The sequence below is a fragment of the Hyaena hyaena genome, unplaced genomic scaffold (genome assembly GCF_003009895.1).
Source record: "Hyaena hyaena isolate Hyena2069 unplaced genomic scaffold, ASM300989v1 scaffold_456, whole genome shotgun sequence".
In the NCBI taxonomy this organism is placed as follows: Eukaryota; Metazoa; Chordata; class Mammalia; order Carnivora; family Hyaenidae; genus Hyaena; species Hyaena hyaena.
The window spans coordinates 434,580-502,613 of NW_024081087.1; the positions used below are offsets into that span (position 1 = coordinate 434,580).

At 56.7% G+C, this 68,034-nt stretch overlaps 4 protein-coding genes across 5 annotated transcripts; 3 read left to right on the plus strand and 1 right to left on the minus strand.

Annotated features, from left to right (window-relative positions):
- Positions 1-2,136: 2,136 nt before the first annotated feature.
- MS4A15 (membrane spanning 4-domains A15) lies at positions 2,137-8,630 on the plus strand. Of its 2 annotated transcripts, XM_039253542.1 has the most exons (6): positions 2,137-2,361; positions 3,264-3,386; positions 4,173-4,229; positions 6,172-6,264; positions 6,613-6,726; positions 7,648-8,630. In XM_039253542.1, the coding sequence occupies exons 1-6, from the start codon at positions 2,137-2,139 to the stop codon at positions 7,762-7,764; spliced, it is 729 nt and encodes a 242-aa protein (XP_039109473.1). In that variant the 3' UTR covers positions 7,765-8,630. The 2 variants fall into 2 exon arrangements, with proteins under 2 accessions (XP_039109473.1, XP_039109474.1); XM_039253543.1 differs by lacking the exon at positions 3,264-3,386.
- Positions 8,631-11,863: 3,233 nt separating this feature from the next.
- On the plus strand, positions 11,864-29,736 carry MS4A10 (membrane spanning 4-domains A10). The gene is made up of 12 exons (XM_039253539.1): positions 11,864-12,013; positions 13,096-13,151; positions 14,960-15,147; positions 16,172-16,282; positions 17,999-18,082; positions 18,282-18,517; positions 18,931-19,050; positions 20,144-20,200; positions 21,724-21,855; positions 23,022-23,132; positions 24,761-24,879; positions 29,609-29,736. Exons 1-12 carry the CDS (start codon positions 11,864-11,866, stop codon positions 29,610-29,612), a joined length of 1,368 nt encoding a protein of 455 aa, XP_039109470.1. The 3' UTR covers positions 29,613-29,736.
- A 24,573-nt stretch (positions 29,737-54,309) lies between these two features.
- CCDC86 (coiled-coil domain containing 86) lies at positions 54,310-60,693 on the plus strand. The gene is made up of 4 exons (XM_039253611.1): positions 54,310-55,113; positions 57,858-57,987; positions 59,653-59,727; positions 59,916-60,693. The coding sequence occupies exons 1-4, from the start codon at positions 54,353-54,355 to the stop codon at positions 60,048-60,050; spliced, it is 1,101 nt and encodes a 366-aa protein (XP_039109542.1). The 5' UTR covers positions 54,310-54,352; the 3' UTR covers positions 60,051-60,693.
- Positions 60,694-61,759: 1,066 nt separating this feature from the next.
- Positions 61,760-65,842, minus strand: PTGDR2 (prostaglandin D2 receptor 2). Its single transcript, XM_039253535.1, has 2 exons — positions 65,738-65,842; positions 61,760-63,321 (listed from the first exon to the last, which is right to left on the minus strand). Exon 2 carries the CDS (start codon positions 63,311-63,313, stop codon positions 62,099-62,101), a length of 1,215 nt encoding a protein of 404 aa, XP_039109466.1. The 5' UTR covers positions 63,314-63,321; positions 65,738-65,842; the 3' UTR covers positions 61,760-62,098.
- Positions 65,843-68,034: the final 2,192 nt, after the last annotated feature.

Genomic DNA, 68,034 nt, shown 5'->3' on the forward strand with positions numbered 1-68,034 from the left:
AAAAGCACAGCAAATAATCAACATCAACAATAGCTGAAGCAGTAGCTGAAATGTACTGAGCATTTCCCATGCCCGGCGTCACCCCGGAACAAGGCTGGCAACCTGGAGCCCACGGACGAGACCCAGCCCCATTTGTCTTTGTAAATGTGGTCTGGGCGTGTGTGGCCTGTGTCCATGACTGTGGAAGGCTCGAAGTCGCCACAGAGGCTCGAGGGCCCCACAGAGCCCAGAATATTCACGGTCTGACTCTTTACAGACACTTGCCAGCTCCGTGCTTAGCAGTTTTCATATCTAGTAATAATCATTTCGGTGTGAGTTTCTAGAGAGTCCCAGGAGAGTGGGCGCTTCGTGGGGAAGTTGGAGCATAATCCGTGTGTGGCTCCGTCTGTGGCAACGCACGTTGTCACCCCTCCCAGGCTGCGGGGGACCGTGTTAGGAAGCCCTTTCGAAATGACAGATGACTTCCGTCACCCCCTGAACGCCAGCAGACTCGTGGCCCCGCATCCGAGTCCGTGGCGATGCCTCCGGCCATGGAAAACTTTGTGTCACAGCCTGTGGGTCTTCGTCACTCTGTTTCCTTCACAGAAGGCTCAGCTCTCCCCACCGATGTGTCCCAAATAAATGGCTCAGAGGTTTCCTAGAAGACACCCACGTTTTGAGCGTGGTCACCCCACCACAGGGAGGCTTGAGCCCTTGTCGGCGGAGAGCCTGACAGAGCCACAGAGGATTTGCTGCTTGGTCTGCAAGCTGGCTCTCCCCTGAGAAACAGGCATGAAAGCTCTCAGAGCACAGGAAAAAGGCACTGTGAAATAGTTTTAAAAATTAACCGTTCGGGGCATCTGGGTGGCTCAGTTGGTTAAGAGTCCGACTCCTGATTTCAGTCCAGGTCATGATCTCACAGTTCGTGGGATCGAGCACTGCATCGGGCTCTGTGCTGACAGCGTGGAGCCTGCTTGGGATTCTCTCTCCTCCCCTCTCTCTGCCCCTCCCCTGCACTCCCTTGCTCTCACTCTCTCTCTCAAAAATAAACAAACATTAAAAAAATTTTTAAGATAAAAAAATTAACTGTTTATCATGACTTGTTTATACCTACTATTTTTTAATGTTTATTTATTTTTGGAAGGGGGAGGGGGGTGGAACAGGGAGAGAGGGAGACAGAGGATCCCAAGAAAGCTCTGAGCTGTCAGCACAGAGCCCGACGCAGGGCCCAAACCAGCAAACCGTGAGACCATGACTTGAGCCGAAGTCAGAGCCTAACCAGCTGAGCCACCCAAGCACCCCCATACATAATATTTAAAAATAAAACATTTTATGCAAATAGCATTATAACGAATCACTCTAAAAGACAGCTTTAATCAAGTTCATGTGCATTATTTCATCTAATTCATGCCAAACCCTATGAGATTGGTCACAGCGGTGTTATTCCCAATTTATGGATAAGGAAACGGAGGCGGGGGGGGGGGCATCTTGTCCCACGTCTCAGGTAACAGGAGGAGCCAGGATTCAAACGCTGACCTCTATCTCCACAGCCTGCACTGAACCAACTAATGCCAATGAGAAGGCTGACATTTTAATTTCAGTGTGTGAGCTGGCAGATTTGTTGGCCACTCTTCTGTGTCCGAGTAAGCTCACCTTCTGACAGCTGGGCACTTCTCCCCAAAGTGTCCGCTCAGGCCAGCAATTCTCAGCTACATTGTTTATACAAGCTCATGGGCCTGGGCTAAGGGACAGGAAATGGCAAGTGAGTTCCAAACCCTGGGTGGATCAGCCCTGCCTCACCCTAGCTGTGCATTCTTGGGCAAGTCACTTGCCCTCTCTGGAGAAAGGAGGTGGTTTAAGCACATGGTCCTCCTAAAGGTCCTTTCCCTGTAATGCAGCACAGAGCGGGGTTTCTGGGGTCAGAGACGGGAATTCACGTCTTGGCCCTGCATCACCTAGAGGCCCTTGATCTAGGACATCCCTTCACTTCTTGGGGTGAGGCTTCGCCAGTGACAATCAGTGACTTGGGTGCCGTCCTCAGGGACTGCAGCGAGCGGGCACGTTGCTCCCACACCAAAAGGCTCTGTGCACATGTGTAACCACCATCACTGTAATCGTTCTCTCCCGAGCCCCCGTCTCGCAGGCCGTCGGAGCACCATGTCCGCAGCTCCCGCCAGCAATGGGGTGTTCGTCGTCATCCCGCCCAGCGGCGCCGGGGGCCTCCGCCCGCCTCCGGCCGTGCTGCCCCCCTCCATGTGCCAGCCTCCCGGGGTGATGCAGTTTGAGGAGCCGCCGCTGGGCGCGCAGACGCCAAGGGCCACCCAGCCGCCTGACCTGCGGCCGGTGGAGACATTCCTGACCGGAGAGCCCAAAGCTTTAGGGGTAAGGAGAGCCCCCTCCCCCACTCAGGGCCACCTGAGGCATGCCTGTGCGCACAGGTGCTGGGCAGGGAGGGAGCTCACGGACACCTCGGGAAGGGACAGGCAGTCTGTAAACAACTAGTGAGGACTTGAGGATTCAGCTGTGCACGAGACAGACGGACCTGCCCCCCACCCCGGAGCTCACAGAGAGCACCCCAGCAAACAAATGGCTAAGATAACTCCAAATAGGGTAACGAGGTCATCCCGACGGATGCGGGCGAGGCAACACTAGGGACCGGGGACAAACAGGTCTCTGTGGGGACACGGCATGGAAGCTAAAACCTGGATGCTGAAGCCAAGGGAGCATGAGGAGCAAGGGGAAGGGCTCATCGGGTGGGAGAACAGCAAGTGCAAAGGCCCTGAGGTGGGAATGAGTCCAGACGTCAGCAGGACACACAGCTGGAATAGATCGGTGGTGGACACTCAAATGAGAGAGATGCTCCAGGAGAGATTCTCTGCAGGCTGCAGGGGGATGAGGAGGGAGCAGGTGAAGCATTCGGTGCAGGGAACGTCGTGCCACTGAAATGAGAACTAAGAAGACCAAGTAGCAACACTGAGAGATGCGGGAGATCCATGGGTCAGAGCCCAAAGCAGATGCAGATCCATGGAAACAGGCAGGGGGTGGGGGTGGGGGGGTCCCGCAGACGTGGAAGCTGGCTTTCCTTCTTAAAACAGTCTTCGATGGTTGCTGTAAGGATGTGTACTCGAAAGAGCAGAAGGGGAGTTTATTTCCAAGCATTGCGGGAAGGGGGGGGGGCGGGAGTGGGGGTGGAGCGCAGGGCCCTGCCACGCTCTCCCCGCGGCCGGCAGGGGGCGGTGTGGAGCCCGCCCGCCCGCGGGGCTGAGCAGCGCCCGCTCCCGCAGACGGTCCAGATCCTCATCGGCCTCATCCACCTGGGCTTCGGCAGCGTGCTGCTCATGGTCCGCCGCGGCCACGTGGGGATGCTCTTCATCGAAGGCGGCGTCCCCTTCTGGGGAGGAGCCTGCGTGAGTGCCGGGGCCATCTGGGGCTCACCTTTCACCTCTGCGCAGGCTTGGGAATGCGGTCAGTGGGGTCTGAATCCCAGCGCCCGTGGGTCACCGTGGAGTCCCGTAGGCAAGTCACTCCATCTCCAGGCTTAGCTTCTCCATCTAAAATTCATAGTCCTGGGGGCGCCTGGGTGGCTTAGTCGGTTAAGCGTCCGACTTTCGCTTAGGTCATGATCTCGCAGTTCGTGGGTTCGAGCCCCGCGTCGGGCTCTGTGCTGACTGCCAGCTCAGAGCCTGGAGCCTATTTCAGAGTCTGTATCTCCCTCTCTCTCTGACCCTCCCCTGCTCACGCTGTCTCTCTCTCTCTCCTAGAAATAAATAAAAATATTAAAAAAATAAAATAAAATAAAATAAAATTCATAGTCCTGGCCCTGCCTGCCCCATAGTTTGAGGAAATCAAAGGCTAATGCGTGTAGGCGCTAATTACCGATGCTTGATTCTGCAGCAAAATGGTGACCGTCACTTTGCACCAACTCCCCCTTTAGAGAGAGCCAGATTTGCGTGAGATGTGAATGACGCCCCTTGAAAACATTCACCGTGTCAACTATGACCCTGGTTACTTGGAGGGGCCCCTAGTAAACAGGGGACACCCTTACAGAGAGATCCCAAGGAGGCAGGGAAGGTGACAGCCAAGAAGCCGCTGCCCTCCCCCTGGTGCCCATGGCCTTGACAGAGCCCAGGCATGGTGTGGCCTGCCCCATGTCCTGGCCGAAGCCTCACCGGGGTCCCCTCTTCCCCACACAGTTCGTCATCTCGGGATCCCTCTCCGTGGCGGCCGAGAAGAGCCACACCAGCTGCCTCGTAAGTCTGAATGGAGGACTCGGGCCACCACGGCTGATTCTGCTCCACTCTGCCCCTCCCATCCATTCATTCATTCAACAAGAATTCCCTGGGGGCCTGCTGAGTGCCAGGAGCCCGAGGACACCCAGACAGCCCGGACACAGGACAGGAGGAACCAAGATACACTTTCGACACACAGTACAAGACAGAAAGTGAGGGTCCGCTCACTGAGTGAGTGCTCATGGTCATTCGGAGAAAGGGAAGATCAAAAAGTCTCTTGGAAGAGGAGGAGGCTAAGCTAGGCCTTGGCGGGCGGGGAGGATTTAGAAATTAGGCAGCGACAGAAAAAGCATGAGAAGACAAGAAGGCCTGGGCAGGGTTGCTATGGAAACCATGCGTGGCTCCATGTGACCAGGGCAGAGGTCTGGGAAGACAAGCGGAAAGAAATCAGACAGAGAGATGCACTCAGTCCACCTGGTGGCAGAGGGGACCCGTCTGCGGGCGATGGGGGGCAAGGTGGGCTTTGCAGGGAGCGCATTCAGCCAGCAAGCTTCAGGCTCAGAGAGCACAGCAGTGAAGGCCACGGCCCTGCCCTCCTGGGGTTTACACTCCGTGTCTAGTAACAAAGTAGTTACAGAGCCTGGGAACAAAAGGGACAAGGGGAAATAATGTGAGTCATTCCGCTCAGCGGGGACAGTCTGGGGTCCCAGGGCGGGTGCCACGAGCTCCCTGTTCAGAGGGAGACAGTCACTGAAGAACCCGGGACCAGTATCCCCCGCAGGAAGACAACGTGGGGAAGAGCGTGGCCATGGGGACAGAAGGAGCCAGGGCGGATTGTGAGATGGGGGAGGCAGAGAGGGAGAGGGGAGGGAGATGAATCAGGGCCTAGAGGAGACCGTGGACTTTACTTGTAGGGCCTTTATTTAAGGGGGGCCACTGAGAGCAGAAGCAGGGGCTCCCTCTCCTATCTGGACTCCTGGCAGCTGTCTGGTGCTGGGCACCGGGTGGAGAATGGATCATAACCGGGCAGGACTGGACTCGGGGACCCTCGGGTTGTAAAGTCCAGGAGCGCAGGGACCTGACTCCTTGTCCCTGTGCTCACAGCGCCTCGACAGTGTCTGGCCGCAGCACATACTCAATAGCACTTAGTTGGATTCATTAACCAATTAATTGATTTCCTATGAGGCCACCGGGGTCTCGGTGACCTCCTTGATGTCCTAAAAAGCAGGAAAGAAAAAGAGGAGTGGGGATCTTTGAACCTGAGTGCATCCTGGAGTCCCAGTCCCCCAGTCTAAGGCCAGGGCTATTAGCCAGAAGGTTCCAGCTACTGGGTCAAAAGAGCATCAGGTTTCGGCTGCCGAGGGAGGCTGAGCCCCGGACCACCCAGAGAGGCCCTTGCCCTGAAGCCCTGGGCCTCCCCCTGAGGCTTTGGCCTGCCCTCACCTCAGCACCTGCCTCTAGTCTCTGCCCTGCCCCCCCCCCCCCCCAGGGGCCTGCAGTGTGGAGCCTCATGGAAATGACCCGACACCCCTCCCAGCTGGGCCTCAGTGTCCACAGAGAGGCCCTGGGGGTGGGGGGCAGACACTGTAAGGGTGAGCAAGGAGCCTGTGCAGACCCCGCCCACAGGGGCTGAGTGGGGGGAGGAGGAGGGGAGGGAGGGGAAAGAAGGGGAGGGGGAGGAGAGGGAGGGGGAGGGGAGGAAGGGGAGGGGGAGGAGAGGGAGGGGAGGAGGGGGAGAGGGAGCGGGAGGAGGGGAGGGGGAGAGGGAGGGGGGGAGGAGGAGGTCGGAGGTGAGGGAGGTTGCAGGGCCGCCCCTGGGCCATGGGAGGAGGACCCTGAAGGGAGAGGGGTCAGGAAACGTGGCAGGGTGGGGCGGGGTGGGCTGTTGCCTCCTTCCTCTGTCCTTTCCCCTCCTGGCCTCTTCCCTCTGCTCCTCTCCCTCCCTTCTCTCTCGGTCCTGCAGGTGAGGAGCAGCCTGGGAACAAACATTCTCAGTGCCACGGCGGCCTTTGCGGGGACAGCCATTCTGCTCATGGATTTCGGTGTCACTAACTGGGTGTGTTGTGAGACACCCCCACCCCCCGGAGTGGAGAGGATGGTAGAGCCACATCCAGGAGGTGGGGGGAGGCGAGAGTGTGCAGCTCCAGTAGCCCCAGGGTCCTGGGCCTGGGCAGAGCTTGTCACTTCCCACAGACCCCATGGGGGGGGGGGTGTATAGACCCCGTGACCCTATTCTCAAGAATGGGCCTGGGGACACGGAGAGGCAGCCCCAAAGAGGGAAGGGGAGGCCACACTGCAGGCCTGGCTGTGTCACCTCGGGCAAGTTACGGTCCCTCTGGGGCCCTTCCTCCTCCCCTCCCCCCCATAGCGCTGGGCTTGCCTTGACTGTGGGCGTGGTCCCCAGGATGTGGGCAGGGGCTATCTGGCCGTGCTCACCATCTTCACCATCCTGGAGTTCTTCGTTGCGGTCATTGCTACCCACTTTGGGTGCCAAGCCACCCGCGCTCAAGCCAACACGGTGAGTACCCCACCCCCAGACACCCAGCCCATCTCGGGCCTCTGAGGAGGGCTGTTGGCTGGGAAGACTCTTCTTCCAGCCTCTTCTTCCTTCCCTCGGGAAAGCAATTGGGAGGGACTGCACTCCGATGAGCCCCTTTCCCCCCTCACTGCGCGCCCCCCTCCACACACACTCTTGTACGCCTGGGGACCCAGTGAAATTCTGGGGGGAAATGGAACTATTCTCCTCGTGGCCACAAGGAGGCACCAGCACTAACGAACCAACTGCTCTGTGAGCCTGCACGCAGAGCCGGGGGAGGTCCGACCGACTGACCGAGGGCAGTTCTGCGCACCGAGGAGTTCACAGGCCTCGAGGCAAATGGGAAATCACAGAGGGCAGCACAACTCAGGGGAAAATTAGCGGAGGTTCTCAAAATCTGGAGGACAGAAAAGGGGCAGGGAGGGCCTTGGTGGAGTAAAGGCAGCCTGGGGGCGGGGAGTGGGGTGGGGGGGTGGAATGCAGGCCACAGGGTCTCGAGGTGGCTTTGTGCAAACTGGGAGGTGAGGCCACTGAAACGCTTTGCATAGAGGAGTGCGTGCTCACAGGTTGGGAAACCAATCCTAGGGTGGGCCTTGAACTTTCAACACCCAACAGAGGGAATCAGGGTAGGGGCAGCCCAGGGAGAAAGAACACCAGAACTTAGCTCCTAAAGAAAGGCGACTCTTGTCTGTTTTGTTCCCTGCTGCACTCCCAACGCCTGGGTCCTAGTCGGCCCCCGTAGATATTTTTGAAATATTAGTCGAACAGAGGAATCAGCCTAGTCGCCTAACGGACTTCTTTGCTAGGGCGCTGTTCTCAGAATGACCACAGGGGGGCACTGTTGCAACGCCGCCCGGAGGCACCGGAGCCCTCCAGGACTGTCCCGGGGTTCTTTCTTTGCAGCCTGTGATTTTCCTGCCCAACGCCTTCAGCGCTGACTTCAACATCCCCAGCCCCGCCGCCTCTCCGCCCCCGGCCTATGACAATGTGGCATATGTGCCCAAGGAGTCATCCGAGTAGAGGTCACTCCGCCGGTTGGAGTCCAGCCTGTCCCTTGGGGCCCAGCCTTCCCCCACCCCCACCGCGTTAATCTGGGGCAGCCCATCCCCCACCCCACAATCACATATGGGGGCACCCAGGTGAAGTGTTCCCCGGGGACATCTGTCCCACACATCTCCCTCAGTGGCTCCTTTCCTAGAAGAGCTAGTTGATGTCAAGGGTGAGTGTCCCCTCCGCTCCCTGGGCCCTGTCGGCCTTCTGGGACTGTCCCCATGAGCTGCTCTGCATTTCTCTCTGTCCACTCCGGGGAAACCCTGGCCTCACTGGCAGACACGGTCAAGGCTGTCCTCAGGCCTTGGGAAGACCATTAAGCTCAGGAACCCAGAATCCTCCAGAAGAGTATTGAGTCCAAGTGCTGAGGCCACCCAGCTGGCCGTGGCCCGACCTTGGGTCTCCAGGCCCCAGGACCAGCTCTCTGCTTTGTAATCATGGCAATGTCATGGATCTCAGTTTTCCCACCTGGAAACCAAAGCATTGACTAGATGGCATTGAGGGCCCTTCCCAGCGCTCCCCGAAGTCCTGGTCTAAGTCAGGCAGTGTCTCCCCAGGTCCCTGGAAAGGATCATTTTCCTTATCTATTCAACGGAGTTGGGTTGGGGAGGATGGAGGAGAGGGCTAAAGCCAGCCCAGTGCACCCCAGTCAGCACCCACAGGTGCACAGCCATGGCGGCCCTTCCCCGCTGGGGACCAGAGATGCCCGACGGTCACTGTGAGCTGGGCTGGGTCTGGGGCAAAGGACACACCCTTACCAGAGGTCAGAGGTCCTGGCAGATGGCTCGTCTCATCCATACCACAGAGGGAAATAAACAGTGTGGCTTGCATTTTGAGCTTGTCTCATTGCAATGACTTTTTCTTTTTAACCACAGGGGGTTCAAAGGCTTGTTCCATATTTATCAGAAGATCTGGGTCCCCTTGTCACAGAAAGGAGGCATCTGTGGGAGCTGGGGTCTGTGTGGTGTGATCCCGGCACTTGGTCTGTCCCCACCTGAGCCTAAACAAGCAGGCACCCATAACCCCATTCTACAGCTGAGGACACAGGAGCTTGAAGAGATCGGACCAAGTGCCCACGGCCACAGAGCTAGCAAGGGGCAATGCTGGGAATTGAACCCAGCTCCAGCTAATGTGTGTCTCACCACACGGCTCTCCAGGTCCAAACCAAGTGCTTTCCACCAACCCCCTCCCCTCCTTCCTCCTGCTGCTTCACCCCAGAGACTGGCATTGGCTTTGTTTTTCAGCACCCACACGCCTTCATCTAACAAACTCTTGTTCCTGCTTCAAGACCCTATTTGACAGTCGCCCCTTCCGTGAGGTCTTCCCAAAGGCAGGTGGTTGGCTGGTGCCGTTCAGCTATCTGCCCCCTTGAAGGAAGGCCCCAGCTCCCAGGTCCTGCGGGGGGGGCAGGGGAGGGGGTTGGTAACAACCAACAGACAAGATTGGAGGACTTGGGACCCGGAGTTTTGCCGGGTTAAGTTTTCCGAGCGTGAAAATGCAGCGTGTCCATTCTCTCCCAGCTTGAAAGCCACCCACCCCAAAAGCCGTCCACTGTGGGCTTCCTTTGCTCTTTTTGATGGACTCTGCTTCCCCCCTCCCACTCGCGCTGCTGAAATCCATCTCGCCAAGGCTGCCGCAACGCTTGGTGGCCTCCTTGTCACCAAGATCAATGGGCTTTTCAAAAGCCTTGTTTTAATAATAACTGCTCCATCCAGCCCTTAAAAGTCACCTACCCTCGACTCCTCCAGGCAACACACGCTCTTTTGAGCACCTGCTGCGTGTCCGGACTCTGGGGACGCCAGGTGTTAGCCAGCGTCTCTGCTCTCAGAGCTTATGGTGGCTTCCAGATCTACCTCCCACCCAGCCAGCTCCAGCATCGGCCTTCATGTCCCGCTGGAAAGGAATTTGAGCCTCTGTCCCAACTCAACCATTCCCCTCCCCCCCCCCACCGTGTTCCCCATGTCAGGAAGTGCCCAAGGCAGAATCCGAGGGCACTGCTGGTCCCCGACACTCAGCCCCACATATAATCACCCCCGTGATTCTCCTGGCTCTTTTCAACTCAGTCCACTCTCTCCAGTCTCCTGTCAGTACCTTTGGACCACTGTCATCTCTCACCTGCGTTGTGACCTCAGCCAGCTGACCTTACAGCCAGTGTCCCCAGCTCTCAGCTGGCTCCACCCATCTCTAGGCTAGATAACAGCCAGAGGGGATTTTCTAAGGCACAAAAGCCATAGGGTTACTGCTCTGCCACTTGGGGCTCTCCTTTGCCCTGAGGCAAAAGTCCAAATGCTCCAGGGAGGTTTACGAAGCCCTGGAGATGGCCTGCTCACCTCTCTCGTCTCTCCCCATCCTCCTTTTGCTCTTGACCCGCAGCCATGCGGGACCTGGGAGACCCTTCTGCCTGGAGAGCAGTCCCTGCTGGCCCCCCACTCTCCCATCTGTCCCACTGAACGCCCAACCTCCTTCAGACCTCCGTGTAGACGCCACTTCCTCCAGGAAGCCTTCCCTATCCTCGCCCTTCTCTCCCCTTTCGAGGTGAGGCAGCCTCTGCTGTCCACACAGCCACACATCCAGGGTCACATCTCGTCCCAGCCAGGCAGCTGCCTGCCTCCCGGACCCCGCTCCCCACTGGGCTCTCTCGGTTCCCTGCTGCTGCTGCTGCTGTAACTAATTCCTACACACTTAGTGGTTTCAGAAACACGTTTATCCTCTGGAGGCCAAGTTCCCTGTGGAAGTTCTAGAGGAGAATCCGGTTCCCTGCTGCATCCCGCGGCCTGTGACCCCACCCTCCATCCTCAAAGCCAGTGGCCCAGCCCCTTCCAGTCGCTCTCACCGACTCAGCTCCTCCTGCCTCCCTCATGGAGGGACCTGTGATTATATGGGGTCCACCCGCTAGGCCAGGGTGATCTCCTCTTCTCAGGATCCTTCACACGATGGTTCTGCAAAGTCCTTTGACTGTAGAAGGTAATCAAGTCACTGGTTCCAGGATTCGGATGTGCACATTGCTGGGGGCCCCTTATCCGGCCTCCGAGCTCCTCGTGGGCAGGGCAGACTCCCCTCCCCAGCCCATGGCTTCCAGCCCACAGCAGCGTGGCCAGCCCATCCTAAGCGTTCCTTAAAGCTCCTGTGAGTGAGTGAGTCGGTTAAGGCACCAGGGTGCAGGGTGGGGCACGTGCACACGTGTACGTGTGTGTCACGGTTGTATGTGACTGCGTGGTGAAGCAGAAGCCTCTAACCCAGTGAAAAACCACAGCTTCCAGAAGAATATCCATCCCACGATTAAGGAACTAAAGGTGCGGGCGGCAAATCGCTGCAAAGCAGGACGTCGCTGGGCATGAATCAGCCTGGAGACGGAAGGGTGGGGGGGTGGGGGGGGTCCCACCAGGAGAAATGAACCTTCCAGAGCTGCTGGTGGCCCGGCCTCACTGCCCACAGAAGGGCTGTCCAGTCCAGCAGGTCTGAGAGGTGAGTGACCTTGCAGTGGGTGTGACAGCTGGGCGTGAGGGTCCCCTGGGAGTGCACGGTGACTCTAAAACTCATACACAGCACCTGACACAGGCCAGGTACTGCCGTAAACACTTTAATATTCTTTTTAAAAAATTTTTTAATGTTTATTATTTTTGAGAAAGAGAGAGAGACAGAGAGCAAGCAGGGGAGGGGCAGAGAGAGAGGGAGACACAGAATCGGAAGCAGGCTCCAGGCTTTGTGCTGACAGACACAGGGCTCAAACCCAGAACCATGAGACCATGACCTGAGCCAAAGTCAGACACTTAACTGGCTGAGCCACCCAGGCACCCTAGCATTTTCATATTCTAACTCATTGAATCTTCTAGCAACTCCTTCCAGAGGCGTTGTTATTCCTGCTTTGCAGAGGGAAAAACTGAAGCCCACAGAGGTCAAATAATTCACCCTAGTTCTCATGGCTGCCAAGTGGCAGAATCAAGGTTTGAACTCACGCAGCCTGGACTCAGAGTCGGCTCTGAGTGGTGTGCCATGTGCTCACCAAGCTGACATGGGCGTGGGTGGCCGTCTGGAATAGGTGCATCAGGCTTTCCTAGTCGCCGTCGGCATGGCAACGTGGAAGGAGCCAGACGGGGAAGGAGCCCAGGGTGGGAGCTACCAAAACCAGCTCAGGCCCCGGACACCCCAAGAGCCTGGTGCCACGCTCAGGGGGCAGAGCCGGGACAGGCTGCGGGGCTCCACCGGACTGACTGATACGGTTTGTGGCCTGGGTCCCGGGTCACACACGTCAGAGGTACCAAGATGTTCCTGAGATGGTGGGAATAACCTGAACGCTGACCAGAAGTTTGACGCCCAGTAGGCAGCAAAGGCCGGGCGAGAGGCGCTCTTTGTGCCACACGGAAGTCATTGCAAAACCGTACTTACTGCCCAGGGCTGTGCAGGGTCACCGCGCTGAGCCTCAGGGCCCCCCAGTGGGCCCCAAAACCTCACACGCCTTCATGGTTTAGTTGTGGCCTGGGATCAGAGTCTTTTAAAAAAAATTTTTAATGTTTTCTTTTTTGTTTTTTGAGAAAGAGAGAGAGAGACAGAGTGTGAGCTGGGGAGGGGCAGAGAGAGGGAGACACAGAATCCGAAGCAGGCTCCAGGCTCTGAGCTGTCAGCACAGAGCCTGACGCGAGGCTCAAACCCATGAATGATGAGATCATGATCTGAGCTGAAGTTCAAAGTTGGACGCTTAGCCGGCTGAGCCACCCACATGCCCTGGGATCAGTCTTTTTAAAGAGTCCTTATCTTTTAGAGATAGATACAACCCTGTTTACAAATACAGCTGTGGGATGCTGGGATATTGCTTCCCCACGGAGGTGGGGGAAGATGGCCAAGGTCAGCCATGTTTATTTGGGGGGGGGGGGAGGGCAGAGAGAGGGAGAGAAAGAATCCCAAGCAGATTCCACACTGTCAGTACACGGCCCAGTCGGGGGCTCGAACCCAGGAACCATGAGATCATGACCTGAGCTGAAATCAAGAGTCAGACACTTAACCGACTGAGCCCCCCAGGCCCCCAGAAAGATATTTTTAAAGGCTCCACCATGACTCTATGAAGACTTACAATCTTCTTTACCCCATCTGTCCCACACTGTAACCATTATGTTGTCAGTGTTTGATTTGCAGCTGTAAAGAGGGTGCAAAGATTCCTATCTGCCTGGGTTGTGGAATGGGGAAGATGTTGATGGCTCGTAACTGCTGGGCGTGAAGCAGAAGGCGGGGCCGGGAGGGAAAAGATCCAAGGTCTAATGTTATAAAGATGTTGTGATCTTCTGTTGCCATCTCCGTGGGGCTCAGGTGGATCCAGAGAGCAAGGCATGGCCGGAAGCTTCGAGTGGAGGTCCCAGGGCCAGGTGAGTGGTCCCCCACAGCAGGGATAAGGAGGGGAGTGTCTTCAGTCAGATGCTATAAAAGCAGAGCCTGAGACAAGGATTTTGTGTGGCTGGTTTATGAGGGAGTGCTCTCCGGAGAAGAGCAAAAAGCCAGACGGGCAGGTGAAGCAACCCAAGGACAGATGTGGTTTCAGCTGACCGCTAGCTTCAGCCTGATCCCGTGTCAGGGAGCACAGGCTTAGTCCCACCCTGAGGCACGGGGGCTGTCCTCTCATACCGCCCCCATGCCGGTCCGTCATTGGCTGCAGTTTGGGAGAGCAGTTAGGAGCCTTTAGCACCAGCTATTATAACAGTTGGCAATGAGTGCCCCACCCCCCAGTAAATGGGAAGCAAGGGCAGCAACAACATCCACCCCAAGGGGGGACTCACTGCCTAGAACCCATTTGCCTCCAATCACTGACCATCAGGGCTGGGAGGGGCCGCAGCCATTTCCGTTCCAATCCCAGAAACCCACACAGTGTGTGTACACACACACACACACACACACACACACACACACACACACACACTGAGGAGAAAACCGAGCCCCAAAGAAGGGAAAGGACTGGCCCCAGAGCAGGCAGGGCCAGTATGAGAATCCGGGCCTCCATTTCCTGCTGGCCCCTGGGCGCCTTGCTGGCGCCCCCTCCCCGCCCCCCGTACTCCAGCACGCTGTCCTGAAGCACTAGGGGACACGGCTCTGGCTCACCCACAGCTGCTTTCTAACCACAGCCACGAAATCCGACCCTCTACCGACGGCCCCCAGACGCCCACAGGCCCCTCTGTCACACGGCGTGACTCAGTATCTCTCAACTCCTGCCTTTCTCTGCTTGACACATGTGCGCGCGCACACACGCATGTATATACACACATGCACACACATACGAATGTGCATACAGGTGCCTGCACACAAACACACACGTGCCCACACACATGCACACATATACATGTTCACATATACGCATATGCACACATATGCGTGCACATGCATACACACATATGCATACATATACACGCATGCACAAACATACGCATGTGCACAGAGTGTGTGCACCCAAATACACGTGTGCACATACACATGTGTGCGCACATATACACACTCTCACATATGCACATGTGCATACACACATATGGATAATATACACATGTGCACATGGGTGCCTGCACACAAATACACACATGCCCAAGCACCTACATGCACACATATACACACATGCACATACACATATGTGCACACACATATGCATGTGCATACACATGCACATGTGTGTGTTTGGGTGCATACACATATGAATGCACTCCTATATGCACATGTGCGCACATGCACGCATATACACGTGTGCACATATGCACACATGCATGTGCATGCATGTACACACGCACACATGTGCACACGGGGCATGCACACACATACACACGTGCCCACACATATTCTGGCACGCATATGCACATGTGCACACACATGCTCACACATATACATGTGTGCACACATGCATGCGCAAACATGCACGTGCACACACATGAACACATGCACATATGCATGCTCACGTGCATATATACATGTGTACCCACACATATACCCACGTGTTCGCACATGCACATGGGCACATATACACCCATGCGCACACATGTATATGCGCACACATACACACACACATGCCTCACACACACCCCTGTCCTCCAGGCCTCCCCAGCACAGACTGATTGGGGCCGCGGGTTTCTGTCTGCTCCACCACAGACCTCCTGTGGTCAGCTCTCACCCACGGTTCCTCGGTCCCTGTGGTGTTCAGCTCACACTCCACGGATGAATCTGAGACCACCAGTTCAGTCCACCCGGAAGTACTCTTCTTCCCTCGCCACACCTTCCCCCTACCCCAGGAGCTCTCACGCCCCTGCCCCGTGACCAAGCCCCAGCATGAGGACAAGATGGGTCAAGTCTCCACAGAGAAATGGACGGGGACCAAGTGGAGCCTGGGTGGTGAGACTGCAGGCATGTGTCAGGCTGACGTTTACTGAGTGTTGCTACATTGCAGACGTTACCCCTTTTAATCCTTACAACACCCCACCCCCCAGGCCCAGGAGAGGCACTGGCACCCCACCCCAGTGCCTGTGACAAGGAGATAGTGAGATGAGTGAGATGTCATCAACCCGCCCAAGGTCCAGGCTCCCGGGAACAGGGCCAGGATCTGACCCAGACTTGCCCCTGTCCAGCGGTCATGATGGGGTCCACTCTGCTGGGGGGTGGGGGGACCTTGGCCCTTGTCGGCCCTGCCCTCCAGGAACTGAAGGAACAAAGGGAACCTGGGCCCTGGCTGGTTTCCCTGGAGACGCCGGGCTGGCTGGGCCTCAGCTGCCTGCAGGACAGGGGAGGAGCCAAGGCCATTGCCCCTTGGGTCTCTGGCTGCCCCCCACCCCCACCACAGTCAGCCCATCTCCACCCAAGCAGCTCTGTACCAGGTCCTGGAGGAGCGGGACAGGGGTGAGGAGGGGTGGGGGGCCATAGCGTGCAAGCCCTCTAAGGGCTCGTAGTCCATGCCCTGCTTGGAAAGGGGGAAGCTCACAGCAGACAGTCCCTCTGGTTCCCCAAGTCCCGCCCTCAGCACCCCTCCCTCCTGGTGGCAGGCTATCCTGCAGCGGCCCCCGTCCCATGGGAGAGTCCTTTGAAGTTGGAAGTGATGCCTAGAGATGGCGGTCCAACCCCCACCCCCACCACACACGATGTGCACAGAAGGCCAAAGGAGGGCAAAGAAGGCCAAAAACCCCTAGAAACCAAATGTTTGCTTGTTTAAGGCCACTTTGCCCAAAAGCGTTGCCCACAGAACAACTGCAGAGTCGACGGACTATGAGAAAAAAGCTGCCACAACCAATTCAGTGTGGGGAATGCCCTTAGCGTTAAAATAGATGCTCCCTGGCAAGAATTCTCAGGGCCATCGCTATGCCAAAGAGGGCGAAGTTGGCATCCAGGATTTCCCATAATATCCCTTCGGCTCCTTATCCGTCAGGATCCATGGTCCATGGAATACGCTCTGAGAAGGGATACCCTTCTCAAACACAACCCCTGAGGGCATATCTGAACCCATCCTGCGGCCACATTCTGGAAAGCGAGAGCCCAGGTATGAGGCCCATCTCCAGGGACTGAGTTCCCATGATCTCCCCGGACAACCTGGTCCGGCCAAGACCCCTCTGCCAACAAGTTTCCCTTCTTCCGTGCTCCTCAGTCGTGTCCAGGCTCAGATCCGAGCTCCGTCTTCCCCAGTGAACCAGAGAAGTCTAGTTGCGACCCGTGGCTAACTGGATAGGTCTCTGCCACCAGCTGCGCCGCCCCCCCGCCCCCCCCCCCCCACCGATCCAGCCGACTATGTCAGAGGGACCCTGCAGGAAATGCCCGGAAACGAGAGAACAAATTCCCAAGTGTAGGTGGGCCAGGCCCCCCCAAAAGTGTCATGCATCAGTGTGTCTCTGGGCTCAGCTGCTGGAAACACCCCACCCCCACCCTCCCCGCTAATTCGGGACCGTAACTCCCGGCCAATGGAGACATTTGTCAGAGGGCCCAGCCCGGGCTGAACAGTGGTGTCGGACCACACACAGTCCCAAATCTCAGGCGCTTTCTTGCTGCGTGACTCCGGCCAAGGCCTTGGACATCCCTGAGATTCCATTTCTTCGTTTACAGAACGGAGCCGACTTCCCAGGGACTGAGGGACTAGTCACAGAGCCTAGCTGTCAGCCTAGCACAGAGCCAGTGCTCCCCAACCCTGGGGTCCTGTCTGGCCCTTTGGCCCTTGGACACTGTCCTTCTCTTTCCTCCCTGTCTGGAACTGAGCGATCCAGGACACTTGTCCTTCCCAGGCTCCCCAAAGCTCTTTCCACCTCCTGCTTTCCCCACCCCCACGGCAGGAAGACTGCAAACATGGGGGTGCTCATGGGGCGCCTGAGTGGCTCAGTCGGTTGGGCATCCGACTTCAGCCCAGGTCATGATCTCACAGTTCATGAGTTCAAGCCCCTCATCGGACTCTGTGCTGACACTCCGGAGCTTGGAGCCTGCTTCAGATTCTGTGTCTCCCTCTCTCTCTGCCCGCCCCCCTCATGCTGTCTTTCTCTGTCTCAAAAATAAACATTTAAAAAATGGGGGTGCTCAAACAGGATCTCTGAGCTCATGCAGCTGGAATTAAAATTGAGAATTAAAATGGAAGGGAATGCACCCCTTTCTTTGTACCAGAAAGAGTAAGAACAGCACACTTACGCTGCTCCTGAGCCCCATCCCTGAGGAGAACCATCTCCTGCCTTGATTTCCATAAACAGACTCCCCTCCCCTCCCAACCCCACCTCACTCTCGTTCTCCTGAGAAAGACCAGCCTTTCTCACCGAGACACCAGGCAGCCCCCAAGCCCTATGCACCCCAGCATCCATCACCAGCATGGTGACCAGGCCCCTCAGCCCCTCAGCAAGTGGTGCTTTCAGTCCCCTGCAAGGTTTTCTCTCAGCCTCTTTCTCATGCCTGTTAAAACATCCAGGACATTTCCTTTTGCTCCCTGAGACAACAGTGCATGAAGGAGTTAAGCCCACACACTTGGGAGCCAGTCTGCAGAGGCCAGTCATTTCCTGACTGTGTGACCTTGGGCAAGTGGCTTAACCTCTCCGAGCCTGTCTGCAAAATGGAAGCAAGCACAGAATTTACCCCCAGTTAATGCATGTAAAATGCTTACCCAATGCCAAGAATAGACAAAATGTTTGTCAATGTTGACTCATTGTTAAATATTGACTTCCTGGCTCAGTGTTGGCTTATGGAAGGTTCTCGGCAGAGACTTCCCCTCCATCCTCTTTCCCGTCAGGAGGAACCATCATTGCCAGTTCGGGGGTCTTCTGTGTCACGATGGCTGGCATGTTTGACCCTTTCTTCTACCCCAGAAGGAGCGGTGACCCTGCAATGCCACAGGGGCTATAAGTGGCCATGCCTCCCCGTCCCCAGAAGCCAGGCTGTCCTAGGCCAAACCAAGCTCAGGGGTTACTGAGCAGGGCAGACTGTTCTGTAAGGCCCTGGCTCAGAGAGCAGAGGTGACAGTCACTGACTCGCACCAGACATAAGCCTCAGAAATGAGATCGGTTCTGACCCAGCCTCCCTCTGTCGTCTGCAGCCAAGGTCGTTGGCCCAAGTCCTGGACGCAGAAGCCTACGGATCAGCCAGCAGGATTCCCAGACCGGAATTGAGGGGGGTCCCGCCGCAGCAGGCCCTCAGCCCAGCCCAGCCGGTCCAGAGATACCTGCCCCAGCAGCTGAGCCCACCCGGCTTCCTGCCTCCCAACTGGCACCAGGAGCCCAGGAAGAGGAGCAGCCTTCTCAAGGAGCTGGGCGTGAGTACCCACTTCCTGGGGCCCTGGGGGTGGGGGAGGAGGACACTGGGGAGCCTGGAGGAGGGAGGGAGATGAGAGAGCCTCCAGCTGCCCTGCTCGAATTGAAAACCCTCCCGAGGGGTGGGAGAGGCTGTCTACACCTGTCTACACCCGCACCAACACTGGCTCAGTGTCACTCACAGGAAGTCATCAACAGAAGTCTCTCCCGCTTCCCTTCTCTTCCCTCCCCATCCCGCACCCCACCCCCGGAGGGACAATTACTTGATTCCCGGCTGCCTTTCCGAGGAGCCAGTCCTTCCCCGTAGACCCACCAGGATCCCTTAGAAGGTGGGAAGCAGACTGGGATCCACTAGCTGGCGCAGGTCACCGACAGGTGCCCCAATGGTGGCTCCCTGTTCCCTCCTGCCCCCCAGGCCCTCCATGTTGTCAACGCCCTGCTGCACGTGTTCTTTGGGAGTTACTTGGTGACTGCTGTCGAGAGTCTTCACCTGGTGGTGCTGAAGTCTTGGTACCCATTCTGGGGGGCTGCCCCTGTAAGTAGGTGCCAAAACATGGGCTGGATGCGGGGTCTGCGGGCAGGCCTGGGGAGACCCTGGCCTTTGGGACCGGATGTAGGGTGGGTCAGAATGAGCTACTAGGAGGGAAGCAGCTGCCAGCTCCTTTCTCCAGGCTCCCTGCCTCTGCTTCTGTTCTCTCAGTCCCTCCCTGGAGGCCCCGTCAGGCCTGCATCTCAGGGGAGCACCCCCAGGCTCTCTGCAGACTCCCCTAACCCAACACGTGCATCCAGCAAGGGGAGGGCGAGCATGAGCAGGGGGCGCCTTCCCCGGGCTTCCGGGCAGCCAGGCTGCCTGTGGACCCAGCGACCATCCCTGGTGCCCACGGCTCTGTCAGGGTGTGAGAGTGTGGATGGCGCGGCTCATGTCCTCCCAAGGCCAGCGGCCAGAATGGGAGATGAGGGAAGACGGGCACACGCTGGGTCCCGGAAGCTCCCCACAGCATCCTCCCCACCCCTGGGCCCCCAGGAGCCCTGCACACAGGCTGAGTCCCAGCACCACGGAGCCCTCTCGGCCAGGCGTCCTGACCCCCGACTGTCACGTCGGTCCACTGTCCCCGGCTCTGAGCGTTCAGCGCTCGGCGATGGGACCGTCTCCCCACGCAGCGCCGATTCCTCCCTGTGGTCCCAGCGACTGGCACACAGTAGGCACTCAGCAAAGTGTTGAAGGAATACTTGCAGAAGGCGACCAGGGACCTCAGAATGAAGAGCTGAGAACTTCCACACCGCAGGATTCGGGAAAGGAGAAAGGGTCAGGGTGGATAGCACAGCTGATCCCAGAGGAACGGTTGGGGCCAGAAAACTGGGGGCCTTGGGAGGCGCCGGGGGGGGGGTACATCTGGGCACTGGGCACAGCTGCATCCCAAGTGTGGGGCCTTGAGTGCACACGGAAGACCAGCATGGCCAGAGCAGCCCCGGGAGGGGCCACATGGCGGCCAGGGGGAGCTCCTTCGTCTCGGCCACCAGCCAGCCACCAGAGCTCGGCTTTCTCAGAGAGTAGCCAGAAGAGAGCGAATCTGTGGGTTTCGGGGAAGCCCGACCTCTCTTGTGACTGTTTCAAATCTGGCCTGCAGTTCCTCATTTCAGGGATCTTGGTGATCACGATGGAGATGGTTTCGAAGACTTATCTGGTAAGTGGGAGCGCTGAAGTCACTCCCTCCCGTGCCAGGCCCCGCCCAGCTTTGCCAAGGGCGTCCGTGTGTGGTACAGACTCAGGAGGCCGTTCTCCGGGATGTGCTGGGAGCACGCACGAGGGTCCCCGAGGCCTGCCCCTCCCCCACTGCCCTTCCTCCGCCCCAGTTCCGTCCTCATGTCCGGCCTGTCTGGCCTCGTGTCTGCCCAAGCCAGTGTCCGCAGTGCAAGTCTGATCCCTCCCCTCCTCGGCGCCCGGCTGCCCCCGCTGGCCTCCCGTATGAGCAAGTCCGTGTGGCCGGCAGGCCCTGGGCCGCTTTCCACCTGCTTCTCACCTCCCAGAGACACGACAGGCCAGACACGGCTCGGTCCTCCTCTGCTCTGTGCTTTCCGCGGAGAACCTCGCCCGCTCCCGCTGCGCATTCTCGTCCCGCCTTGACTTACCCCTGATCGTTCCTCAAAACTCAGCATCCGCGCCCCATCCTCCTGGTAGTCGTCCCCGACCTGCTATGGCTGCCCTCTGCGTCCCCACAGCTTGATGGACTGACCCGTCCCCGCATCTCTCTCCGGTACACTAAGCTGTGGGGGCAGTGGGCGTCTGAGCACCTTCTTAGCACAGCCCGGGGCGCCCCGGGGGTGCCCAGAGTAGACACACCGATGCGAGACTGGCCAAGTGGACTGACGTTGGTGACAGACGGACCATCCCTACCCCCTCCTACCTCATGGCCTCCACCCTCTGCCCCACAAGCCCTGGGGCCACGCCCACCTTAGAGCCTCAGGCTGGGCTGGGCTGTGGCTACGCCCTGCCTTCTCTGGAGGCAGAGAGCACAGGGCGGTGTGGTGCCATTTGCCCGCAGGGACAGGGGATGCGTGGCAAAGGCCCGCCATTCCTCCAGGGCTGAGCCCCTTTCGGAGCCGGAAGCCTCCCCCTTCCTACGCCTGAGCGTAGGGAGGCTCCATGGCAGGGACGCCCATTGTGGGACAGGTTGGAGTTTCCCTGTGTTCACACTCTGTCCATCACCAGGGTTTGTTCTTGATCGGAGGCTCTTGGAATCACCCAAGACGGTGATGAATGGGGGCATTTCAGGGACCGTGACAGGTGGGGAAGGAGGCAGACCCAGAGTGAGTGAGCACAGGGCACCTCCGGGGCTCCTCATGCTCTAGCCTATGGAGAGGGGGTTGGGTGAGGGGCCATTTGGACGTCCAGTCCCTGACCAGGCGACATATGTGATGCCAGGATGATGAAGACCGGCTCTGAGAGAGGGAGACAGTGCTGGGAACATCCTTCTTCAGCACAACATCTGTGGACGGGGTCCCCCAGTCCTGTCCTGCAGAAGGTGAACGCCACCTGGGGCCCCCTCGTGGTCAGCTGTCTCAGAAAGTCATGTTTAAATGAGAAGCCTCAGGTCCAGAAACAGGCAGAGTCTTTCCTGAGGCCACAGAGCAAGCGCCTGGCAGGCCTCGACACAGTCCAGATCTGGGACTCTAACTTTTGGACATTGGTTGTGACTTTTGCTTGTAGAAGATACTTTGCCTGACGGCCCACGGCGTCAGCTTCTTCTGCGTGCTGGCGGGCCTCTTTGTCATCGCCAAAGACCTCTTCCTGGAGAGTCCATTTGATTTCCCGATCTGGACACCGTACCCCAACAGCACAGTGAGTGCCCCGTTCCCGAGGGCCCCCTGTGTCCCCGGGGGTGCTGCCTTGGGCTTGGCCAGGAGGAGGTGTCTGGCTCTTGGGAAACCTTCCTGAGCCCAGGCACTGCAGCTGAAGCCCTCAGCCAGTCCGTCCCCACCCTGGCCCTCCCAAGGCCGGGTGCAAAGAGGGGTGCCGGCTTCTCACTGGTCAGCATCAGGGAGCCACGTGAGGCCTCGGGTCCCTGAGTCCAAGCCCACTTTTCAGATAGAGCAACCGAGGCCCAGAGGGGAGAGGGACCCATGTGAGGTTGAGCAGCAGGTAGGCAGCAAATTCAGGACCACGTTCTAGAACGGCCAGTTCCCTGGTCAAGGCTCTATAAATAGCACAGCCCCGGTGACCCCACTATGGGGGAGCCTCACAGCAGCCTTGCAGAACAGGCCGAGTCTACTTCATTACCCCATTTTAGGGGAGTGAACACTGAGGTCCAGAGAGGCTAAATTAGTAGACCAAGGCCACACAGCAAGTATCAGGGGTGCAGTGAGGATTCAAAACCAGGCCTACAACTCTGAGCCCAGGGCCCTTTCAGCGCAGCGTGGGGCCCCTGAAGCAGAGGTGGGCCAGACACCCCACGTGGTGGCTGCTGGCCTCTGGGCCAGGTTCGTGAAGATGGTGGTTGGCTATTCCTTATTGAGCTCCCCCATGCACACACATGTGCAGGTACACCGGCAGGCCTACACATACACACACACACACACACACACACACACACTGTCCAAATGCTCATGCTCTATGAGATGTGGTCCTAAGCCCAGCTCCTCCCCAGCAATAAAAAAACGCTCCTTCTCTCTGAGCCTCAGTGTCCCCATCTAAGTGGGGGACACTATGAGATGGCCCTGAAGGCCACCTGCAGTTCCACCAGAGAACCCACAAGATTCTCCAGCCCTTCAACATCTGGCAAGTACTCACCGAGGACCCATGGGTGCCAGGAGGTGGGCGTAGAACATCGACTAAGAGGTGCCCAGTCCCAGCCCCGCAGAGCCCCACCAGGCCCTCCCCAGGCACACCTGGCAGCTGAAGCTCTTTGCTGCCCCCTGTTGGCTGGGTCTGACACACCTGCGCCCGCACAAGGGGCGCAGATACCCAGAGGCCCCTCCCTGTCTTCCTCCCTTCCCCACCCCCTCCAGGTCTACATCCAGAGGCTGGAGCTAGCTCTGCTCTGTTTCACCTTCCTGGAATTCTTCCTGCTGAGCTCCACAGCCATCACAGTCTGCAGGGAGGGCCACCGGTCTGCAGAGGTGAGGCCCTGGGGGACCGCAAGCCCTCCAGAGACAGGTGGGGACATGAGGCTGGGGGGGTGGGGCAGGGAGGGGTGTGGCTGAGCACGTGCTCAGTGGGGCCACAGACAGAGGTGAGGCCACAATCCAGCCAGGGAGACAAGGCAGCGGGGAACAAGACCATTCGAGGTGAAAATTGCAGAGTCACCAAGGAGAAAAGGCCTGCGGGCCATGGAGCTGTCACAGGGAGATGGCCTGAGCCGGCAGGATTCCGACTTGCAGGCAGGGTGCAAGAAGGGACCTCCAGCAGAGACAATGTCACGGACACTGGCTTGGGGCCAGGACAGGGAAGGCCAGGAGAGCTATAGCACGTTCTGGGGTTTGGCTGTGGAGGGAGTAAGCCGGGGGGGCGGGAGTTCTACAAGACTGAGCATTTCAGGCTACAGGCACTTCTGCTGTTGAGCACTTTAGAAAAACATAACTTGAAGCTTAAAAAAAAGCAACCAAAAAACCCATAACTTGATTTAGCTTAATCTTCTCAACAGCCCTTGGAAGTAGGTACTTACCTTCCCATTCTAAAGATAAATAAACTGAGGCCTAGAGAGGTTCCTTCACTTCCTAAAGTCAATCAGCTCATAAGGACATCCAGGATTCAGTCCGAGGTGGGTCCACCCCACAGCCAAGCCCTCGCCCACCTGGGGGTCAGCAGAACGGCAGCCTGGGCCCAGATACATTCTGGAACAGACTAGCTTCTCCCCACGCCAGTGACCCTGTCCCTGACCAGAAGTGATTTTTCTAGGTTCATTTCTTTAAAGGAAAAAAGTTCGCACTGTAATCTGAACTTTCGAACACTAAAAGCACACGATCCCCGCCATCCTGCGAGTTCAAGGCTCCGATCTTTCCACATGTGTGCCATCCGCTTATGGGGTTTTCACCGGGCACAGATAGCAGTATGTGGCCCTGAGCTTTATCGGGCCCCACGCTGGTTGTCCTAGTTACTGCCCAGTTGTCTGGCAGGAAATCTTTTCGTTAAGACGTCAGAGAGCCAGAGGGGCCTGGAGTCCCTGAGACCAACGTTGAGGCCCCTCCGCGGCTGCGGAATCCACAGTAACTGCTCCCAGATACCAGCATCTGCGAGTGCCGGGCGCTGTACTGAACGCTGCGTTGCCCATCACCGTGGCAACAAATTATCACTAATTCTACTCTCCCATGTTGAAGAGGAAGAATGAGGCCCAGCAGGGTTAAGTGACTCCCCACTGTCGCACAAGCAGTGAGTGGCCAAGCCGAGCCTCCCTCAAACACCTCCATGCCCTCCTCTGCCTGAGATAACGGTACCAGGCACAGGCTTGGCAGGACCATCGTCACAAACAAGTGGTGGGGACAGGGCAGCAGTCACCGGGGACACTGTCAGCACAGCCCCTGGGATGTGTTCTGGCCAGGAGGGACCCTGGCAAATCAGCTGGCCCGGCCCCCTCCTCGAGAACAGGGAGGGGGAGAGAGGCACACACTGGCCTTCTGAAAGTCCCTCCATCTCTCGAGCTCAGTTTCCCTATCTTTGCGGGAACCTCGAGACTTCCCGTGGGTAAGGGCTTTGTGGTGGCCACTCACTCCACGAATGTCAGCAGCAGGGACGGCGGCTTCTCTTGCAGGAAGATGACTTGTCCCTTGTTCCGGACACATCGTTGGGGTTCAGGGGGCCATCGATGAGTCCTCCACCATCCTACCAGGACGTGACTCTGGGTGCCATGTCAGACAAGCCAAAGCAGAGGTGAGGAGGTCCTGGGCTTCCCCAAACTGTCAGGATTCACCCCACCAAGTCCCTTCTCCCTGCACAGTTCCGAGGAGGCAGTTGCCAGAAAGGGGCAAACGGTGCTATTGGTGGAAACACCTGCCCCGTGCTGGTGGCCGAGGTCGAGGCGGCCCCCATCCCTGGACGCACAGGAGGGACCTCCGGGCGCCACCCCTCCCCCGTAACACTTCAGCTCCTCAGCTGGACCAGAGCACGGCCAGGTGCTACCCACCCAGGAACAGACCCCGGCCCCCATCCACCCTTCTACCCTCCCTGTCCGCCATCCTCCAGTCCATGGTGGGCACACGGGGAGCTTGTCCATGTGGGGCTGTGGGGTGAGTCACAGAAGGGAGCCTCAGAGCTCAGGAAGGAGTGGCCTTCAGACTCAACCTCCCGAAAGATCTCTGGGGGAGTGTGTGTCAGAATCCCTGGATTGGGGGTGGGGCAGGCGGGGCGCTGAGTCAGACAGACTCTGGGACCAGTTCTTCCCCACACACTGTTAACGCATCTCTCTGACTCCCTGGGCCTCAGTGTCCCCATCTGTACCATGAGGGGCAGGTAGGTGAAGGGATCTGGGGCCTTGCAGCTGGAAAGCTGGGAGATAGGAGTCAGGTTCTGGGTTCCAGTTGTGATATCCAAGGCTCCAGGTCCACACCGGCCTGCCCCGCTGAGCAAGACGGGTGAGGGAGAGCCGCCTTCTCCTTCCCTGAATAGTCTTCCCAGGACAGTCCGTGGCTTCTGTGATTTCAGACTGTATTCTATTCCCCTTGTGTTTCCATAAATTGATTTTTTTGCTCGCAATGTATTATTTGAGAGGGTTACTTTGTATCAGCAACAAACAGGAAGCCAGTATCTTTCCATAAAAAGAGGCAAAGCACAAAAGTAATGGAAACACTGTGAAAAGAAACGACACTAACTTGCCACCCCACCCCTGCGATCTCAGCTACCGCTTCTCCGCCTCTTGCTCACTCTGCTCCAGCCACCCTGGCCTCCTTGAGGCTCCACTGACACCGCAGGCCCACCCTTGCCGCTGAGCCACCCCCTTGCCCTTCCTCCGCCTGGACTCTCTTCCCTGGAGAATCACGGCACTCGCTCTGCCCAAGAGAGATTGGGCTTCTGACTCTGGGCCACGGCTCGTGTCATTTGCAACCTCCCACCGATCTGTGATGTAGGTTCTGTTGCGATCCCCGTCTCACGCAGGCTCAGAGATGTTAAGCAAGCTTCCCCAAGGCACCCAGCAAGTAAGCCGCGCAGCCTGGCTTTGGCCAAGCACTCTGGCTCCACGCTGACGGGCTGCCTCCTGACAGCGCCCACACGTGGCGACAGGGTGGCCTCTGCTCTCCAGGAGCTCTCCTCTCACTGGTCAGATGAGACTTGCCTGTACGACAGCCACCACACTGTCCACACAGCAAAGTCGGCCCTCAAAGTCCACAGGAACCCCATCTTCCCAGATGGGCCATTTGCAGCTGCCCAGGATAGTAGTCCTACAAAACCCCAGTGTGTAGAGATGCCCTTGGGATCCCCAGGCCTTGCAACTATTCCTGGGGTTCAAGGTTATTTGAATTCTGTCGTCACTTCCCTTGTTGCCACTCCTGGCTGTCACCTCTGGGTTCAGTTACTGACTGGCCTGAAGCCTTTTATCTCTGTTTCTGTTCCGCTGCTTCTGTGGGTTACAGCTGGCTTTGGGGCAGAATGTCAAGTGGAAGTCCCTGGGCTTGGACGAGCATCAGAGAGCCCAAAGCCATGCAGATGTCTAGGACAAATGCTTAGGACAAAGAGCCTGAAGGAATGAAACTTAAGGCTTGGCCATCTGGAGACCCTGGGAGCAAATTCCAGCTCGGGCAGTAACTTACTCTGTGACCTTGACCCAGCCCCAGCCCCTCACGGGGCGTCAGTTTCCTCATCTGTAAAATGGGAGGTTGTACTAGATTGGTGGTATGCTTTGATCATCAATCAATGAAAAAGGTAATACAGTGATTAAACTGGAGTGTCAAGTTTGGACACTTCCTCTTTCTCCATCTGTATCGTCTCGTGCATGCGCGTCCACACATATGCACACTTACATCTCCGTGTAAGCTTTTATATTGAACCATCTGAAAGTAAGTTGCAGACACCATGACCCTCCGTCCCTAAATTCTTCCCCCTGCATTTTTTCCTAAGAATGTGAGCATGCTGCATAATCACAATAGTATAATCACACTAAGAAAATTAAAAATAGTTCCAGAGTGGGGCACCTGGGTAGCTCAGTCAGTTGAGCATCCGGCTTCGGCTCAGGTCATGATCTCACAGTTCATGGGTTCAAGCCCGGCAATGGGCTCTCTGCTGTCAGCACAGAGCCTTCTTCAGACCCTCTGTGTCCCTCTGCCACTCCCCCCTCTCAAAAATAAATAAACATTTTTTTTTTTTTTTTACTGCTACCCTGTCCATATTTGAATTTCTCCCAAGGTACCAAAAATGTCCCTTATTGCACTTTAGGTTAAACCTGGACTCAGTCAAGTTCATGTATTTTATTTGTCCCATCACTTTGTTATCTAGAACAACCCTCTCACCTTTTCCTCACATTTTTTAAAAGAACAGCTATCTGCAGAGCATCTGTTTGTTTCCTCACAGTGTCCTTCCCTTACCTCCCAGCTTCCTCTTTCTTGTCACCTGGCAGTGACCCGGAGGCCTGGGTCGATGCAGAGTGAACGGAGACCACTGGGGAGAGCTCCCCGGGGGCGGCGCGGCGCCTTCTCACTGGTCATGTCTCCAACTCGGGGACCTGCTTGTCCCTCAGTGAGTAATCCCAGGCTTGGGGGTCGCTGTCACAGCTCGCCACTGCCACTGTCATTTTTTTATACCTGCTTTTCCTACAGAGTTGTTGTCGTTAAGAAAACCAACAGCTCACATCACTTATCAAAGAGGAAAATGTCTAAATGGGTCTTTCTGTAACAGCTGAATGTCTAGTGTACAGAACTCTCAAATGTCGTAAACACTAAGTTGACAGTCCTATAGTGAATGCAGTGATGTAAACTCATGTTCTTTCTTCTTAAAAGTTTCTTTATTATCGTAGGCCACGTGTAAAGGAAGAGTAACTGGAAATGGTCCTGAGGCTTATATGATTACCAACCCCAGAAAGGGATTCATGAGCCAAGGGGCCAGGGGACGCTGGCATCGATGCCCCTGAGGTCATCGGCGAGTTCTAGAACTTTAGGTTTCTGTGACAATGAGCAAACAGAAAAGGTGTCACGGTCCACAGCCAGCCTCAAGATGCAGCTGCTTAGAGATGTCAGCTCAATGGCCTTGGGGTGCTCTGTCCCCTGGGTCCCCACAGGGTGTGAGGCCTTTCCATCCCCAGTGAGGACACCGCTGACTACCCCCCGAGCCTGGGGGACCATGCGTGTCCTGGTGGGCAGGGGAGGGCGCAATGCTAGGGGGGACAGAAAGCTCACTGGACTAAGAACTTCCTGTACCACTCACACATCATGGAAACGAGCCTCCATTTTCTCATCTGTAGAATGGGAATGGTCGTTCCTTCCCCATGGAGTGGTAGTGAGGGTCAGAGAAGACTGTGGATGTAAAAGTACCAACTCTGTGTTCCCCGAAATGTGAGACCCGGTCAGGGACGGTGTGGGATCCAAGAACATGGTGATAAAGAACATCAGTGCACGTGTGGAGGGAGGAATTTCCTTTTCAATCTCCTTCAATCTCTTGGATTTCTTTAAAGAGAAAGTCTCCATTTGGGACTGCTGTATCTTTAACGCCTGCCTAAAACCAGCGAACGTCCCTTCACGGGGAGACAGCAGACCTCGGGCAGTGAGCATGGCCTCAGCCAGAACTTAACCACGTGGGTCCGTTTTCCCGGGGTTTATGTTTATGGCTGTCTTCTACTGACAGCAAGTGACACTGGGTTCCCAGTTATGGCCCTGATTCAATGTGTTCTTCCAGGACACGTATTTAAGTCAAAACAAAGCAATGATGGGTCCAGGTTCCTTGAGGGAGGAGACGAAACGCTCTAAAACTGTAGTGATTGTGGCACAACTCTGTGCATGTGCTAAACATCATTGAATTGAGGAAAAAATTATAAAAAGAAAGTCCACTTAAAGAAGCCCATTAAATATTGGTCCAAGACACAGATGGATCCATAAAAATTGCGAAGGTAGAGCTTGAATGACTGAAGTCTGGGAAGCAAGGAAAGTAGGCCTGCTCACCCCACCCTGTTTACAGGAAGGAAGCGGGTTTGCACTCTGTGGTTGGGTTGAGACGCTCACTTGGACCCTTGAAACTGATTCGACCTCCTAGCCTTATGGAACTTTTCTTCTTCCATGGGAGATTCTTCATGGGTGATCTCACTAACCCCTCGTGTGGCAGATGGAGGAAACTGAGGCCCAAGTGACTCAGCAGGCCCTAGACTAAGATGAGGCTGGAGCCCGAGTCTGGGGCCCTTGCCCCACTGCCCATGACATGCCCCCACCCCACCTTCCCTGGGAGTCTAGGGAATGAGGCCAGCAGCTGTCTGCATCCAGCCCCAAGTTCCTGTGACCTACAGTGTCATCCGGTCCATAGGACAGTCCCCAAAAACCTTAACCCCATCCCTACCCCAGGAACATCAAGAGAAGCCTCAAAGCCATGTCCTTCTCCCCCTCCCCCCCCACCCCCCCGTGGATCCCTGTCCTCAAGGCAGGTCATGGAAGTATCGTGCTCATTTCCTCCTTCTTTCCTTCCACAGGTGAAGATTGATGCCCACCGTGCTGTGTCTGGAGGAAGACCACCAAGAGCAACCACAACACAGTCCTAGCGTCTCTGGGGTGGAGCCAGGCACAAACGATCACACAAATAAATATGCAACTGCTGTAAGGGGGACAGGTGTTGTGAGGACTGTGATAGGGACCCAATCCGGAATACCCCCCGGGGTGAGGCAGAGAAGGATAGTCCTCTCCTCTGGAGGTTGTTTTCGTGGAGGCCTGAAGGCTGCCCAGCGCTGCCGGAGGGGGATGGGGGGACAGGCCGAGATCTGAGGGGACCCTGCATTTCTTCCAGGCCACAGCCTTGAGCTTACTGGGCTGAGCTCTCCCCCACCCCCAGGGCTGTGACCAGACCACTTCCCTCCCTGCCTCCACATGCTTCCCCACCCTCCTGTCGCCTTGCATGCATTGAGTAGCAAACTGCCTACTATGTGCCAGGCCCCTGAGCACCCGGAGCTGGACACGGTGACCTGTCAGTGCTCGGCCAGGGAATCAGAACCAGGGGGAGACACACAGAGAATTGTTGCAAGGCACTTGCAGGGGGGGGGGGGCAGGCTGGTATACCAAGGGCGAGGCAGGCTGGGATACCATGGACCGGCGGGGCAGGCAGGGGTACCGTGGGCAGGGCAGGCGAGTGTGCCGTGGGCGGGGCAGGCACCAGGTGGGCCACGTGGGATCTCCCAGGCCCCGCCCTGAGGCCACCATCCACCTTCTGCCATCCACCAGGAGAGCTTCCTCTTCATAAGGAAAGCTCCACTTCTATTCTCTAAGCCTTCCACTGATTGACTCAGGCCCACCCAGGTTATCGAGGTTAAAGCCCATTCATTATGGGTTCAGTCAAATCTACAAACTGCCTTCATTGCAACACCTAGATTGGTGTTTGATACGTGGGAACTAGAAAGAGAGGCAAAAAGGCCCCTCTGCGGGGTGGCTGTCGCGAATGGAGGTAAACACAGGACCACACAGGGGACTCAGGACCCGCAGGTCGGGTGTCAAGGGAACGTGGGGGCGGGGCGCTCAGGGAGGAGCTGCAGGAAGGTGAAATACTTGAGCTGGGCCTCCAAGGCAGGAACAGCGCCCTGTATGGGGAACAGCATAGGCAAAGGCATGGGATGAAGGAAGCAGGAAACAGTTATAAAATAACAAATGGAGGGTGTTCCCTGGTGGCTCAGTCAGTTAAGCGTCCGACTCTCGGTTTCCCCTCAGGTCATGATCTCTCAGTTTCATGAGTTCAAGCCCCGAGTCAGGCTCTGCTCTGCGCTGGCAACATGGAGCCTGCCTGGGGTTCTCTCTCTCTTTCCTTCTCTCTCTGTTCTCCCCCCACACTCATGCTGTCTCTCTCAAAATAAATAAAGAAAGAAAAGAAAGAGAAAGAAAGAAAAAGAAAAGAAAGAAAGAAATTACAAATGGAATTTCCAAATACAGAAAAGAACCTCTCTTGACAATAAACTATTTGTAAAAAAAATAAAATAAAATAAAATAAAGTAAAAAAAAAAAAAAAAAAGAAAAGAAAAGAACCTCTCCACACGGGGGTTAAGCATCCACAGTCAGCAAGTAAAAATCGTTGCTGGGGCTGAATGTCTGTGTCCCCACCCCCCACCCCCACCCCCAGCCCAGATTCCTATGTTGAAACCCTAATCTCCAGTGTGGTGGTGTTAGGGGGTGGGGCCTTGGGAGGAAGTTGGGTAGCAACTGGGGGGTCCTCCTGACTGGGACTAGTGCCCTCTCTGCCACAAGAAGGTTCAATGAGAAGTGGCCGCAGGCAGGCCAGGAAGAGGACCCTCCCCAGAACGCCACCGCGCTGGCACCAGGCTCCCAGACCGCCAGCCTCTAGAGCCATGAGAAACAGACGGTGACGGTGTGAGCTGGCCAGCCTATGGCAGCAGCCCAAGCAGAGTAAGACAGTCTTTGTCAAGGGGTCAAAGTCACAGAGGGAATTGTCCTAGAAAATCCTATAAATTACTCACAAAGTTCAAGAATACAAAACAGACCAACCGGAGGGGCAGCACACTGCATCCCACGGAGGCTCACTCCCGGGCATCAGCTGGCAGAGAGGAAGGTGACGGGCGCCCCCTCGAATCCGAGTCCTAACTTTCCTCTCCTCCAGCTCCTGGAGCAGGGCAGCTGCGAAGGCACAGAGCGTGAATAGTGAAAACCCGAGGTGGTTAAGTGTCACATTGAGGGACTGCTCTGGGCTGGCGTGAGGGGCCTGGATCATGGGTCAGAGACTGTCAGGAAGGCGGTACCCAGGGGACAGCGCACAGGTCTGACTTGGATCAGAACACCTGGCAGCCTCTAAATTCGGCAGACCTCTCCCCCCTCCCCCACCCCACACCCTACCTCCAGTGACTCACACTTACCTGGTCCAGAGCAGCCGTTCCCACTGGCAATGTCTGGAGACATTTTGGGTTGTGGAGGCCAAGGGTAATGCCCCGGACAGCCCCTAACGCCAGTATTGCCACGGTTGGGAAACCGAGTTAGAATGAGGCTGTAGGCCATAGGGACCCATCGATTCGTGTTCTGGAAAGACCTCTCTGCGACCACAGTGTGCAAAGTCGGGAGAATGTCCCCTCTCAGTGGGAGCCAGCACTTACACCTCTGGCTCATCAGACCGGGTGCAATGAGAGGCTTGGCAATTGAGAGCTTCTTGCCTGTTTAATCCTGCCCAAGTGTGGATAAAGACCCTCCTCACGGTCAGTCTCCCGCCCTGCTCTGGCCGGGCCCCTCAGGCTCTCACGGAGGTTAAGTGAATTGTCCAAAGTGACACAGCAGGTGTGAGGCAGGGCGGGGGCAGGGCTGCGTGTGGACCTGAGGAGGGTGAGACCTCAGACACCGCACAGGGCCCCTCTGCCCCGGAGCTTCCCGGGCCAGCAAAGCCAGGCCCAGCCCACCTGAACAGGCAGGAGCCAGGGGCTTCATGAGGACGCAGGAAGGTCACAGACACTGGCGAACAGAGGGCTAAGGTCAGCAACAGCAGGGTTGGCGGCAAAGTGCACAGAGGAGGTGGGTGCACCCCAGAGAAGCAGAAGCAGCTATGGAGCAAAGATTCCAACATCAGGAAGGTAAAAAAGGCCCAAGAATGTGTGTGTGTGTGCGCGTGCATGTGTGTGTGTGTGCGCACACGCGCGTGCCCGTGCTTGTGTGGGCATCTTACCCTGCCACCTATTCTCTTCATCCCAGTGCTGTGGGTGCAGCGCCCACTCACACACAGTGACTTTTTCTCAGAGAATGATTTCGGGGAAACGTGGGCAGGCGCTGGGGGAAATGATCAAAAAAGACATGCCCACCAGTTGACCGTGAGTGAGCCCCCGCGCCCTTGGAGGAGCCACCCTCCCTCTGACCCCAGACAAGCCTCAGATGTAAGTTCCCTTTGGTGTTATTAGAATGGCTGCCCTCAAACCTGGGGGAGGGGGGCTGCCTCTTTCTTGGGTCTCCCCCTGCCCTTTGCACATGGGAAATCTCCCGAAAGGATTGTGAACCTGCAGCCAGTAAAACATTCTATGGTGTCCTCTGGGACAGATATTTCCCTCCAGTTTTGAGGCGAGGAAACAGAAGCTCAGAGGGGTCCACCGACTCACTCATATGTGGGAGTCGAGACACCAGTGCAGAGGCTCACAGCCAGGAGACCTCACTGGGGCCGCGTGGAAACACACCCGGGGCCGGGGTGGGGGTGGGGGGCCTGAGGGGTGGATGTGCTGCTGCATTCTGCCAACTGGCCTGAGTGTGTGTGGGGGGGGAGTCACCTGAAGGGGGTTCTCGAGGCCGTGATTCCCAGGCGCCTCACCTGGAGATGCTGAGGCCCCAGTGCCGGCGATTTTTAGCAGGCACCCAGCTGATGGTTGTGATCAAGCAAGACTGGGCGACAGGGGCTGGGAGAAGGGAGAAGGTGGCAGCTTGGAGATGTGGTTTGAGCAGGGACCAGGCAGTGGGACTGAGCGAGGCCCATCTGGAGCAGTGAGAGGCTGCAGGCTCGGAAAGAGAACGAGCCATGTTACAGGAGCGGAGGAGGCGCCTGGGCTGCCGATGGGGGGCCCCACGGTCAGGTGAAGGCTCAAAGCCGCAAGCCTCCGACTCTGGGGGTCTCCCAGCTCTCTGTTCCTGAGCTCACTTGTAATTTGAGGTGTTTGGGGTTTCTGTCGTTTGTTTTTAGTACCCCCCTTTTTGCAAAGGGAGGCAGCATGAGGCAGTGGACAGAACACGGGATGTGGGGGGCAGAAGGTATGGGGGCCAGCATAGACCCACCCGTTTACATCCATCTGACCTGAGCAAACTGGGACATGATACTCCCAGCCCTTCACAACTCGGGGATGGTTAGTGATTAAGCAGGGGACCCCACCTGAGGGAACTTGAGATGCTACAGAGACAGGTGTGAGCTGCGGAGCTGGTGGCGTTATTCACCAGCCTGGCAGAGCAGGAGGGGAAGGGCAGGGGGGAGGGGGATGGGAGGGATGCCCTAGGGCAGGAACAGCTCTGGTCCTGTGGCCAGCTGTCCTGACCTGGAAGTCAGCTTCCATCTTTATGGTGTGACCCAGGCAAGCTAGTCCTGTTTCCTGCGAGTGCAATGGAGATTGGGTTTATGGAACTGTAAAGGCTTGCTGGTAAGCCTGAGCCTGGTCCAAACCCCACCCCCCCACCTGCTTCAAGGGGTCCCTGTACCCGCCTTCCCCGCCAGCATCCTCCAGCCGCAGGTGGCAACTTCAGCATGTTTCAGCGCATGTGTGTTTGTGAATTGTCCAGCGTACAAGTATTTAATTTACACAAACGGCATTGTGACATCTCGCACCACTTCTGGCTTTCAATTCCTACTCAGTCCCATTTAAGATGCAAACATATTACTCTCTGCAGGCAGCCAGACCTTTGCTTTTAACGGCTACAAATTACATGCACATAAACACCCATGCCTTATCAATGTCCTCTCCGGGTAGAGCAGATGGGGAAACTGAGACCCAGAAAATGGGGATTTGCTTGGCAATGTGTTGCCTCATCCTTGGATGACATAGGTGTGTGCCCAGGCACTCCATGGAGAGGATGTCTGAGACGGCAGGCTCCAAGACCCCAGGCCCAAGTCCCTCCCACAGGCTGGAGGCAGCCGGGCCCCCAGCCCAGTTGCCCTTGGAAGCCAGTGCATCAGTGGTGACAAGCCAGGAGCAGCAGCCAGTGATGTCCCCTCCTCCTGAAACCCCAAGGATGTCATGGCAGAGCCCAGAGGAGCCCTCCCTGCAACCTCACACTCTGGAGACCTCCTGCCCCAGCAGGAAGGAGCCCTTCTTCCGGGGACAGCCAGCCACCTTGGAAGTAAGTGGCCCACTCAGTCCCCACAGACCCTCCTCCCTGCAAGGTAGATATGAAACAGCCACCACCAACCCCAGCAGCTATGGAGTGGGAGGAGTTATACGGCCAAGGGCATATTCCAGCAGGAAACTTAGAGCAGCCAGAAAACAAGACAGATCTGCAAGGCTTTGTCCCTGCATGGCCTCCAGCTTGGAAAAATAACAGAAAGCCCAGGGCTGCCCCCGCGTCCTGGACGGTGGCTTCTTGAACCAGTGGGGTGACCACCTCCTGGGTCCCCCTGGGCAAGCAGTCAGCTTTCCACTGGTTGCCCTTGACTTTCCTTTTCTGACATCCCACCTGCAGATGGCCCTCCCCACCATGCCTGAGTGGGTCTTGGTCAGTGGTCCGCGAGTGTGAGCTGAGGATGTCTGTCCAGCACTGATGCCGCAGGAGCAGTTGAGCCACACGTTTGAACCCTAAATCACCAGCTGGGGGCTCTGAGCCTCTTTCCGGAGTGGAGGCTCCCTTACCTTGTTCATGGGCAGAGAAGGATAGAAAGAGCAGGGAGAGAGCCTAGGGGGAGCTACGCCTCTTGGGGGACACTCAAGGGCAAGATCACGGTGCTGCTTCTCAGGGTCAAAGAAGCCTAGAAGGGTGCTGGTCACACCTTGGACAAATGACCATGAATTTGGGGCAAACAGCCTAGACAACGCAGCCTTCTGGAAGACGAGGCTTAAACCACCAGGATGCTTACACCGACCACAGGACATGGCGAGCTAGGAACAGGCTTTGGGCTTGGGCACGGGCAACGGTGCCTGTCTCCCCAGGTTCTGACGGCTCCATGGTCTGATGCACACAGAGGGCTTGGCACACTCGGAGCCTGGCACCTTGGAGGTAACCTACTTGCTAGTTGATAATATCTCATGAAGGAGGACCAGGCTGAATGCCCAGAATGGTCCTAACCCAAGGCTTCAAGAGGTCTACACACCTGTGGTGCCCAGCTGGGGAAGAGGGGCCCCGGGTCCACTTCTAACTGGCTGTGTGCTCTTGCCAAGCCTCTGTTTCCCTCGCTGCCAAGTCAGGAGGTGGTTGAGGAGTTTTGTCCAAGATCCCTTTTGGCAGTGACATCCCAACAAAGGTCTGCTCAGCTCTGACCATTTAAATCCTCGAAAGACAAAGCCCTTCCAGGGACCAGAGGGGTTTGGCTCAACCCCACTCCCACCCCCACCCCCACAGGCCCTGCAGACCCTTGTTGGCTTTCTTCACGTCTGGCTGTGGCCCCAAACTTCGTGGAGTTTCTCACCACTGGTACCTGCTGGCCGGGGGAGTGGTGGTAAGTACCCTGGAGACCCTGCCTGGGGGTGGCCAGGGGCGGGCTTTCTGCGGAACCAGCAAGGGCTATGGGGGCCTGGGAACTCTTCTCCCTCCCTGGGACCTTGAGGGAGAGAGTTTGAGTCTGAACTGGGGGCGAAGATGCAGGATGTAGAGCTGTCCTGATCTCCGTGGGAAGATCTCATTCACCCCACCCTACACACCCCTGCAGGGCTGGGTGCTCCCAACCTGGGCTCCTGGGTGATCAGCCAGAGGCTGCCGCTGTTTCCTTGCACGTGGGGTGGGGGAGGAAGGGAGCAGCGGACAAGGGTCCCCTGACCCAGTAGGTTCAACCCAAGGAAGAAGAAAGGTGAGGCTCCTGGGGTGGGGTGGGGGTGGGCCCACCTTGGGCACACAAGTCTAGAAATACAGCCCCGCAGTGAACCCCCCCAGGACTTAGAGACAGACACCTGATTTCTAGACCCAGATCTGTCACCTCCCAGCCCTTGGTGGCTTAGTCTGAGACAAGGGAACAAGCCGCCTAAGGCCCTTCACCTTTATATTAGGAGACGGGTCCTTCCTTAAAGTGTCGTCCACAAACCAGCAGTGCTGGCATCCCCTGGGGGCGGGGGGTTAGAGATGCAGAATCTCACACTCCTCGCCCCCCTGCCCCGACCAACTGAATCAGTCTGCATTTTAACGAGCACCTAGGCTACTTGTAGGCTCACATAGTTGGAGAAGTAGCGGACGAGGGACGAGGGACCTAGGAGTCTTCAATTGTCACCTTCTAGAATTCCATCCTACCAAGCTCCGCAGAGCCTGGTGGGAGACCTTGCGCCCTTCTCTGTTGTCATAGCCCTGTTCCTCCCTGCTAAGTGGCCACATGGTGATGAGCCACAGGTGTCCACCCTCAGGGTAAATCCTTCACAGATGGCAAAGTTTCCAGCCAACTTCCCAGAGCAAAGGTTTTCCCAGGGGGCGGAGCCACCGGGATTCTCCAGGACCATGAATCTTCCTGCCTCTCTCTCTCTGCAGTTCTTCGCCGCAGGAGCGGCCCCTCTGATCGCCACGGCAAATTGCACGATTCCTAGGATGAGTTTCTCAGCCGCCACCTCTATCTACCTCCAGGCACAAAGCATCCTGGGAAAACTCACAGGAAGGTGGATCCTTGCGGGAGCCTTTCCACAGGATAGGGAGGAGGCGGAGGGGGACGGGTTCTCAAACCTGCCTGCCTGCAGTGGGACACCTGATTGCCCGCCTCCCCCGTGGGAGCCTCCCGCACCTGTGGCCGTCAGTAAATGTCCCCGTCCTCCACGCCTTCAGTACAGCAGAGCCCTTACCGCGGCCGCCATGTTGCCCCTACTGGGACAGGCTGATGCAGAGCCATATGGCATGAGCCCTGCTGGGCCAGAGCTTTGGAGGACACCAGAGCAATGACTTTGAATCTAGGGAAGAAAGATGGTGTGTCCATCTCCTCAGGCTGCCAGAATGTATTAGACTGGGGGGGCTTCGAACAACAGAAATTCATAGCCTCACAATCCTGGAGGCTAGAACCCCCAAATCAAGATGGTGGCAGGTGGGGCACCTGGGTGGCTCAGTCGGTTAAGCGTCCGACTTCGGCTCAGGTCATGATCTCACGGTTTGTGGGTTCGAGCCCCACGTCAGGCTCTGTGCTGACAGCTAACTCAGAGCCTGGAGCCTGTCCAGATTCCGTGTCTCCCTCTCTCTCTGACCCTCCCCTGCTCATGCTGTCTCTCTCTCTCAAAAATAAATTTAAAAAAAAATTAAAAAAAAATGTTTTTAAATGGTGGCAGGATCCCGTTCTCTCTGAAGGCTCTGGGGGAGAATCCCTCCTTGCTTCTCCCGAGCTTCTGGGGGTTGCTGGCAACCCCTGACATTCCCCGGCTTATGGCCGCATCCCTTCAACCCCTGCCTCCTTCATCCCATGGCGTAGGGTCTCTTCCTTTCTGATAAGGACACTAGTCATATTGGACTAAGGGGCCCCCCGAATCTACTATGACCTCATTGTAACCTGATTACAGCTGCAAAGACCCTATCTCCAAATAGGTCCCTTTCACTTCCATAGGAATTCAATGTATCTTTTTGGAGGACACAGACCCACAACAGACGGCAGGTGGCTTTTATATCAATGCCCGCTCTGGTGGATTACAAGGATTGATGAATGCCATCTGCTATGGTAAGGGAAGGAGGGCCCAAATGTGTGTCCCCTGTGCCATTGGCACCAGAGCGGTCGGGACCAGCAGCAGCTCTTGGGGTCTGTGACCCCTGGGGTCCACAGTCAGAGCAGAAAAGTCCTCCTTACCTCCAGTAATCAGCTCCTAGTCCAGGGAAGGTCAACAGTTCTCCCCAGATCATAGCCCATGAAGGAAGCCGGTGACTCCTAGAGCATGTGAGGCCAGCACCCTCCCTTGCTGGCTGGGTGGTGACAGATGTTCTCTGATCTCCTGGGCAGGTGAAGGTCAGCACAGGGCTGAACTTGGTCCGCTTGTTGCACGCCAGCCTCCTTGGTGGCGGAGCTGGCTGCCAGCAGCAGGTACACCCAGGTGAATGCCCTGGGCCCAAAGGGCAGAGCAAGTAGAGGGGCCAGTGAACCAGCACCTGCCCTTTCGCGCAACTTCGAATCCCGGAAACAACTCCCTGGTGATGTCTTGTTATTCTGCACTTACCTAAGCGGGAGCCACGGAATGGGATTGAATTGCTTTCTCAATTAGCTCAAGGTTATGTACCTACAGAGCGACTGAGGCAGAACTCGACCCCAGATCTGTCTGTTCCAGACCCACCACTAGACTCGCTTCTTTTGCTTCGAGTGGTATAAAGAACGCCTGCTCGGAGCGAGAGACTCCAGCCTGTCACCTCCTACGCAGGGTGCCCTCCAGAGAGCTTACAGAGCTGGGAAGACTGTGAGGCTGAAGGTAACTGGGCTTCACCAGGGAGTGTCACCCTCTCCTGACCGGGGTCCAGGTCAGATCTGCAGGACGACCCACAAATACATCGTGCAGTCACTACCATGGCCCCCGATGTGACAAGAACAGGGAGCGAGAACACTGGCTGCACCCTGTCTGCTCATATCCTAGGGACAGCCCAGGAGGGGCCAGCGCCACGCTTCACAATGGGGTCCAACACCCACGTGGCCACGGGAGGGCAGAAACACACCGTCCGGGGAAGGTCGCTGCTCTGTCCTGGCCACCTCAGCAGCCCTACCTCCCGTGACCCCAGACCTTCCCCCAGTCCCCCAAGACTCCACCTTCCTGCCCGTGACCTCAAGCGCACCCGAATCTTCACATGGCCCCACCTGGCTTCCCTTATGGTCCCTCCTACCGCACACCCCTGACCGTCACTCGCCGCTTCCACCTCCCCCTCTCTCCTCCATTCATTCCATCTTCCTAAGTTCTGGGACCATGGTCCTCCTTTCACAGCCAGGAATCTCTTCCTGTCTCTGCCTCCTCGCCTCCCATCCGCCCCCCAGCTCTCGTGTGCTCTAATAATGCCAAATATACTAGACCCTCTTCTGTGTATTTTCTTACTTGACCTCTCTCTGCTTTTTGCTGTGGAAAGTCTGTCTGAGTGGCCGATCCTGTGGAATTTGGAACTGGACAGCTTTAACTCCCCTGGCTGTGTGGCTATGTTTTTCTGAACCTCGGTTTCGTCCTCCATGAAATGGGGCTAATAAAAGTACCCACCTAATAAAATTCTCAGCGGGTACTCGACGGATGGCTGATGACCGCCACCTCCTTGGGAGCTTCTCTTCCTTTACCTGTCCCCATGCCAGTCATCATCGGGGACTGGCTCCCAGGGCCCGAGCAGGGGTGCAGACAGAGGGGCTTCCTGCTTCTGGTTTTCTGGGTGCCTCGGAAGAGTCTCTTGCTGCTGCCGCTGCTCTCCTCTATCGTGGAGCTGGGCACTGCTTCCTGGGCCACCTTCCTGGGCTTCAGGGTCACCTTCTGCTACATTTGGCCAGTGGGTGGGTCAGTGAGGTCTCTGAGGGACAGGACAGTGGGGGTCAGGCAAGTGCTGCTGGCCTCCGAGGGGGGAAGCCTGGGTCAAAGATGAGCAGGCACTAAAGGATCTTAAAGAATCATGGGGTTGCAGGGGCGCCTGGGTGGCTTAGTCGGTTAAGCGTCCGACTTTCGCTTAGGTCATGATCTCACGGTTCGTGGGTTCGAGCCCCGCATCGGGCTCTGTACTGACTGCCAGCTCGGAGCCTGGAGCCTGTTTCAGAGTCTGTGTCTCCCTCTCTCTCTGACCCTCCCCTGCTCATGCTGTCAATCTCTCTCTCTCTCTCTCTCCTAGAAATAAATAAAAATATTAAAAAAAAAAATCATGGGGTTGCAGAGGCTTCGGGGCAAACTAAAGGCAAATAGCCTGGCTCTTCCTTCCCCTCCTGACTCCAGCACCTGGACCTGGCTGAGGACATGCCCGTGGCTATAGTGAGCCCTCCTGAGAGCCACCATAGCAGATGCAGGAGCCCCCACCACTGCCTGAGCACAAAGCACCTGCCGTTCCTGGGAGCTGGGCTCAATGCGGCCTGTGAGGACTCCAGCACCCGACCTCTCCGAGGCTCTGTGCTCTCTCCATGCCTGTCTTGGGGGGGGGGAGGGGGGGAGAGGGCGTTGGACCTCCCAGCTTCATAGATCAGTCCTCCAGCTACACACACACACACACACACACACACACACACACACACCCGCATGGAGACAGACCTGTGCTCATAGTGGCCTGGAAACACCCCCCAACGTCGCTGCTTTGTTATCAGTAAAACGTTGGCATTCAGCTCAGATCACATCTGTCTGGATGTAGTGATGCAAGTTGCTTATCTCACCTGTGTGTGCAAGTCTGGGGACCCAGGGCATATCAGGTCCACATGGGTAGATAGACAAGCAAGTAGTATTATCTGTCCGTTCCTCATTTAACGACCCGGTTTCATTTCCCAAGACCCTGATGCTAAATAAAATGCCATGAAATGAAAATATTTTCACGAACATGAGTGGGGAAGTTACAATATTTCCATCCATTCTCGTCCAAGGGAATCAGGCAGCTCTCAGAAAAAATACTCAATAAACACAAGCATACAGGTGCAAGCCCTGAATGTAAACACTTATAAAAGTGTATAATTGTTTCATTATTCCTGCCCCCCCCAGGAAGGAAAGAGTTGTACATAGATGGTGGGTGGAGGAAGAAAGAGGAAGTCCCTCCTGAGATTTCTTCTTCAACATATACCAATTTCATGTGATTATGAAAGTTTGATGAGTCTAAAAATCTGATGAAGTAGACTAGTGGGCCGGAGATTCAGAAAGAGTTGCAGTCCCGATCCATACCTTCTAGCCGGAGGAAAATCAGCCGTTGTTCTGTTCAGGCCTTCAACTGATTGGACGAGGCCCACCACATCATGGAGGGCCATTTCCTTTACTCAAAGTCTACTGGTTAAATGTTAATCCCTCCCCCCACAAAAAACACCTCTAAAGAAACACCCAGGAAAATGCTTGACCAAGTATCTGGGCACTGTGGCCCAGCCAAATTGACACACAAAATTAATCATCACAACACCCACTTACCCCCCGAGGCCAAGGCATCCCACCTTCTATGGTGAAACTGCACCCTCCACAGAAGAAGCCGGTAGAGGTCTCAGGAGGTATCATCTGTGTCCTTTGACAGATTTGCTCGGAAAGAATCCTTGTGGAGCCAATTCCCGTGGACAAAACGTAGGAGCCCCCAGTCTGTGCCAGACCCCAGTACAGGTGCTAGGGAGGCAGAGAAGGGCCAGGTGGAATGGTCTGCCTGCCACAGATCTTGGCGTCTAGCTGAGACCACCAGGAAAGCCACTCCCGGCGCTCGAGGGATCCCAGATGGAACAGGAGGGCAGAGGAAATAATGCTAAGGCGGGCGTCTGGGGAAGGCATGGAAGCTGGCCAGGTGGGGCAACGGGGGTCCTTCAGAAGGAGAGAAACACGTGCTGAGGACTCGCAGGAGATCACACAGTCAGGTCAGAGGATAACGTGGGAGAGGCGGAGGCTGGCTCTTGCCCTAAATACTCACACCCCAAATCCTCCTGTAGAGCAGACCCACATTTGTGCGGCTCGCCTGGTAAACACCTGAAAACAGCGCGAGGGAAAGAGCGTGCATCTGCCGTCAGGGATTTTGACGGATCCAGAGATGCCAATGATGCCATCCATAAGGTCATCAGCATCACGCGCCAGCGACGACTGGCCGGGAGTCCCCCGCCCCAGGTCTCTACACGCGTACCTCAGTCCCTCCTCCCAATATGTGACATCGGTGCCAACCTGCACCCCATTTCACACCGGACGAAACGAAGGCTGGGGGAGGAAAGGTAACTGCCCCCCAGTCCCACAGCCCGGTTGCACACAGCTGAGATGGCCGGACATATCATTGATTCCAGAGGATCCGAGACTGTTCTGTTGATCTGCCGATAGACACTCAGACGAGCGTCGCTTCCTGGTGCCCACCTCTGTCATGTGACAGCAGGTTGCAGCATGCACGGGCCAGCACCTGGGACGTGCCAGGGAAGTGCCAGGGTAGAGTGACCATATGTCCTTGGTCCAGGTCTAGTAACTCCTTTCTTTGTGACGTGCCACCCAGACGAAGGCTCCCATCAGGGCACAGTAGCCCCTGGGAAAGTTGCTCTTGACACTCAGACAGCCCAGAGAAAAGGCCACCAGGAGGTGGTGTGGCATCAGGCACTGAACTTGGGCAGCCATGGAGGTTGCCGTCTCCATGGATCCGCTCTGCTCAAGGCTGGGCTCAGGAAGGTATTTACTTGGGGCACCTGGGTGGGTGGCTCAGTCGGTTGAGCACCCAACTCCTGACTTCGGCTTAGGTCATGATCTTACAGTTCGTGGGTTCGAGCCCCACATCAGGCTCCATACTGTGCAGAGCCTGCTTGGGATTCTCTCTCCCTCTCTCTCTGCCCCTCCTCTGCTCACACATTCTCCCTCTCACTCTCACTCCCTCTCTCTCTCTCTCGATGGAGGAATAAACTTAAAAAAAAAAAAGAAAATTATTTATTTACAGAATGGAACAGAATTGGTCAAGGAAGAAACAGCCAGGAAAATCACAGGACAGAGACACTAAGCTGATGCTTTCCTGGGCTCTCCCAAGATAGCCAGTGACAATTGCGCTCACCCTGACCACAGCACTAATGGCCTCCAGGAGGGTTTTAAAGTTATTCCACTTGCTTTATTAGGCGTATCAACAGGACAATGTGGCCCAGCAGAAATAGTCCCATCTGCAGTGCAGATCAGAAATACTTGGTACCCTTCAAATTAAGAATCTTCCAATACTTGTTTCATGTTAACTTGGGATGGGATAAAACCATTTTCCCATAAACAAAATCGTAACCCTCTTTCTTCATGTTCCAAATGGAGTTGTATGACATGCACCAGACAGAACTCCAACTTATTTGGAAGTGTCTTTCCTCTCTTGGTCTCCTTTCCAGCACGTGACGCAAAGCGAGAAAGCATCACTCACTCAGTTGCCAACAGCAGAGTGACTGTTGGGGGAGCAAACACGTCTCTTTCTAAATAGAGTCTCCACTTGTCTGCAGTTTCAGGATTAACTCTCTATAGTTACTCTGTAGTTTCTTTTGCAACCAAACAACTTTTTTTTTAATGTTTTATTTATTTCTGAGAGAGAGAGAGAGAGAGAGAGAGAGAGAGACAGCACGAGCAGGGGAGAGTCAGAGAGAGAGGGAGACACAGAATCTGAAGACAGGCTCCAGGCTCTGAGCTGACTGTCAGCACAGAGCCCGACGTGGGGCTCGAACCCACGAACCGTGAGATCATGACCTGAGCTGAAGTCGGACACTCAACCAACTGAGCCACCCAGGCACCCCGCAACCAATCAACTTTTGAGGAGACATTTAAAGTCTCAGGGACGCGATCTTGGTAAACAGCCCTTTGCTGTGCATTAGTTGGTTTCTGAATCTGGGCTGCCTGGAGTGCCCACCCCCCCCCCGGGGGGGCTGCCGGCAGGCTGGTCTCACAACTGGACAGGCCAGTGGACGCAGTGATTTGCGATGCACATCAAAAAATACCCCACCACTGCCACTGACATGTGCAATGCCAGGGAGGAGACAGTTTTCTATTTAAAGGTTTTATCTACTTATGTACTTACTTACTTATCTGTTTAAGAGTATTTTAGCAAAAGGGACACTGATTTCCTGTCCCTCAGCTCCATGAGGGTCTACAGGTAGAAACCTGAGTCAACAGGCAGCAGATTTCTGATAAATCCCCGCAGGGTTTCAGTGTTCCTCTAAGTCAATGCCCGGGGAAGCTGACCACCTGGACCTGCCTCCTCCAGGAAGTCTTCCCTGATAGTCCCTCAGCCTCAGGGACCTCAGCAGGTGAAACCCGACCGGTTTTGCCCCTGGGCCTCACTTGCCTACACCGGTTGGCTGCCTCACAGGCTCCAGCTGGACTCAGCTAGAGGACAGTGTCCCCATCTTACAATTGTTTGTGGACCCATGACATCCATCCCGAACATGCCAGGAGACAACAGTTTGCTTGAATCGATTTTGTATGTGTTGACGGATTCTAAATCCCTCTAGAGAGTGTCCAGGAACAAAGTCCTTGAATGAATTCCTTTAGTATGCACCCCCTACCACTCATCATACATTTCACAATTTTTTTTTTAATTTCAAGAAAAGGTTGGGACTCTTAACTATGAACTCTTAATTCTTTTAAATTGTTCTCGATTCTCATCATTCTTTATTCTATTCTCCACTACAACTCTCAGGAAATCCCCACCACAGTGCGAGTGGGCCACTGCCCAGGAAATAATGTTACATTGTCATCACAAGTAGCCCATGGTAAAGTTAACAACATTCTCTTGAGAAACTGTCATCAAAATCTGTGCCGGCTGGATGACTCATCTTCATTAACTCACTCATTCAATAATGATTTATTGGGAAACTACTAAGTACCAGGTATTCGTCTGGACTCTGGGAATACAGTAACGGACACAATGGGGGAAAAATCCCATCCGTAGGGTTCCAACGGTCTAGCCAGTGGGAAATAATAAACAAGTAGGCAAGTAAAATATATTAATTTATTGTAACTAAAGAAAAGGAAAGCTCGTCCACCCAAACTGCCTCCAATAAAGTCATGAGGCTGATTAGACATCATCCCTGCCGATCACATCTGCCCCCAGAGAGGGCTCAAGACTGTCCCCCTTGAGATAGACACCTGGTTGTAAGCAAATACCTTCTGTTGCAGTTACCATTGCTTTGTAACAAATAACTCCAAAACCCAGCGATGCAAAACACCCATTGTATTACGCTCACAGGTGGTAGAACTTGGACGAGGCACAGCAGGGAGAGTTGTCTCTGCCCCACGATTTCGGGGACCTCTGCTGGAAAGATGCAAAACTGAGAGTGACCTGACAGGTGGGGGCTATAGAATGATCTGGAAGCATCTTGGCTCATGCCTGGCAGGTGATGCAGTAGTCACCTGAGCTGTCAGCTGGAACACTTTCACTGGCCTCCCCACGTGGTTTGCACATAGGACGATGCAGGCTTCCTCACAACATGGCGGCTGGGTGCCAGGAGTGTGTGTGTCAAGAGAGCAAGGCAGACATGTGTGCATGCGCATGACATTCTTATTATCTGGCCTCAGAGGTCACACACCATACTCTTTTGGCCAAGACAATCACAAAGGTTCTTCCAGGTTTGGATGTAGCAGAGACAAAGACCCCACTACTCAAGGGAAGCAGTGTCAAGGTCACATTGGAAGAAGAGAACGTGGATGGCAGATACTGTTGCAGCCAACTTTAGAAAATGCAATCTCCAACCCTTCTGTGACTAATCTCCAAAAAAAAAAAAAAAAAAGTGGGGTCTGGATCTGTCCAGAGCCGTCTCGCAGGTAAAGGGCTAAAACCACTCAGAGGGGTGCTAGGGGGGGCTCAGTCAGTTAAGCGTCCAACTTTGACTCAGGTCATGATCTCACAGTTCATGAGGTTCAGCCCCGAGTCAGGATCTGTGCTGACAACCTGGAGCTCGAAGCCTGGAGCCTGCTTCAGATTCTGTGTCTCCATCTCTCTCTCTGCCCCTTCCCCATTAATACTCTGTCTCTCTCTCTCTCAAAAAATAAACCTTAAAAAAAATTTTTTTAGGGGCGCTTAGGTGGCTCAGTCGGTTAAGCGTCCCACTTCAGCTCAGGTCATGATCTCACGGTTCATGGGTTTGAGCCCCACATTGGGCTCTGTGCTGACATCCAGCTTCGGGTCTGGAGCCTGCTTCAGATTCTGTGTCTCCCTCTCTCTCTGACCCTCCCCTGCTCACACTGTCTCTCTCTCTCAGAAATAAATAAAACATTAAAAAATTAAAAAAAAATTTTAAACCACTCGGGCAGAAAGTGATAATATCTGAGCTTTGTGTATTACTTTATTTTTTTTTTAATGTTTTATTTATTTCTAGGAGAGAGAGAGAGAGACAGCGTGAGCAAGGGAGGGTCAGAGAGAGAGGGAGTCACAGACTGAAACAGGCTCCAGGCTCTGAGCTGGCAGTCAGCACAGAGCCTGACGCGGGGCTTGAACCCACGAACCGCGAGATCATGACCTAAGCGAAAGTCGGACACTTAACCAACTAAGCCACCCAGGTGCCCCATGTAATACTTTATTTTGAACAGAAAGTAACAGTAGCAAACTAACTCTTTGATCTGCTTCTGCTCTGTATGGAAGGCGTGCAATTTCTTAGTGACCTAAAATTTCTGCCTCGGGGCTTATTCTTGATGTAGGTCCAGTGGCTAAAACACAGGAGCAGGGAGGTGTGGGTGAAGGCGCACACGCTTTGGGAGCAGAGTCCTGCATTCCGATCCTCTCTGTGTCTTTTGCCAGCTGCCCGTTCATGGACAAGTTCCTTCTCTAACAACATGGGTGGCAGAAGCAATTTCCTGAAGGCACTGCCAGAGAATCTGATGACACCTGCCCACGCCCTCCATGGGCCACCAAGGGCCACCCTGACAGAATCTCTATCATCAAAACTTCCAGAGGTGCCTGGGTGGCTCTGTCGGTTAAGCGCTCAACTCTTGATTTCAGCTCAAGTCACGATCTCACAGTTCATGGGTTCAAGCCCTACCTCGGACTCTGCACTCTGTCAGCACAGAGCCTGCTTGGCATTCTCTCCCTCTCTCTCTGCCCCTGCCCCACTCATGCTTCCTCTCTCTCTCTCAAAATAAATAAAACTTTTTAAAAAATAAATAAACTTCCAGGGAAATGGGTATGGTTTTGCATATTTATCATCCACTGCAATAAAATATCTTCGCGTAAATTGCTACAATCTCTATGTCCTTAAAATTCACCATAAACGCTATGCTTTTAAAAGCTGTGAACATATGAAGGTGCTTTGGGGAAACAGATGTGTTTGCTTCTACAACAGTTGTTCAGCAGAATCAGCCTTGGGGTGGGAGACCCAGAACAATGAGGCTGGCAGACCCAGTGGGCATCAGGGGCAGCTGTACCTGGGGACTTGGAGGTTCTGGAAGGTCGTTGAGAAGAACAGAGAAGCCAGACCTTTGGCTCCGGGGCAACTTCATCTCACTTCTCTGGCATTCAGCGAGGCAGCTCAGTCCAATTCGGGGCACAGGGCATGGCTGGAAAGTGCAGAGGTAAGGAGAACTGGGCTTTCCCGGCCATGGGGCCAGCAGACCCCACCTTCAAACAGGGACCTCGCTGATCTTGGTCACCAAGGCAAGGTCTCCAGGGCTCGCCATGGAGATGAGGCTGCCATCTTGGGTGGGAAAGGCATCCATCCCTGGAGGAGGTATCACACGGAGGAAAGGCCAGAGCCTAGAGAGAGAAAAAAAAATGTTAGGGGAAATGAAAGGAGAATTAGCGAACAGAGAGGAAGGGAGGGGAGGTGACTCACTGTGAAACTCCACAGTTATGCCGATCTCGGGAACTGAGAGTCGTGGGTGTGGACATGGGAGCATCTCTCTGCCAAGCCCTCCATCCACACACAAGGATGAAGCCCCCAGCTGTCACCTGTTGATGCGTGTCCAAACCTGTAGGCCTGCCACTAGACACAGCCCTCTGGAACAAAGATGGCTCCTGGCCAGGGCCCGGCAGCCAGTCATGTCCTAAGTTCAGCCACCTTCCATTTGCAGGGGCGGGGGAGCAAGCAAGTCACGCGACCTCTCCGCAATGCTATTTCTTCACCTGGACAATAGAGGAAATGATTCCCGCTCAGCCTTCCTCAAAGGAAAGTTTCCTTTCTTTTCTTTTTTCTTTTTTCTTGTTTATTTATCCTTGAGAGAGAGAGACAGAGCATGAGCAGGGGAGGGGCAGAGAGAGAGGGAGACGCAGAATCCCTGAGCTGTCAGCACAGAGCCCAACGCAGGGCTAGAACTCATGAGCTGTGAGATCACGACCTTGAGCGGAAGTTGGAGGCTTACCTGACTGAGCCACCTAGGCTCCCCACAAAGGAAAGTTTCTAGATTCAAGCATTGAATACCTGCGGCCCCAAGACAATGTAGGTGTCCTCCCTCAGAGACCACAACCACAGCCCTGCGCGCTGCTGTCCACTGAGCTCCAGCCACAGAGCAAAACATTCAATAAATATTTGGTAGATAAATAACTACCAAACATAAATAAATATTTGGTAGATAAATGCCACGGTGATGGTGAGCCCGGCCCCACCCTGTCTGGGAAAGCGAATTAGGAAAGTTCTCCAGGCACCACTGCCTCTCCCCTGCGGGTCGCTGCTCAAGTGCAGCCCATGGACCAGCAGCAGCAGCAGCAGCACTGGGGAGCTTAGAGAAATGCAGACTCCCAGGCCTACTCCAGACCAACCGAGGCATAATTTCTGAGGTCAGGGCCCAGACTGTGTCTCAACATGCCCTCCGTAGGAGTCTGATGCTCCCCAACATTTGGCAAACATTGCCATCGGCCACACTGGGCCGAGCTGGGGATGGGGTCTGAGCCGTGGCCCCCGGACTCCCCCTCCCACCTGGCACAGGTGTTCCTTCCCCAGCCCACCCCACCCCCACCTGTTCCTTGACCTGCCTGGGGCAGGGCAACACGAGGCAGAGGCTGGAGAGGGAGAAGGTCTTGCACCTCCGGGTGGGGAAGCAGGTCTGCCCCTTCCTGTTTAGCAGAATCAGCAGCTGGGGGGGGGGGGGGTTTGGGGGAAGATGAGATAAGCTCTGCAGGTACCCAAGCCCTTTGCAAAGTGGCCCCTTCCCGATCCAGTCACTTCTCAGTCCTTTGGCAATGCTCCAGGGGACAGCTGGGAGGCCTCACATCAGGGGTCCCCTCCGGTGCCCTGCACACCTCCAACGCCCTGCCCCCCGGCCCCTCCGCTGAGGTCTCTGCCCCGCTCCTCCTGAGGACCTGAACATCAACGCGAGCTTCTGGGAACACACAGAAAAAGATGAGCCTCCGAGATAAGCACCCATGATAAGAACTGACACCATAACCCTTGTCTCGTTGCACATTCTCAGTGGGGGCTGATTCAAGGTTTCTAGAAGCAGCAGCACGCACACACAAAGGGGGAGGGGAGCAGACATTGAAGGAGGAGAGCTGGCTCTCCAGCAGGTCAAGGTCAAATGCAGCAAGGCCGAGTGATGAAGCCTGCACCTGTCCGGGCAGGGGCGGGGGGGGAGGGGGGTGCAATGGCTCACGGTGTCCAGGATCCCAGGGACGGCAGCTGGAACCAGACTGAGGGTCTCAGTAGGTGGCCGGCCATCAGGGAGAGGACGGGGACCTGGCCACCCTGATGGGAGTTGTGGAGCAGGGAGATGACAAATGCACTCAACCCTGGGGGCCTGCAGGAGCTCTGGACAGCACATTCTGGAAGGCTGTAGAGCACTGCTGTCCTTCCTGGAGGTGCGCTGTGTGGCCCGAGAGGGACAGCTGGAGAGGCAGGAGACACGCAGCCTGGATAGAAGACAATCCTGGGGAAGCCACAGGAAACCTGCCTTCAAATATGTGACAGACTCTGAGTGGAAGACAGGGGCCACCTGGACTGGCCCGGAGAGGGGCTGCCCTCCCTGCGACACCTCCACCTCACTGTCACTCCAGCCATCGTGGGCCATGCCCCACTGCCAGCAGCCCACCCACCTCCCCCGACTAAGAAAGTCCTTCCCCGTCCCCGGCTCCCCCTGCCTCCACTCATCATGCGAGAGTAAGAGTGTGGGTGTGGCGTCAGGAAGCCCCAAACTCCAGCCCTGTCCTTGCCCCCGGTCACTCTCCCCGTGTGTCACCCTGAGCCAAATCACAACCTCTCTTGGCCTTGGATTTCCCTGTCAGGAAGCCAGGGGTGTTCACCTCCCACCGGGCTCAGGGTCCGGTCCCCAGCCCACCCCCTGCAGGGCGGCAGTGAGCTTCTCCGTTCCCTCGTTCTGGTGCTAGCAGCCACCCCCCTGCATCAACACTCCACGGACCGAGCAAGCACCTAGGAGAAGCCTGGCGCTTAGGGACTACCCGGTGAGTGCCGCTGGTGACCACAGGCCCCGTTCCCTGGCCACCTCTGACCTCGATGTTGAGCAGAGGACCATACAGATACGGGCCCCTGACATCCAGGGATGGCTATGGCCCTCACAGCAGCACCTGTGGCTGGGTGGGGGGCCAGCGGCTCAGAGAAGAACACCTGATCCATATCTCAGTGGGCACGCGGTTTTCTCCAGTCAGCAGATCTCGAGTTACATAAGTAAGGCAAATAGTGCCAATTCAGCCTGCTCTGCCCGCCGCGCACCGCACGCAAAGCCACAGCCCGCCCAACGGGCAACGAGGCACCCAGCACCACGGCGCATAGGCCAGGATCAGTGTGAGGAACAGGGGAGCAAGGCCTGCGTGAAGGGCAGTCGCAAGGCAGCTAAGCATCCCAGCTCTGGAACCGTAATCCTAGCACCTCAGTGTGCAGCTGTGTGACTTCAGGCAGCCACCTTGGCCTTTCTGTGCCCCCATTTCCTCAGCCAGATAACAGGGAGATTTATTTATTCCTTTTTAAAAATATTTTTTAATGGTTTATTCATTTCACCAGAGAGACAGCGTATGAGCAGGGGAGGGGCAGAGAGAGAGGGAGACACAGAATCCTTAGCAGGCTCCAGGCTCCGAGCCGTCAGCACAGAGCCCGAAGCTGGACTTGAACCCACGAACCGCAAGATCATGACCTGAGCTGAAGTCGGACGCTTCACCAACCGAGCCACCCAGGTGCCATGGAGATTTACTCTTAAGAGTTGTGGCTCTGAGGTCAGACAGCTGGTATGGAGCCCACCTCCACCACTCATTTGCTGTGTAACCTTTATAAGTGTCCCACCCTCTCTGTGCCTCAGCTTCTTTTATTTATGGGAAACGGGAGTAATAGCAACAGCACCTGCTTCACAGGGGTGAGGATTAAGTGGGTTTGTATAGAGCGAGCCCTTGAAAGAACGCCTGGCTCAATAATTGCTCGCCCCAGTGTTTAAGGCTGGGTTCCTCCACAGCCGACTCTGAGACAAGGACTTACATGCAAATAGTCTGTTCGGAAACTGAGCCCAGCAGGGGGTCCTGGGAGACTCAGTCAGCTAAAGGCTGACTCTTGGCTTTCAGCTCAGGTGTGATCTCACAGTTCGTGGGATGGAGCCCCACATCAGGCTGTGTGCTGATAGCACAAAGCCTGCTTGGGATTCTCTCTCTCCCTCTCTCTCTGACCCTCCCCTCCCAATAAATAAATAACCTTAAGGGGTGCCTGGGTGGCTCAGTCCGTTAACTGTCCAACTTTGGCTCAGGTCATAATCTCACAGTTCGTGGGTTCGAGCCCCGCATCGGGCTCTGTGCTGACAGCCAGCTCAGAGCCTGGAGCCTGTTTCGGATTCTGTATCTTCCTCTCCCTCTGACCCTCCCCTGCTCATGCATCTCTCTCTCTCTCAGAAAAAAAATAAAAATAACAAATAACCTTAAAAAGAAAAGAACATGACTCTAGCAAGCACCTATAAGGGAGTGGTAAATTGAGGCAGGGACCAGGAAAAAAGCCAAAAGAGGGTGTCTCTGCAGACCACTGGGGCTTGGTCCTGCTGGGGGCTTCTGCAGCAGGGAGAGAACCCCTCAGCATCCTTTCCCCACTCCCAAAGGCAAGGAGGCTGGGATGGTTGCAGTAGAAAGCAAAGGAGTCCCTGCAGTGACCACTGCATCAGGCTTTTCTGGAAACTTCAGGCCTCTCCCCCAGGCCTCTGAGCACCATTTATAATGACACTGACAAACCAAAATCAGGAGGGAGCGGAGGGTTCTTGGCCAGAATTTGCTTGATGCCTAGGTTGATTAAGGGTCTCCACACTGATTCAAAACATGTCTATAAAACACCACCCTGGTAGGGATCTGACGCCATCCTTTGAAGTATTTTAAGCAGGGCCCGCGGGGATACAATCCAACTGGCATTTGTGAGTGACCCATCCAGCTGAGGACAGGAGTTCAGGAAGCAGGGAGCAGACACCGGCCTGGAGCAGGCCTGGTCCAGTCTCCACCAGCCACCCGGGTCAGGCACACCCGGCTTGATTCTGAACGGCGGGCCATCTGGCCTCCAGGCTGGAGCAGAGAATGTAAGGAACCAAGAGCTAGGGGCTGGGAGAGCTGGGCGAGGAGGGGTCCTAGCTGCTTCTGCAGTGAGGAGCTGAGCTGCTGGGCAGGCGCACCGCAGGGCCCTCCACGGCCTCGGACAGAAGGGCACTGAGCCTACGGATGGAGGCACTGGGAAGGTAGAGACTGACACACGAATACTGCACAAGGGTACAAGTATTTCTCATGACATGAAGGGCCAGTGGAGACGCCGTGCCATCGCCCTAACCCTTAGGGAGGGGGTTTCAGCAGGTTGAACTCACCAAGATGCATTTTGGATGCTGTGGGGCATCAGCCAAGGGGTGAGGGGTATTAAGGGATTCTCAGTCCCCTTTTCCATCTTCCAGGAACCTTTGTCTGGGTTTTTCTTCTCCCTGATCAGCACTCAAGACACCTCGGGCCAAGTCTGACACTCACTCCTGCTCCAGTGTCAGCAGAGCCACTCAGCAGGTGGAAGCAGTACCCAGCGCTGAGGGCCTGGACTTCTGCCCGGTCTTCTTTCTGTGTCCCCTGAGCGCCTTTGGACAGCTTCCCAGGCCCTCTAATAACCCCTCAGCTGGAGAAACAATGGTCTGTAAAAGAAGCACTGGGACAGCCGGACGGGGTCCTGGGATCCCTGAAGGTCATCCCCAGGCAGTTCTAAGGAAATACTGAAGATCTGGGATACAGTTGGGCAGCTTCCAAGATGTTCTTCCTCAGACTTGTGGCTGTGAGTGAATCAAAACTTCCTCTTGGGTCTCAGGCCGCAGAGGGGAGAAGACAGGCTCACAAACCAGGGCAAGGAAGGACCTCTGTCTTGGCTCAAAAAGCAGCTCAGTGATGATCTGAGCGCTATTTCCAGAACTGGGGTTCAAGGTGCAGTTGTGCCCCAGGACAAAGGTGGTGCATCTGACCAGCACCTCGACTTCACGCATGAATGCTGACCATGTTGAAAAGGGAGGGCCATAGATACTTAAGCGCAGGATGGGAGAGGGAAGGAAAGGGTTGCGTTTAACATGCAACTCAAGACTTCAGAGATTTCCCACTTCTGGGATTCGCCAGATAGCATTAACTCTGGTAGTCATGAGTACTCCGTCGGGATCATTCTCAACTAGAGCGTCGGGATACGCTCAACTAGTGCAAAATTACTTAGTACAAATGTGGCCCAGAGAGTGGGACCCCTGCCCAATTAATTGCACTGGAGTGAGTTAGCCGCAAAGTTTCCATCCAGCCTTGCCTACAGGAGCCCTGGATCGCTTCCCAATCCTGCACTCTCGGGGAAATGGGTCACCCACCCCCTGACCTCCTCTGCATGCGCACTCTTTTCTCCCACCCTTGGGGAATACGTTTGCAGGAAACACAAACACAGCCTAAGATCTAGGACTCCCCAGCGAGTAAATGCGCCAAAGCGCTGTGCGCACGCGCCCTGTAAGCCCAGCCCCCTTGGGCCGTGGATCTCGCCTCCCCGCCCATCACCAACCTGGTCTCCCCGGCAACAGCCCCGCCTGCCCCACTAATATGGCGGCCCGTGACGTCATAGGGCCGCGCCGGTAGTCCCAGCGACCGTCGCGGCTCCACGTGGGCTGAAGTTTGGAAACTTTCAGGCCATGGATACGCCGCTCAGGCGCAGTCGGCGGCTGGAAGGCCTAAACCCCGAACCCCCCGACACCCCCAGTGCAGTTTCACAGGCGAGACGGGCCCTTGTGGAGTTCAGGTCGGACGCAGAAGAAACGAGGGAGCCCGGGTCTCCTCGGAGTGTGCAGCAACCCGGCCTGGAGTCCCCCCGGCGTCAGCCGGAGACAAGCCCGGGATCCCCTGTTCTACCGCAGGATGCAGGTTTGGGGTCCCCCCGAAGGGAGTCGGAGCAGAGCCCAGGGTCCCTCCAGCGCCAGCAAGATCCAGGCCTGGAGTCGCCCCAAACACTTCCGGAGTCGAGTCCAGTATTCCCCGGCCTTCAGCCAAAGCCAACTGGAGAGTCAGCAGAGTTCTCCCAGGCCCAAGAAGAGCTGGACTCGGAGTTGGCCCTGAATAAGAAGGAGCTGGCCCCGGGCTCTCCCCGACATCAGCTGCAGCCGGGCCCAGCATCACCAGAGCCTTACCCGGGTCAGCAAGCGCCGGGTCCGGAGCCCTCGCGGCCACTACAGGAGCTGACAGCGCAGTCACCCGGCTCGCCCCGCGGTCAGCACGAACCGAGCAAGCCACCTCCGACCGGGGAGCCGGCGAGAAGCAGCTTCGGGGCAAAGAAGCGGACAAGCTCTCCAGCCCAGGCTCCGGCCTCCAAGAAGTTGAAGGAGGTGGAGGAGGTTCCTGTAATCCCTAAGGGAAAGCCCAAATCGGGGCGAGTGTGGAAGGACCGCTCCAAGAAAAGGTGAAGTTGGAGACAGCCGGGCGGGGGGTGTGGTTCTGCGCGGTGTTGGGGTGCCCGTGCAGCATGGAGAGGGGCCCTGGGTTGGAGAGAGGTTACATTCGGGGGGAGGGGGTCTCACACAAACAGGTAATTACAATCAGAATGTAGTAAAATGCCCTTGGGAACCCAGGGAGGGTGAGACCCAGCCCTCTGATGTGATGCTTTCCTCCGCGGAGGACCTGTGGACCTCTCCTGTAGCACCTTATTCGTGTATTCCTTCAACAAGCATTATCTTTGTCCTCTTCCTAGCGAGGGAAAGCAGAAGCAAGTAAACCAGCCATTACTCGATAAGAAGCAGTGAGGTCTTCACCAGCTTGTACCTGGCCCAGTGACTTGCCTCTGTGATAAAAAGTATCCCCGAGCCCTGAGGATTTAGAATACTGCTAAGCACCTTGGTAAGGAGGAGCCAGGACAAAGGCCTTGCAAAGGGAGAGACCAGTGTGCATCATGTCATTGAATCTGCACATCAGGACTGTGAAGCAGCAGGTGTTAAAATTATGCTCAGTTTACATAGGAGGCAATCAAGGCTGTGCGGAGAAATAGGGCGCAGGGGGGTGTATCAGACCATAGGAGGTCAGGGGTGAAAGCAGAGAGACCAGTAAGGAGGCGTTGGTGGTAGAAATAAAACATGTTCAGAAGCTGCAGGCAGGTCTTGCGGATGAGGGGCAGGGGGCCATTGAGTTGATGTTTGGGGTCTTTGAGGAAGCAGCTTTGGCAGGTAGTGAGTGAGCCCAGAGACCGTGGAGGGGTAGCACCTGCGGCAGGAGGTACATTCCAGCAAAAGGAGCCTATGGAGGGAGGCAGGTAGCTGGGAAGGCCTGGCCGTAGCCCCACCTTCCGTGCTGATGCCAAGCGCCCCCTTGCACAGGGCTCCTTGGGTGTGCCATCCCCCTTCCCTGAAGAGCGGTGTTTATTGGGGACGCACCATGTGCAGAGCATTGTGTTGAACACTCCACCCTTGTCTCAACTGATCTCCCCACCGCCCTTTGGAATAGGAACCATTCCCGTCTCCACATAACATGGGAAGGCGCTGAAACTCTCAGGCTCCCTTGCCCAAGGTCACTCAAGTAGTAGGCGGGGGATTCAGGCCCTGAAACCCAGGCCTGCCCGCCTGCCGTCTCCGCCTCTAGGTAAAGCCGGTGCTCTGGAACTGCACTGCCGTAGGAGTTAAGCCGCCGGCACATGTGGCGATTTAAATTGAAGTTGGTTAAAATTTAAAAACTTAAAAATTGCAATTCCTCCGGCACACTGGCCACATTTCAAGTGCTCACCTTGCCAGAGCGACTGGCGACCACCTTACAGGACGATGTAGATACAGGGCATGTCCGGCACTACAGCATGCATGCTCTGCTTGGCTGGGCTGCTCCAGAAACATGCAGCATTGCGTCCTGTGACTGTGTGTGTGTCCAAGCCCCCACTTCCTCGTCCCTTTGGGTTTCTCGCAACTGGGGTGGGGAGGAAGTCTGTGCTCAGGAAGCCAGGAATTGGGCACCAGATCCTTGGGGAGAGGGCGAAGGAGCAGTGCGTGTATATGGGGGAGGGGGGGTTCTGGGGTCAGAACTAGGCTGAAGGTGGACAAACCTGGGGTCAAGGTCCAGGCTATGTGTACCAGACTCCTGGGGAGCAGGAAGGGGAGAAGATGACCCAGGAGAGCAGAAATGCTTGACCCTTCCCCACAGAGGGGAGTGGGCTCTGCCCTGTGTACACCACAGCCTTCAGAGGCTGGGGCAGGCCTGCTCACCTCCTGTGACTCCTTGGGGTTCCCTGTAATGCAAGCGGATGAAGAAGAGCTTTTAGAAGTCAAGAAATTGGCAGGGGAGGCAAAAAGGCCACTAGGAGAGGATCTGCTAAGGAGAAAAAGCCCACGGGACACCCAGGAAGACTTTAGATAGTTCTAGGAGAAAGACCTATGGAAAAGGGGAGAGCATGGCTAAGTGAGCCCCCGTGTCCTCCTCGCCTGCTCAATAGCACTCACAGTCTAAGTGGTCCAGCTTCATCTCGCTCCTTGACATTCCTTTCTGTTTCTTCTTGGAATATTTTCCAGCACATCCTAGATAGATTGTCGCGCGTGTGCAACCTTGCAGTCTAACAGAGAGCATCCCATTTCTCCTGTGACTATAATGTCACTGTCACACTTAGGAAAATCAGGACGTCCCCTTAGGAAAATCAGGATGTCCCCTGTTACCTGATTGAGATGCCAGAATGAGAGATTCTGAATCATTCATTACAGAGGCCCATAACCACCCACGCAGTTCTGAAATGGAACAGGCCGGCCCCGGAGGGAGGGAGCCCTGTCTCCAGAAGCATTAGCACCCAAGCTGGCTTTGTTTGGCGGAAGCAGTAGAACTTTACGGAAAGGCTGTGTGGTCTGGACTCTGGTCACAGACAGAGCTTTCAGCCTTGACTGCTGTTCAGATACAAGGGGACCTTGGGCAACGATTCAGCCTCTTTGAGCCTTGGTTTGCCCCTCTGTGAAATGGAGAGAACAAGAGCCTGCATCTCAGAGACCTATAACTAGGGCTTAAGAAATGGCATGATTGGGGCCCATTCCTGCCCCCAAGTTTCTGCAGACCCGGAGGGCTGACTGCCTGGCAAGCAGGCGGGAGGGGATGCCATTCTGCTTGGGTTCTGGGGACAAAGGCCAGGAGCCGAGAGGAGAGTGGGCATTGGTGGCCGACATGAGCGCCCCGTCGTCTCCCGTACAGGTTCTCCCAGATGGTCCAGGACAAGCCCCTCCGCACCTCCTGGCAACGGAAGATGAAGGAACGGCAGGAGAGGAAGCTGGCCAAGGACTTTGCCCGGCACCTGGAGGAGGAGAAGGAGAGGCGCCGGCAGGTGAGGGGCCGGCCAGCCGGGCCAAGGCTGGAGCTCAGGGGCCTGAGCTGGTGGCTGCTGTGATGGGCCTGGGGGTGGGGGGTGAGGGGCTCCCACCTGTGCCCAGAGGGTGGCAGGGCCCCTGGCCGGAAGCAGAAGTGGGGTCTGGGACCACAAGGCAGGGAAGCCCAGCAGGATGTCCAACTTCGCCCAGGCCTCCGTGAGACACTCGATGGGAGAATGCTAGTATGAAGCCCCCCAGTGGCCCTCACTGACGATAGAAGCATTTGGTGAGATGGGCTCAGGGGTCTTCGCTCAGATGGAAAAGCCTAAAGTCTCATCCCTGAATCATTGCCGTCGTTCTCCAAGAAGCAGCCACCACGCATGCGTCTGCAAAGTGGATACCCCACACGCTCCTCCGCGGTCTCCCTGACTCCTCCCCCGGCCAGAGATGCCCCATCAGAGCTTCCCCTCCCCGCCCCTGACTCCAGGAAGCCCCGGGGCGGCACACAGAGCACACAGGTCCGGGGCCATCACACCAGGACTGGCGTTGCCAGAGGAATGTCACTTGCCTAGTGATCCCAGGGTCACGGGAGGAGCCACAGGCACCTCACCCCCAGTCTGGTCACTGAGGGAAAAGGACTGGGCCGGTCACTCGGTTGTTTGTCACCCGCTTTGAGCTGCCCCGGCTCAGCCTGTGGCCGAGGCCCTGCAGATGGTGAGGCTGCCGGGTGCCAAGTCCTTGTCTCACTTCCTGTGCGTCCCTGGCTCCCTCTTGGGCAAGACAGGCCTTCTTGTCACCGCCCCTCAAGAGTGCACCAGCCCAGCCGTTCCCCTGAGGGGGCCCCAAGTCTCACTTCTCCTTTCTCCCTGAGGGCCCAGGCCACCCCTGTTCCGCCGAGAGGCCAGGCGAGGCTCCTGACCATGCATTGACCTCAGAGCGCCATCCCCTCAGGCCCCACCGGGGACAGCAGTCTGCATAGCCAGAAGGCACTGGACTCCCCCTTAGACTCCAGCTAGATCCATCATTGGAGTGTTCCCAGCAGGCCGGGTGCTGTTCCAAGGCCGGTGCATGTAGTCATTCGTTTGTTCCTCAGGACAATCCTGTGTGACCCTGTTCGCTTTAAAAGACAGGGCATTGAGGCACACAGAGGCTAAACAGCTTGGCCAAGGGTACCCATCTAGAAGTAGCAGAGTCCAGATTTGAGCCAGGGCTGGAGAGCTCGGGGGCCTCTTTTCTGTAGCCTCCACCCTTCCCAGCCCCACGCCTGGATGCACCTTAGGAGACCCTGAGGGAGTGGGAATGAGGGAGAGAGCCAGGCCACCTCTCCTCCCCTGGCAGTTGATGAGGGGCAGGTGCCAGGGGCCATCCGGCACATGCCCGGGTTTCCAGGTGGGGAGCCACCTGTGTCTTCTCCCTCCGCCCGCCCCCATCCTCCAATCTGAGCTGCGTGACCAGGCGCCCACCTGTCCACTGCAGTCAGGAATTTCCCCGCCACGGTAGGCCTCTCGTCCCACGGGCGTCCCTCCTCGCTGGCCCCACCCCCCCCCTATACCACAGTCGGGCCAAGGTGAGAAGGCCTTTGCTCTCCTCCCTGGGAAGTCAGCCAGCTCTCACTCTGGGGCCTAAGAGACCAGCGCGGCCCCAGCTCCCCCACTCAAATCCCTGTCGCCTGTGTGTTCCAGGAGAAGAAACAGCGCCGGGCCGAGAACCTGAAACGCCGCCTGGAGAATGAGCGGAGGGCAGAGGTTGTCCAAGTGGTGAGTGTTGTCCCGCTCGGGGGTCTGAACCACGTGCCGGGCCGGGCGCTGTGTTCCAGAGGCCTTGGCACCCCTTCCTCGCGGCCTCCGCTCCTGCTGCGTGTGCCCCGGGCTGCTGTGGGGAGGCCTCCCTTCCCGGGGCACAGAGCAGACACAGCCGCGCTGATGCCTCCTCCCCCCACCCCCAGATCCGAAACCCTGCCAAGCTCAAGCGGGCAAAGAAGAAGCAGCTTCGCTCCATCGAGAAGCGGGACACGCTGGCGCTGCTGCAGACTCAGCCCCCCCGGCGGCCAGCAGCCGAGATCCAAGTCCGGGACACGTAGAGGCCGTCTGTGGCAGACACCGCACGTCTCTGGCCGCTGGTCACACCCTTTGCGGGTCGCGGCACCTGCAGCTCTACCCCACTCCACGTCTCCCCTCCCCTCCCCGCCCCACCCCTCCCTGTCCCACCCCACCCCTCCCCACAAGGGCTCTGAGCCTTTGAGGGCTCTGGGGCCTGGAGGGAGCCTGGGACCTGGCTGAGACCAGAGGAGGGAAGAGGTTCAGCACCCCCTCCTCCTTCCCCCTCCTTCATCAAGTGCCTTGCAGCCAAGAAGAGCAAATTCTCTGGTTCCTCGGGGAGCAGACATCTGGAGGGTGATTCTCCAAATGTGTTTCTGTCTCAAGGTCCCTCTGCAGCCCACTGACTGTCACCCGGCAGACTGAACCCGATGCCCCTTTCTTCTCCATGCCGAAAGATGAAGGCGGGAAGGTTGCGGGGAGCCAGGTCCCCCAGTTCCCTGCCTTCTGTACCGGATGCCACAGAAGTCCCAAAGATCTGATTCACGCCATGCAGTCTGCATCAAAAATATTTATTGAAAGCCTGGTGTACACAGGCACGATTCTAGGTCTCAGGGAATACGGAGGCCCATGCCCACAAGGAGCTTTCATTCTGATGGAGAAAACTTAATAAACGAAAAAACGGTATTGTGTTTCAGGCAGTGGGAAGCGCTGCAAGTGAGGCAGGGGAGGAGGAGGCTGGCAGGGCACGTGGCGGGGTGTTAAGGTGGGTGTGCGTCCAGCCAGCCGTGTGTTTGCTGAGCACCTGGCCGTGGGCAAAGCCCAGCACCAAGGTACCCAGTAAGCTGGCCGGTCCAGCCTCTGGGACCCCAGCCAGGAGTGGCACAGGCGCCACTGGACCAAGAGCCCAAGGGGGTTCCTCCCTCCACTCCTCCAGGGACGTTTTGCCCACCAGCTCCTGGCAGCAACTCTGTGCCTGGCCTTGGGACAGACCTAAACGCAGCCATCTTTGTCCTCCAGGCCGCGGTGGCTAGGGGGAGCACGTGGCTCGGTGGATGTGCTACAAGGGAGACTGAGTTGCCCTTCACGCCTGCAGATTGGAAGGGCCGGCTGCCCAGCCGCTGCTGGTCAGGAGGCGTGTTGCAAAGATTTGGGGATTGCCAGTGTTGCCCACTGGGCATCCCATGGAATACCAGGCCAGTATAGGTGTCAGATTCGCAAGGAAATGTCCCGTGCTGGGGTCTCCGGGGCTGCTGTACATGTGCAAACACTAAACACCAAGAAGACCCTCAGCAAGGATGCCCGTTGCATTTGGATGAGCCCAGCGCGACCATGACAGCCCTTGCTTTTGCTACTTTATGAGTAAAGCCTTATAAAAAGACCTTGCCTTTCTACCGAGGACAGAGCTGGGCCAGAGGGTAGACATGGTGCTCCTTGCAGTCACTACATTCAGTGCCCTGGGTATGCTGGGGGGTGTTCTTTACTTCATGGTAATTGAACGTGTAATATTTAATAGCATGCAGACCCTGTACTTTGGGCAAGTGGATTAATCTCTTTGTGCCTCGGTCTGATCATGGAACCCACCCTCAAGACTGTGGGACACAGCATCTAGCTCAGTAGACGGTGGCTGAGTGACTAAGAGGTTAGAAGGGGTCAGGGCTTCCCAAACCCTCCTCTGCTTCCTATCCCAAAACCCATCACTGGTTTCGTGTAAGAACACTCCCCACCCACCCTTCCCCCTCCCACCATCTGGTAGAGCTGAGCTTCAGGGCGAGTGCGTCCTGCGTGCCGTGGGAGTCCACAACCCAGTGGGAGAAATCTTGTGGTTTTCACCGTGTGTCGCCCCAAACGGAGTCCGCCGACCAGCAGCGCTGACCCCGCCTCCTGGGAGCTTGCTGGAAATGCTGAACCTCGGCGTCCCGCCCGCCTGCTGAAGACTCAAAGAGCCGAGGAGGCGGGGCGCTCCGCAATGCAGATCCCTGGGTCGCTGCTGCCAGGCGTCCCCCTCCGGAAGCCCTAGCTCGGCTTCGCCGCCCTCCTCTGCCTCCCTGGGTGCGGGGGGGAGGGAGGGAGGCCTCGGGCCGGCCGCGCTCTACCCCGAGGTGGTGCTCAGCGCCCGGTTCAGGGGGCCTCTCTCGTCCTGGGACCGGGCGCGCGACCTCTGCGGGGACGCCACGGCGCCGCCCCGCAGCCAGGCGAGCAGGCGCGCGGGCCCGGCGGGCCGGCGGCCGGGGGCGGGGCCGGGGGCGGGGCCGGGGGCGGGGCGGGGGCCGGAGGCGCGGCGGCGGCGGCTGCTGCCCAGGCCGCCCAGCTCGCTGTCGTCCAGCAGCACGCTCTCCAGCACGCTCCGCAGCGAGCGCCGCAGCTTGCGCAGCACGTCGGGGCAGGTGAGCACGTAGAGCAGCGGGTTGACCACGCTGTTGATGAAGGCCAGGCTGGTGACGAAGGGCAGGCCGCGCCACACGAGCGGCCGCAGCGTCGCGTCGGCGTGCGCGCGCGCCTCCAGCAGGCTGAACACGTGGTAGGGCCCCCAGCAGAGCGCGAAGGCCGCCACCACGGCCGCCACCAGGCGCACGAAGCGGCTGGGCCGCCGGCGGCCGCGGTGGCGCAGCTGCACGCTCACGACCGCGTGGCTCGAGGCGATGATGGCCAGCGGCACCACGAAGGCCAGCAGGAACTTGCTGACGGCCAGGGCCGCCTGGCGCGAGTTGCACGTGGCGTCGCGATCGGGCCCCGGGTTCAGGAGCAGCACGTTGTAGTAGCACATGATGCGGCCGTCCAGCCGCGGGATGGTGTCCCGGAACACGAAGTAGGGCACGGTGTTGAGCACGGCCAGGGCCCAGAGCGCCAGGCAGAGCCTGTGGGCCGCGGCCACCGTGCGGTGGTTCTGCGCCCACACGGGCCGCACCACCTGCAGGCAGCGGTCCAGGCTGATGGCGCTGAGCAGGAAGCCGCTGGCGAACATGTTGAGGAAGAAGATGGAGGAGTGCAGTTTGCAGAAGGTGGTGCCCAGCTCCCACGAGTGGCCCACGGCCAGGAAATAAGTGAAGAAGGGCAGGGAGGCGGTGGCCAGCAGGTCGGACAGCGCCAGGTGCAGCACCCACGTGGTGACCACCGTCTGGCGCATGCGGCAGCCCACCACGAAGAGGATGAGCCCGTTCTCCGCCAGGCCCAGCAGCGACGCCAGCCCGTGCAGCAGCACCGACGCGTGGTCCATGTAGCGGATGCTGGAGTTGCTGTGGCTTTGGATGCGGCTCATCTGCTCCAGGACCGGGCAGAGCGGCTTGAGCGTGCCGTTGGCAGACATGGTGTGCTCTGTGGTGGAGAGGAGGGGGTGCTGAGGTAGGCAGTGTGAGGGCGTTGGGGGGGGGGGCGCGAGGGGGACCCCCCCAAGCCGATGGCAACTGACCCCTGAATTGTTTTAGTGAGGGCAGCAGGGGATTGATGACATTGGGTGGGGAGAGCCCCTCCACTTCTCTTTCACCACCAGCCCGCCCCCCATGTCTCTTTCACTGAGGCACGGGGCGGGGGGGGGGGGGGGGGGGCAGCGNCAGACGGCCCCTCCTCTGCCTGAGCGGTTGAGGGCGTTGGGGGGGGGGGGCAGCGAGGGGACCCTCCCCAGGCGATTGGCATCTGACCCCTGAATGGTATAAGTGAGGCCAGCAGGGATTGGTGACATTGGGATTGGTGACATTGAGCCAAGCAGCCAGGCTGGGAGAAGAACATCCCAGGGGAACGCCCGCTCACTGTGCGACCTTGGGCGAGCCCCTTAACCTTCCCGGGCCTGCTTTCTCCTCTGTGACATGGCCACCTGTCATAACAAGACCTAGCTCATAGGGCTGTTGGGAGTGCTCAGCAAGCTAATATACATAAGCATTTAGAGCAGAGCCCAGCACACCGGAAGCACCATGTCAGTGCTGTGGCTGTTATTAACAGGTCCCCGAGGGCTAACCGGAGAAATAGAAACGAGGCCAGGCCACACAGGACTCCAATCCCCTAGGGCACTGGGGCACGCAGGAGGCCCCACCTGAAGGATAGGAGGGGGAATGGGAGTGGAAGGGAGAGCCTGTGCCTTTAAGGGATGCACCCCCCCCCCGTCCACAGCACCCCCAGATCTTGCCTCTCTGCAGCTTGTCGGTGCAGCCCTTGGCTCCCACAATAGTGGCATGTCTGGTGTGTTGACTTTGTACGGTGCAGCCAGCCCCTCCTCTGATAGTTGGGGAGGAAATAAGATAAGAGTAGGGAGAGAGCTAGGGCATGAGGAACTACCAGACCGGGGCTCTGGTGGCCCAATGGGGCTGAGACGGTCACACGCCCGAGGGCGCCCAGCCGCCCAGCCTGCCCCGGGGAGACCCAGCGCATTCATTTACCCACTCGCTGGCGCATTCATTCCGCAGGTAGTGATTGAGAAACTACTCAGGTAAGTGCTGGGGAAGCCAGCCTCTGGCACGTGTACAGACTCCCCGGACGTACACCCCCACAGCTTCATCAAAACCCCCCCATTTCCTGATGTGAAGCTGGTTGAGATCCAGGAGGGCGGGGTGGCGGGGGAGGCTGCCGGCAGGAGGCCAGGGATGGCTGGCAGGGACTGGGAATTCAGATCATCCTGAGGCCCCACTATGTGCCAGAGACCCCAGTAGGTCCTTTACATAAGTGCTTTCTTGCTCAGGACTCTAGACAAAAGGCGCTAGAACTTCACTCCATCCCATTTTACAGGCGAGGAAGCTGAGGCTCAAGACACCCAAATAACACAGACAAGTGGAGAAGCAACAGTTTAGCGCTCAGCCAACTTGTTCTCTTTCCTCTACCTCTGCTGTAAGCGAGACTTGGCAGAGGAGGAAGAGAAGGAAGTGGGGGGTGGTCTTCAGTACTCGCATTTCCAGGGGTAACACTGTCGGCCGGGATGAGAACCCCCAGTCTTCTCCAGGTACCACAGGCCTTTGGAAGGCAAGGCCCCAAGAAATCAAACTAGACCTTTCCAGGCAGATGAGTCCTGGGAGCTGGGGCTCGCAGGCAGATGGGGAGGGGGGTGAGCAGTGGGGGCTGTGCTCTCCGGGAATGCTTATGCTGCCTAAGCTTTAGAGTTTCCAGAACAATTACACTCACGGTGATCCTCTGAGACCCTATTTTTCAGAAGAGAAAACTGAGGTTCAGAGAAGCATAGCAACTAGCCCACCATCGCTCAGCTGCAGTGGTACAGCTGGGACTCCACCCTGCAGACAGATGAATGCCATCCCCTCAATGCTCTGGAACCTTCCCTTCAGCGCAGCAGCCTCTTCCCAGGTCCCATGGGGTGCTCAGGGAGCACAGCGCTGCTACACACACCCTGGGGACCCATCGGGATCAGTCTTTCTGGCTGCATGGAGTCGGCCCCCAGCCTCCCGGGACATGGAGCCCAGCAGCCAGGGTCCCCCGTTGGCGGAGGTGAGGGGCAGAGAATGCAAGTTTTCAAGTCAGTGACCCTCAGACCGCTCCTGTCCGCCCACCCAGAGACTGCATGTGAGTCTGGGAAGAGAGGCTCTCGTGGTTTACCCCGGTGCCCGGCGTCTGGTGCATGCCCATGAAAACGTGCCCTTCCCCTCTCTGAGCAGCGTGTCCCATCCACTCTTTGGGAAACCCGACCTCTACCATCCTGGCTGTTAAGAGCCTCTCCCCTGTGAAAACTGTGCCTCCGTGGATCCAGAGAGGGCACGAAGGCTGCCCAGCCCCCGGGCTCTTGCTGCTTCCTTACCTGGGCACAGCAGGAGCACAGGATTCCACCCCCAGAGACAGCGTCCGGTGGCAGCCGGATGGGGCACCGGGCCGGCGGAGGCAGGGCAGTGAGGCTGAGGGAGGAAATAGCTATCAGCCCCGGAGAGTGTGTGTGTGTGCGCGCGCGCGCGTGCGCGTGTGTGTGCATGTGTGTGTGTGTCTGTTCAGGGGTGGGGTCTGGGGAAGGCGGGGACAGCTGACTTGTCACACTGGTATTCCAGTACCATTAATCTCCATCAATGGGAAAGGGACGGAACTGCCAGCAGCCCGTGCTCATCGCCACCCCCCCCCCCCACCGCCTTACGTGGGAGATTTTGCAGAAGCCCCAGGTCCCTACACGTGCCCAGCGGGGGGGGGGGGGGGGATGAGAGCATGTGTCGGGGGCTGCATTTTCGAGTGGCCGTTGGGGGAAGAGAGGGGCATGAGGAAGAAGACGTCTTGTGCACATGTCCACCCCCCTCCTCACCCCATAATGCTCAGGAAGGCAGGGCGTGGCAGTGGGAAGAGCTGGGGCCCAGCCAGCCCTGCAGCCCCGGCTGCGAGGTGAGCCAGGCCGGCTTTTGCCGTCCGTGAGCGGAGCCAGTGGTCTGCCTCGAAGTCTTGGCAGCGAGGTGCCTTCGTTCACAGAGTGCCCGGCACACAGTAGGTGCTCACAGAAATCAGTCCTTGTCCCCTCCAGGGGGGGAAACGAGTAGAGGCCATAGGGCAAGGGCAATGCAGCTTTTATTTAAAGTGGGCTCAGAGCCCTGGGGTGAGCTGACGGAGCTTTAGAAGTTCACGTTTAATTGCTCCCCAGGCCCTTGCTGACCACGCTTCCTGGGGTCAGGAGCCATTCCTTCAAACCCAGCGTCCCAGCACGTCGGAGGGACTCAGTAAAACATGTTTAAGACCGGGGCGTCTGGGTGGCTCAGTCAGTTAGGCGTCTGACTTCAGCTCAGGTCATGATCTCACGGTCTGGGAGTTCAAGCCCCATGTCGGGCTCTGTGCTGACAGCTCAGAGCCTGGAGGCTGCTTCGAATTCTGTGTCTCCCTCTCTCTCTGCCCCTCCCCTACTTGCACTCTGTCTCTCTCTCAAAAATAAACAAACATTAAAATAATTTAAAAAATATATGTTTAAGACCTCAGTATCCCCCATATCAGGGCAAGGCACCCCCTCCCACGGGAATGACCCTACAGGAATCTTAGACACAGACTCAATCCCGGGCCCTGGCGCTTCACGAACTTGCTGAGAGCCTGCGATCCTGAGTGAAGAACGTATAAAACACCACGACCTTGTGAAGGGGGTGATATTTCTCGCTGTCGCCCAAGGTGGCAGATCGGTAAGAGCCTTATTACCCACAATATTCACGTTGGGAAATGTCTTTTCCTGTAGGTCACGGAGGGCTTGATCTTGAAGACAAGTGCCTGCAACCCCTCCCAAGAAAATAGGAGGGTGCCTCCATTCTGCTTGGGGGAAAGGAGCTTGATCCCCACACACCCCACCCCTACCCTGCTGACTCTTGACGTCCTCTAAGGTGGTGCAGACAGTGGAGGGTGGTGGGTAAAGTCAGGGCCTCTGGGGCCACACTGCCTGCCTTTGGATCCGGCACTGCCACTCCCTGGCTGTGTGACCTTGGACAAGTAACTTCACGGCAATAAAGTGGAATTGTTACAAGGGACTCCTTCTGCGCAGCCGCTGCCCCAGAGTGCAAAAGTCGGTGCACAGGGGCACCTGGGTGGCTCAGTTGGTTAAGCGGCTGACTTCAGCTCAGGTCATGGTCTCAGGGTTTGTGAGTTCGAGCCCCACATCGGGCCCTATGCTGACAGCTCAGAGCTCAGAGCCTGCTTCGGATTCTGTGTCTCCCTCTCTCTCTGCCCTTCCCCCGCTCATACTGTCTCTGCCTCGCTCAAAATAAATATTAAAAAAAAAAAAAAAGTCAGTGCACAGACTGCTCTTCCGGCTAAGAAAGAATCCCTCCTCGTCTTGGTGTGAGAGCATCAGGCTTGAGCCCCTCCGCCTGGATCCCAGCCCCCCCTTGCCCCTTGTGCAGTGAACATTTTGCACAATCCCTCAGGGCAGCCCTGCCAAGGGGCTCCTTACCTGAAATCCTCGGCCCTTCCCGCCTCACCCCCGTTTTCCAATTCTGTCATCACTGCGGTGGCTGTCTCCTAGCCCTCCCTGAGGACAACTTAAAAGCTGCTAAAACAAACCAAAAAAGTGCTCCAGATGAACAGGGCCCTAAGGCGTTTTCTAAAGAAGGAGGCAGTGACGTTTGTTCTCGCGGGGGGGGGGGGGGG

Coding starts and splice junctions, on each gene's coding strand:
- PTGDR2 (XM_039253535.1), bottom strand. CDS start 63,313: ATGTCTGCCAACGGCACGCTCAAGCCGCTCTGCCCGGTCCTGGAGCAG.
- MS4A15 (XM_039253542.1), top strand. CDS start 2,137: ATGTCCGCAGCTCCCGCCAGCAATGGGGTGTTCGTCGTCATCCCGCCC. Junction 3,387..4,172: donor CCTTCTGGGGAGGAGCCTGC/GTGAGTGCCGGG, acceptor TTCCCCACACAG/TTCGTCATCTCGGGATCCCT. Junction 6,727..7,647: donor CCCGCGCTCAAGCCAACACG/GTGAGTACCCCA, acceptor CTTTCTTTGCAG/CCTGTGATTTTCCTGCCCAA.
- MS4A10 (XM_039253539.1), top strand. CDS start 11,864: ATGGCAACGTGGAAGGAGCCAGACGGGGAAGGAGCCCAGGGTGGGAGC. Junction 18,083..18,281: donor CTTCTACCCCAGAAGGAGCG/GTGACCCTGCAA, acceptor GTTCTGACCCAG/CCTCCCTCTGTCGTCTGCAG. Junction 18,518..18,930: donor GCCTTCTCAAGGAGCTGGGC/GTGAGTACCCAC, acceptor CCTGCCCCCCAG/GCCCTCCATGTTGTCAACGC.
- CCDC86 (XM_039253611.1), top strand. CDS start 54,353: ATGGATACGCCGCTCAGGCGCAGTCGGCGGCTGGAAGGCCTAAACCCC. Junction 55,114..57,857: donor AAGGACCGCTCCAAGAAAAG/GTGAAGTTGGAG, acceptor TCTCCCGTACAG/GTTCTCCCAGATGGTCCAGG. Junction 59,728..59,915: donor GGGCAGAGGTTGTCCAAGTG/GTGAGTGTTGTC, acceptor CCCCACCCCCAG/ATCCGAAACCCTGCCAAGCT.